This window comes from Anomaloglossus baeobatrachus, unplaced genomic scaffold, assembly GCF_048569485.1.
Source record: "Anomaloglossus baeobatrachus isolate aAnoBae1 unplaced genomic scaffold, aAnoBae1.hap1 Scaffold_254, whole genome shotgun sequence".
Taxonomy (NCBI): domain Eukaryota; kingdom Metazoa; phylum Chordata; class Amphibia; order Anura; family Aromobatidae; genus Anomaloglossus; species Anomaloglossus baeobatrachus.
Window position 1 is genome coordinate 129,673 of NW_027442112.1, and position 67,828 is coordinate 197,500.

The 67,828-nt window shown below is 48.2% G+C and overlaps 1 protein-coding gene across 1 annotated transcript; it reads left to right on the forward strand.

Annotated features, from left to right (window-relative positions):
- The first annotated feature begins 44,882 nt into the window (after positions 1–44,882).
- Positions 44,883–58,028, forward strand: LOC142262948 (ephrin-A3-like). The gene is made up of 5 exons (XM_075332200.1): positions 44,883–44,890; positions 45,007–45,296; positions 46,003–46,068; positions 46,167–46,244; positions 57,907–58,028. The coding sequence occupies exons 1-5, from the start codon at positions 44,883–44,885 to the stop codon at positions 58,026–58,028; spliced, it is 564 nt and encodes a 187-aa protein (XP_075188315.1).
- Positions 58,029–67,828: the final 9,800 nt, after the last annotated feature.

Below are 67,828 nucleotides of genomic sequence, written 5' to 3' on the forward strand. Positions count from 1 at the left end.
ATATGGGGGTGTAGTATATTACAGGTGTAGTATATAGGGGTGTAATGATGTAGTATATCGGAGGTGTATTATATAGTGGTGTAGTATAATACAGGTGTATATGGGGTGTAGTATATTACAGGTGTAGTATATAGGGGTGTAATGATGTAGTATATCGGAGGTGTATTATATAGTGGTGTAGTATAATACAGGTGTATATGGGGGTGTAGTATATTACAGGTGTAGTATATAGGGGTGTAGTGGTGTAGTTTATTACAGGTGTAGTATATGGAGGGGGTGTAGTGATGTAGTATATTGGGTAGAACTGAGGTAATTATATTAGTCCGGCCCTCTAAACCAATCCCAATTTCTCATGCGGCCCCATGGGAAAATTAATTGCCCACCCCTGGTTTAGACGTATATATTTGTGTCTCATAAATGTGAACAGTATTTATTGTATGTAACTTTAAACCCTGCAGCTGTCAGTAATGATGTGATAATACTTTATAAGGGACAACAATGTCATTATTCAACCACTAGAAGGTGGCCCGATTCTACGCATCGGGTATTCTAGAATTTACGTATTGTGTAGTTCATGTATGATTTTTGTTATATATATAGATGTTGTTGTGTGTAGTTACCAAGTGTTTGTGTAGGGCGCTGTACATGTTCTGAGTGTCGCGGGGGGTGAGAGCGGTGTTGTATGTGTGTTGCGTGTGTTGCGTTGTTTGTGGAGCGCTGTGTGTCTGTAGCGTTGTGTGTGTGTGTGTGTTGTGCGGTTTGTGTGGGTGTGGTGTGTTTTGGGGGGAGGTATGTTTTGAGCAATGTGTGTGTTGTGCAGTATGTGCGTATATTTGTGTGTGCAGCGTTGTCTGTGTGTGTGGGTGTCTGTGTAGGGCGTTGTTTGTGATTCCTAGTGTGTGTGTGTTGTGCAGTGCGCGTGTGTGTGTGTGTTGGGGGGAGGTGTGCACCTCCCATCGTGCTCCATCCCCCATGCTGCGCACCCCCCATCGTGCTGCATCCCCCATGCTGCGCACTCCCAAACGTGCTCCATCCGCCATGCTGCGCACTCCCAAACGTGGTCCATCCGCCATGCTGCGCACTCCCAAACGTGCTCCATCCGCCATACTGCGCACTCCCCATCGTGCTGCATCCCCCATGCTGCGCACTCCCAAACGTGCTCCATCCGCCATGCTGCGCACTCCCCATCGTGCTCTATCCGCCATGCTGCACACTCCGAAACGTGCTCCATCCGCCATGCTGCGCACTCCCAAACGTGCTCCATCCGCCATGCTGCGCACCCCCTATCATGCTCCATCCGCCATGCTGCGCACTCCCAAACGTGCTCCACCCGCCATGCTGCGCACTCTCAAACGTGCTCCATCCGCCATGCTGCGCACTCTCAAACGTGCTCCATCCGCCATGCTGCGCACTCCCAAACGTGGTCCATCCGCCATGCTGCGCACTCCCAAACGTGCTCCATCCGCCATGCTGCGCACTCCGAAACGTGCTCCATCCGCCATACTGCGCACTCCCCATCGTGCACCATCCGGCATGCTGCGCACTCCCAAACGTGCTCCATCCGCCATGCTGCGCACTCCCAAACGTGCTCCATCCGCCATGCTGCGCACTTCCAAACGTGCTCCATCCGCCATGCTGCGCACTCCCAAACGTGCTCCATCCGCCATGCTGCGCGCTCCCAAACGTGGTCCATCCGCCATGCTGCGCACTCCCAAACGTGCTCCATCCGCCATGCTGCGCACTCCGAAACGTGCTCCATCCGCCATACTGCGCACTCCCAAACGTGCTCCATCCGCCATACTGCGCACTCCCCATCGTGCTCTATCCGCCATGCTGCACACTCCCAAACGTGCTCCATCCGCCATGCTGCGCACTCCCAAACGTGCTCCATCCGCCATGCTGCGCACCCCCTATCATGCTCCATCCGCCATGCTGCGCACTCCCAAACGTGCTCCACCCGCCATGCTGCGCACTCCCAAACGTGCTCCATCCGCCATGCTGCGCACTCCCAAACGTGCTCCATCCGCCATGCTGCGCACTCCCAAACGTGGTCCATCCGCCATGCTGCGCACTCCCAAACGTGCTCCATCCGCCATGCTGCGCACTCCCAAACGTGCTCCATCCGCCATACTGCGCACTCCCCATCGTGCACCATCCGGCATGCTGCGCACTCCCAAACGTGCTCCATCCGCCATGCTGCGCACTCCCAAACGTGCTCCATCCGCCATGCTGCGCGCTCCCAAACGTGGTCCATCCGCCATGCTGCGCACTCCCAAACGTGCTCCATCCGCCATGCTGCGCACTCCGAAACGTGCTCCATCCGCCATACTGCGCACTCCCAAACGTGCTCCATCCGCCATACTGCGCACTCCCCATCGTGCACCATCCGGCATGCTGCGCACTCCCAAACATGCTCCATCCGTCATGCTGCGCACTCCCAAACGTGCTCCATCCGTCATGCTGCGCACTCCCAAACGTGCTCCATCCGCCATGCTGCGCACTCCCAAACGTGCTCCATCCGCCATGCTGCGCACCCCCCATCATGCTCCATCCGCTTAGGAGTGCGCAGCATGCCGGATGGTGCACGATGGGGAGTGCGCAGTATGGCGGATGGAGCACGTTTGGGAGTGCGCAGCATGGCGGATGGAGCACGTTTGGGAGTGCGCAGCATGGCGGATGGACCACGTTTGGGAGTGCGCAGCATGGCGGATGGACCACGTTTGGGAGTGCGCAGCATGGCGGATGGACCACGTTTGGGAGTGCGCAGCATGGGGGATGCAGCACGATGGGGAGTGCGCAGTATGGCGGATGGAGCACGTTTGCTCAGCCTCTCTCCTTCCAGCCTCCCTCAGCATCAGCCCCCCCCTCCCAGCCTTCCCCAAGATCAGCCTCTCTGCTCCCAGCCTCCTCCAGCACGCCGTGCTCCTCTGCCGACACTCACCCACACTCGATCGCATCCACTCACCCACACAACCGATCGCATCCACTCACCCACACAACCGATCGCATCCACTCACACACACAACCGATCGCATCCACTCACACACACAACCGATCGCATCCACTCACACACACACCCGATCGCATCCACTCACACACACACCCGATCGCATACACTCACACACACACCCGATCGCATACACTCACACACACACCCGATCGCATACACTCACACACACACCCGATCGCATACACTCACACACACACCCGATCGCATACACTCACACACACCCGATCGCATACACTCACACACACAGACACTGACGATATTGCACATACGCGCTGATACTCACAACATCCGGGGATATCACATGCTTCTGGCCATGTGATCCTCCGTCAGGTCCTGGAAGCTCACAGCACAATATCGCCGCCGAGAAGCAAGCGATATCCCAGGATGTTGTGAGTATGTGGATGCGATGTGATGTGTGTATGTGAGTGAGTGTGATCTGATTTGTGTGTGTGTGTGTGTATGTGTGTGTGTGTGTGCTGTTATGTTATGTATGTTCTGCAGCTGCAGGACCTTGATGTGTGGATGCGATGTGATGTGTGTGTGAGTGTGAGCCGGTGTACACTGGTAACTATGATACACATCGGGTAACTAAGTGACCTTAGTTACCCGATGTGTATAATGGTTACCAGCTTTCACGGCCTCCGTTAAGATCCCAGCATCGCAAGGTTATGTCTGGCGCTGCCGGGATCCTGACGGAGCCGGTGTAGAAGCAAGTGATATCCCAGCATGTTGTGAGTGTGTGGATGTGATGTGTGAGAGTGAGTGTGAGTGTGATCTGATGTGTGTGTGTACTCACCTGGGAATCGGAGCCCCGTGTCAGTTGGGCCACAGCGAGCGTGCATTGCGTGAGGGGGCGGGGCCTGCAGAGAGCCGGGGCGAGAGGCCAATCCGTGTGGGGGGGCGGGGCCATGGCGAGCCCAGCGGCCAATCAGCTTTGTGTCACCGTAAGGACACAATTTCGGAGCATGACAGACAGACAGACAGATAGACAGACAGACAGACAGACAGACAGACAGAATAAGGCAATTATATATATAGATAAGAGGACGCTGTTTCTCAGCACAGATGAAAGACTGCAATAGGTAGCTCAGATGGGGCGGAGCTACAGGCTGATAAACACAATGACATCACAGGCAGTAGAGCAGCAGCCATCTTGGAAGCGGTTGGCAGTGAATGAGTACAGAGACACAGGACGTGCGGAAGAGGGAAGAGAGAATATTTGCGACTAGAAATCTATCCTCTTGATCAGAGCTGTGACACTGTATCCGTATCCTTACCAGATGGGAGAAGATTGCTGAAAGGATAGGACGTTGCCAAGGAGACGAGCCCCAGTGACCGGCAGTACTGCTCAGCTGTTGGAGAGGCCTCATCTTACTGCGTACTTCAGACATATTGTCCAGAGCAGACCCGGGTCGATAAGATAAGTAAGGCCCACTGCGCCATCGCAGTGGGTAACCGTGCACGCACCTCACATCAGTTTGGCGCCAAAATATTTGAGACTCCAGTAGGGCCTGTAGTTAGTTTAGGTAGTCATTGTAACCCCTTCAGGCCACACTTACTGCACAATCACCGTTTAGGACCATTGTTTCTACAACTACAACATCTAATTATTTGCCATTGAGGCTTCTCTGTGGACCACAATGACCTCATACCTGGATGTTGCTAAGACCTATTTTAGGCCAGAGTTGAGCTCATTCAGGAGGGAACTTGTATTGAACAATATATCTGTTTTTTTTATTTGTCTTTATGCTCTTTGCTAAGCAGTCATTGTATATAGTAAGTTGTTTGGTTATTCAAGGTGAATCTTGGGAAGGATCCTCCATGCAGGTTGCCCTCTCCTCCGCCACTATGCAGGTTGCCCTCTCCTCCGCCCCTGTGCAGGTTGCCCTCTCCTCCGCCCCTGTGCAGGTTGCCCTCTCCTCCGCCCCTGTGCAGGTTGCCCTCTCCTCCGCCCCTGTGCAGGTTGCCCTCTCCTCCGCCCCTGTGCAGGTTGCCCTCTCCTCCGCCCCTGTGCAGGTTGCCCTCTCCTCCGCCCCTATGCAAGTTGCCCTCTCCTCCGCCCCTATGCAGGTTGCCCTCTGCTCCGCCCCTATGCAGGTTGCCCTCTGCTCCGCCCCTATGCAGGTTGCCCTCTCCTCTGCCCCTATGCAGGTTGCCCTCTGCTCCGCCCCTATGCAGGTTGCCCTCTGCTCCGCCCCTATGCAGGTTGCCCTCTGCTCCGCCCCTATGCAGGTTGCCCTCTGCTTCGCCCCTATGCAGGTTGCCCTCTCCTCCGCCCCTATGCAGGTTGCCCTCTGCTCCGCCCCTATGCAGGTTGCCCTCTCCTCCGCCCCTATGCAGGTTGCCCTCTCCTCCGCCCCTATGCAGGTTGCCCTCTGCTCCGCCCCTTTGCAGGTTGCCCTCTGCTCCGCCCCTTTGCAGGTTGCCCTCTGCTCCGTCCCTATGCAGGTTGCCCTCTGCTCCGTCCCTATGCAGGTTGCCCTCTGCTCCGCCCTGTTTTGCTATTATTTTTAACACTAAGGTTCAGATACGGCTTTAAAGAAGGCAAATAAGTAATTTTATTATAAAGGTTAATGTGAAATACAAACTTAAAGGAAAAGTATGATATTGCGTACACTTTTGTATAGTGAACATACAAAGGTTAAGTACAGTTAAATATACTTACATCACCAAGGAGCTTTGGACATCATCTGTCTGGAGGTCAGAGAAGCAGGACATAGACAGAGAACTCCTGGACATCACTGCCCGGACGTCTCACGGAGGCAGCAAACACGAGCTTATGTCTGTGCTATACTTCAGCTGATCTTATAGAGGCTTGAACAATATTACAAGCCTTTGTTAGGTTGGTCTCACAGTTTATTACGCAAATAAGTCTGGTTCGGTCTTGCCAGGGAGAATGAATTTCTATTATTTTCTAAGTCAGTGAAAAAGGTTAACTCTTTCCTCATAATCCCCCCTATTGGCGTGATTGATGGACAGGGGGCCATCGAGAAGCTGTGGACTATAGAGAAAGCAGGCTAGCCTCCAGATACTTTCTAAGCCGCGGGTTTGCTCAGGGAGTGTCGTCTCACATCCGTCACCCAGGACTGCCTGCATGCCTCTAGATAGGAGTCTCATCATGATACGCCAAGGTGATTTCTAGAGGAAAGACAGCAGTATTAGGCCTTCTTGCAGTGGCTGGCATGGACCCATATCGATCTCCCCTCAAGTTTGACGGAGGTTGGAGTGGTCAGCTGGACAGTCAAAGGCCCTTCGAATCGTGGCTCAAGGGTCTTTCTCACGTGCTTCTTTAGGTAGACCCGGTCACCAGGCTTTAGAGAGTGGGTTCCTGGAACGGCATCAGGATCAGGTAGAGAATAGTAGACCCTTTGGTGGGTTTCAGCTAGTCTCTTCTGCAGGGAAACAACATAAGACGTTAGGCTATCACATTGCAGGTGTAACTCCTGTGGGAAGTAGCATCCTAATCTGGGTGCACTACCAAAGAGTATTTCAAAGGGTGAGAGCCTGTGCTTTCCCTGCGGGGTAGTCCTTATGGAGTAAAGAGCTATGGGGAGACATTCTGTCCATGGTCTACCAGTCTCCTCCACTGCCTTGGCTAGTTTGAGCTTTAGAGTGCCATTTAACCTTTCCACTTTCCCTGATGACTGTGGGTGGTAAGGCGTGTGTAAGGCTGACTGAATGCCTAACAGGGCACAGGTGTTCTGGAAAACTTGTCCAGTGAAATGAGTACCTCGGTCTGACTCTATGACTTCAGGGAGTCCAAACCGAGGCACCAGCTCACAGGCCAATTTCTTTGCTGTAAATTGGGCCGTGGCTGAGCTTACAGGATAGGCCTCTGGCCATCCTGAGAAGAGGTCTACACAGACAAGTACAAACTCGTAGATGCCATGTTTTGGCAACTGTATATAGTCTATTTGTACTCTTTGAAATGGGGCAAACGTCTTTGGCATGTGTCTTTGCGGGGTTTTAGTTAGCTGGCCTGGATTATGTTGTTGACAGCTGTGACAAGCTTTTATTCTCTGGGAGGCGTATTGTCTGAAGCCGGGGGCTACCCAATAAGGTTGCATCTGGTTCATGATTGAGTTTGTGCTACTGTGTGTGGGATAGTGGAGTACTTGGAAAATGGCAGGGAACCAACTGCGTGGCAGGACGGGAAGTCCGTTTAGGCGCCAAATCCCCTCCACCTTTTCTGCCCCCTTGGCCCGCCATCCGGCCTTTTCTTTCTCAGAGGCGTTTTCTTGTGTCTCAAAGAGGTTCTGCATTTCTTCCTCCGTCGTTGACACTGTTTCCGTCTCCTTCAAAGGGAGTAAGGCTGCTTGTTTTGCTGTTTTATCGGCCAAGCGATTTCCCCTTGCCTCGGGTGTTTGAGCCTTGGTGTGGGCAGCAACCTTTATGATTGCTAGCTGTTTTGGTATCAAGGCTACTTCCATTAGTTTCTTCACTGAGGCTCCATGCCTGATGGGATTTCCTGTTGCTGTGAGGAATCCTCTTATCTGCCAGATAGTGCCAAAATCGTGCACAATGCCGTGTGCATAGGCTGAGTCCGTGTAGATGTTCGCTGTTCATTCTTCCAGAAACTCGATTGCCCAGATGAGAGCAAGACGTTCTGCTTCTTGAGCAGATATGCGTGGAGGTAGCGGTTGTTTGGCTAGGACTGCATATAGAGTCACTACTGCAAATCCGGTGTGGAACTTGCCTGCTTCATCAGCGTATCTGCTACATCCACAAAAAGTTCAAAGTCTGGATTTGTAAGCGGTGTTGCCTGTATATTGTGAAGGGGCTTTGCCTCATGTTCAATGAGTTGCTGACAATCATGATCAAATGGTGCACTGGTACGTTTGTCACTCTCTTCTGTCCTCTCTTCTGTCTTCTCTTCTCAACTTGTAAAGATCAGCAGATCAGCAAGGTTTAGACTTGTAACTCGAGCAAATGAGATGTTTGGGGGTAGCAACAGCGTGCACTGGAGTCTGACCTGTCTTGCCATGGAGAGGCGTTTCAGCTGCACTTGATTGAGAACAGCACAGATGTCATGGCTGGTAAGGATGGTAGTCGGGAAATCGAGTGAGATTTCAGATGCTTTCTTCAGTATGTTTGAAACTGCTGTAACAGCACGGACACAGGTTGGTGCTGCTTTTGTGACGTTGTCAAGTTGAGAGGAGTAGTACCCGATTATGTGATGTTTGTCCGTCTTCTGGGTGAGTACTCCTACGGCAAATCCTTGAAGCTCTGCTACGAACAGATTAAAGGTGAGATCATAGTTTGGTAGTGCCAGAGCAGGTGCATCAATCACTAGTTCCTTGAGCTTTTGAAAGTTTTGTCGAGCTTCTTCTGTGAGGGAGAAAGGAACATTCTTTGTGCAATCATACAGCGGTTGCATGAGTAGCGATGCATTGGGAATCCACTGTCTGCAAAATGATATTAGCCCTAAAAATCCTCTGAGTTGTTTGAGATTTCTAGGAATGCTTGCTTTCCTGATAACTTCTTGTCTGTCCAGGCTGAGGTATTTTTGTCCCGCAGAAAGGCAATGACCCAGGAAAGTGACCCTCGTTTTGCAGAACTGCAATTTATCTCTGCTCGCTTTGCATCCTACTTCTGCCAGAAAGGTAAGAAGACTTATTGAAGCAGTTGTGCATTTTTCTTCACTAGGGCAGCACAGTAGTAAATCATCCACGTACTGGTAGATGTACTGCGAGAGGTAGCGGGAGGGGGGATTGTCTCAGCTGCGGTGGCGTAATTCCAGGCTTGACTGAAACTTTTACTGTAGGCACGGGTAGTGTGCCGAGGTCAGTTTTTGATGTGGACCAGAGTTTTGCAGGAACTTGTAGAAGTATTGGATCCGTGTTTACTTCATGTGTAACTTCAGATTCTGGTTGGTCTTCTATCATCTGGAGAGTGCACAGTATTTCTTCTGGGATATCTTCTGGAATTTGCAGGATAGCAGATCCATCTTCATTGTAGACAATCTGAGCTTGTAGTCTTGATAGTAGATCTGCTCCCACTAGGGCATCTCCACCCAGGGGGGACACTAAGAATTTAGACACGAACATGTATGGTCCCAGTTTCACCTTCAGTGGATGTATTATTGAGATTATCTGGGCTTGCCCATCAACTCCGGATACTACAGTAGCTTCAGAGGAGATGGATCCTTCAGGCACCAGATTGTTGGGGAGTACGGAGCGAGAGGCTCCTGAGTCCACTAAAGCTCTTATTTCCTTGTTGCCAATGTGAAGGGGGACATGTATAAATGGACCTCTGGCATCCCTATCCCGTGCTGCCGCAAGTCAGGCAGTCTTCTCCTCCTGACTCTGGGGTTGGTTTTGAGTGTCCCTCTTCTTCTTTCTACAGTCTCTGATCACATGTCCTCTGACTCCCACAATAGTAGCAGGTCGGTGCCTTCCTTCTTGTACCTTCTGGCTCACCGTCCACTGCTGCTATGACAACTTTCTTGTTGCTCCTTTTATCCTTTGCGTCGGTTTCTAAGCCACTTGCTTTGTTCACTAGAAGATCTATGTCTTCCATGTTTCTCCATTCTGGGCAGCACGCTTTCAATCTTTCTGCCAGAGGTGCATGTATTCCATCCATGAAGGATCTTATCATCAGGCGACGTATCGCACCCGCTTGTAAGTCCAGCCCTTCATCTGCGAATGACTGCATCAATCTGTAGTAAAATGAGCTGACATTCTCCACATGACCTTGATGCACTGGTCCCATTGTGCCCTTAGTTCTTTGCTCCTGGGCGCAGAAGAGATTGAGTCTTATCATAAAATCTTGGCCCGATTCCACATTACGGGTATTGTCCGGAACATGTCCTGTCAGGTGGGCAGTGAGTTTGGCATACAGTTCGGGAGACATTTTAACTCTACACAAACCTTCCATGTCCAACCAAGTGCTTCTGTAGGAGACCTGTATTTGGTTCAGGTAACGTGAAAAACTGACTGGGTTTCTAGTCGGGTCTGGAGCATTTTGCAGGAAAGCCATCTGCTGGGCTGGAGTCCAGGGTACGTAGTCATCATACGTACGAGGAACTGCATCTCTGGGAGCATCTGGGTTTTGTGGATTAACAGGTGGTCTTATCAGGACTCTTCTTTCCACTACGGGATAAAGAGGCACTGGTGCTGTGGCTTGTAGCTTGTGCTGTGGGGCTCCACAGGCTAGGCATGTTTCACTCCAGTCCGGATTTTGTTGGCTACAGTTTGTGCAGGTCCATCCCGGGGATCCTGCTATTTTTGAAGCTGTTCTAGGAGTAGCTGACAGGTACGGAGGAAGCTGCTGTTCCTTATTAGCCTTCTTCCCATGTGTCTGATTCTTCATGATATATCCAACCTTGATCGTGGGCTGTTTTTGCCATGTCAGAAAGAGTTCTGACTAGTTCAGTCCATGATTTATCTGCTATCACTCCTCTTTCCACTACGGGATAAAGAGGCACTGGTGCTGTGGCTTGTAGCTTGTGCTGTGGGGCTCCACAGGCTAGGCATGTTTCACTCCAGTCCGGATTTTGTTGGCTACAGTTTGTGCAGGTCCATCCCGGGGATCCTGCTATTTTTGAAGCTGTTCCAGGAGTAGCTGACAGGTACGGAGGAAGCTGCTGTTCCTTATTAGCCTTCTTCCCATGTGTCTGATTCTTCATGATATATCCAACCTTGATCGTGGGCTGTTTTTGCCATGTCAGAAAGAGTTCTGACTAGTTCAGTCCATGATTTATCTGCTATCACTCCTGCTCTAGTAGCTGTTATTGTGTCCCATTTGTTGGGGTCCAATTGATCCTTCCCCTTCAATCCAAATGTCTTAAAAACTTCCTTGGACTGACTGGCTGTTCTTTTGCCATGATAACACGTAATGAGATGTTGCAGGGTGCATCCAGCTCTTCTGTCTTTTGATATTCCTTACCCCATTCTTCGTCTATCTTCTTCAGCTTTTAGACCCTTGAACGTCCTTTGGACTAAACCTACCTATCCTGGAGATACTCAGAGACTAACTCCTTTTGTATTCCTACCTAAGGTGAGGTCTAGAACCACCTTTCCTGGAGATACTCAGAGACTAACTCCTTTTGTATTCCTACTGAAAGGTGGTGTCCTAACTTCAGAGGGGGCTGAGAATGTTGAATGGCGCTGGGTTACCCTTCTTGTACCAAAGGTACACTCTATATCCGATAGCAATGGCAAACAGGGCTATTCCCACTAACACTAGGGCAGTGAATATCACATCCATTGGACAGAGCAGGTACACTATTCCCTTTCAACACTCACTGATGTATGGGATCTATAACAACCAGCAAAGACAACAGCACAGAAGCAAAGCGCAGGAGAGCAGACACGCGACACACGGAGAGGCAGAGAAACACAAAGAAACAAACAAACAACCAACCAAGGCACAGAAAACATCAGCTGGTAAGGCTCTCTCAGAGTTCAGTAGAAACCCGCCAATAACCCAGTTTCTACTCACAGTGTACCATTTTGCGCGTTGAGGAGAGGGGAGATCAGATGTGGGGAGCATAAAGAGAAGAATAAGGTTCAACTCTTACCTGGCCAGGTGTTTCTGGTCACCTCCTCCTCTGAATGGCAAGACAGTCCACTGCGTCCTGGGATTAGAAACACGGGTCCCTGCTTTTCGGGCGCCAGATAATGTTAGGTTGGTCTCACAGTTTATTACGCAAATAAGTCTGGTTCGGTCTTGCCAGGGAGAATGAATTTCTATTATTTATTTTCTAAGTCAGTGAAAAAGGTTAACTCTTTCCTCACAATAACGTGAGGAAACTCCTATCGAGAGGCATGCAGGCAGTCCTGTTTTGCCCCTCTGCTCCGCCCCTATGCAGGTTGCCCTCTGCTCCGCCCCTATGCAGGTTGCCCTCTGCTCCGCCCCTATGCAGGTTGCCCTCTCCTCCGCCCCTATGCAGGTTGCCCTCTCCTCCGCCCCTATGCAGGTTGCCCTCTGCTCCGCCCCTATGCAGGTTGCCCTCTGCTCCGCCCCTATGCAGGTTGCCCTCTGCTCCGCCCCTATGCAGGTTGCCCTCTGCTCCGCCCCTATGCAGGTTGCCCTCTGCTCCGCCCCTATGCAGGTTGCCCTCTGCTCCGCCCCTATGCAGGTTGCCCTCTGCTCCGCCCCTATGCAGGTTGCCCTCTGCTCCGCCCCTATGCAGGTTGCCCTCTGTTCCGCCCCTATGCAGGTTGCACTCTCCTCCGCCCCTATGCAGGTTGCCCTCTCCTCCACCCCTATGCAGGTTGCCCTCTCCTCCGCCCCTATGCAGGTTGCCCTCTGCTCCGCCCCTATGCAGGTTGCCCTCTCCTCCGCCCCTATGCAGGTTGCCCTCTCCTCCGCCCCTATGCAGGTTGCCCTCTGCTCCGCCCCTATGCAGGTTGTCCTCTGCTCCTCCCCTATGCAGGTTGCCCTCTGCTCCGCCCCTATGCAGGTTGCCCTCTGCTCCGCCCCTTTGCAGGTTGCCCTCTGCTCCGTCCCTATGCAGGTTGCCCTCTGCTCCGCCCCTATGCAGGTTGCCCTCTGCTCCGCCCTGTTTTGCTAATATTTTTAACACTAAGGTTCAGATACGGCTTTAAAGAAGGCAAATAAGTAATTTTATTATAAAGGTTAATGTGAAATACAAACTTAAAGAAAAGTATGATATTGCGTACACGTTTGTATATTGAACATACAAAGGTTAAGTACAGTTAAATATACTTACATCACCAAGGAGCTTTGGACATCATCTGTCTGGAAGTCAGAGAAGCAGGACATAGACAGAGAACTCCTGGACATCACTGCCCGGACGTCTCACGGAGGCAGGAAACACGAGCTTCTGTCTGTGCTATACTTCAGCTGATCTTATAGAGGCTTGAACAATACTACAAGCCTTAAAGTTAATGTGTTGTAGTCTTATTGATCCATGGCCTTTGATGGCCAGTCATTGGGCATAGATGAATCAGAGGTACACCACACATCAGACAATGGGGTAATAAACCCACAGACATTCAAATCTCCCAAGAATACACATCAGGTATTTGAGATAGGTAAATGGATATATTGTCTGTCTGTGTATATAGCAAACACATAAAACATCAGATTGTGAACTAAATAGATCAGAGTTTCTATTTCAATGGATAGCAAACACACAAAACCATCAGATATTTGATGTAAGTAAATCATAAGGTTTCTGTTACAATGGTATATTGTCTGTCTGTATATTCAAGACAAACACACAGAAATCCTTAAGTATATACAAAAATTGTTTAAAAGAACAGAGAGTCCTCAGTGGTTGATACCTTTTAATGGCTAACTGAAAAGATGGTAATAATTGCAAGCTTTCGAGACTACTCAGGTCTCTTCATCAGGCATGGTATAACACAAAATCTGAAGAGTCACGTATTTATACACAACAGGACTTAGAATAGTGCAGTAAAAAAAAAAAAAAAAGAACAAGTTATATGAAATCATATAACTTGTTCTTTTTTTTTTTTTTTTTTTTTTTTTTTTTTACTGCACTATTCTAAGTCCTGTTGTGTATAAATACGTGACTCTTTAGATTTTGTGTTATACCATGCCTGATGAAGAGACCTGAGTAGTCTCGAAAGCTTGCAATTATTACCATCTTTTCAGTTAGCCATTAAAAGGTATCAACCACTGAGGACTCTCTGTTCTTTTAAACAATTTTTTTATCTCTACTGGCTAACACGGTACAAAGATATATTTTACTTGTAAGTATATACAAGATTTTGTAACCATGTACACTTTGTCTGATTAATCAATATGTTATAGTTTAACATAATGTATAGACTCAAAAAATAGCCATTTTTATATTTGCAATACATTCCACCCTTGGCTATTTTGAGCCATAGATTATTTATACAAGGTACCATATCCTAAGGGCATGGTTTTAGCAGATGATTGACATAAGGAAAGTGTACACTGTATACAACAACACAAAGCAATGCATGCACAAATTATAGCAAATATTACTCCTAATATATAATGAATATATCCAAAAATCAGGTAACTAAGAAAGTACCCATTCCCACCATCTACCATTATCTTGTGTAATGTAATAAATCTAGTATATCTATCTCTACTTGTGGTATTTATAAATGTAACCACCAAACAAGAGAATCGGCCTTGTGCTTTAGCAGCATATGTCGCTACTGGGAGTGTTCCTACAATTATTATAGATAATCCTTGTATCTATGATTTTGTTAACAATTTTACATTTTGTGTATATGATGAAACGGTCATTATATTGTTAATCTCATATTATTTCCTGCCCTCATATGTTTGCATTTTTTATTTGTATGAGCCACAAATAATAGCAATCTCTTTATAGCCTGTCTGATTCTGTATTTTTAATTGTTGACATCTGCCTATTTTGCTTTGACAAGTCCTCTGCGTCCTTAGGGCAATCATCTCTTCTGTTAGAGAATGTTCCCCAGTGCAGTTCATATAGGCACAATACAGATTGGAGGTGAAGTTTTGGGTCACATCTTCTTCTTCTAGGTCTTCTTCTGTTTGGTTTTCAATAAGGCCACATTTTCCACGGTTGGTCTCTGTTTTCGGTCTGAAGGTTGCTTGGCTTCTGACGGAAGTAGATCCATGCCCATGGTGGCGCCAATGATGCAACATTTCCAGATTTTGATCTAAAGGGACAACAATACACATATTACTCATCTGTCAGTTGGGATGTGTTCCCACTTGTCTTGTTTCATAACTGTCAGCACATTGTCTGCTCCTCGAGCAATGACTTCAGCAGGTTCTGGAATACCTTTTGTCACTCAATTGTTTTACCCACATTTTTGCACAATCATTGATAGGATGTGAAGATCCAAATCATTTATCTTCTCTGCAGAACTGAAGGAGCCCTCCCTCTGACTATCTACATTTTAGAAATAGACAGTACCATCAACTGATTAACATGTCACTGTCTCCACTATTCATTAGAATTACCTTAATTAATAATCCTGATCTATCTTTTCTCTCATTACCTGAGTTCAGTTTAAGGCCAAATCTGACCTTCAGACTATGAGACCTTCATACTGAGAGGGCATTTACAAGCCTATTGTGGTCCTGATTGAACATACACATAAAACAAACAACAACCATTAGGTAATACAATACCCATTCTTCACAATGGGATGATTACTTGTTTCATTGTTTTAGCCTGATTGCTCTAATAACATGTAAAACTCTGGTCTCCAGTCTAAAAAGAAAGCACAAACATGATTAGCATATAAGCTCAAATAATGCACAAAACACAATTTTATCCAGTCCATTATCCATATGCAAAAAGATTCACATCTAACTGGAGAGCCAAAAAAGCTCACTATTTACCCAACCATATTGGTATATTGTGCTGTATTAATTAGCAGCATGGGTATGCAAATATATGACCAACCAAACAATAGCAAAATAATTGCCCTTCCAATAGACTGAACACAGGGATCCTGCTGGCTTCCAGTCTCTCCTTTGTGAACATTTGGATGGCTCTGTATTGTTTATGAGCAGGAATGGCTTTTGTAATACTTATCTCTTTACATATCTCTGTACATTCTGTATTGGTGGCAATCTCCTCTGTGGTCTCAATATTACCCTTATCTTTCCCCCATCTATCTTCCATTTCAGATGGAGACATCTTGGTGGAAGATGATGATAGCCTCTTCTGCTGGGCTTTGATTTCCTGCACTATACATTTGATTTCAGCATAAAGATCCTCCACCCCCGGTGGTGTAGGCTTTGCTGGTGACGATGAGACAGTGGCCCTCTTTCTCCCCGTGTCCTGCTTCGCCTGCGCTGTGGAGATTCAGAATCTTTTTATTATGTGAAACCCCTGACTTTTTATTGAGTCCTCTCCTTTGATACAATTTTCTCTTTTGATACAATTTCCACATCTCGTCAGTACTAATCCCGTCTATTTTATCCCAGGGAACACCATCCTTTATCAGGGCCATAAACATATCTCTCCTGGTAACACGGGATCTACGATTTGTACTACTTTTGACATTGTCACACTGTTCTTCACAATTAAGCTGATCTCTCTGTTTGGGACCCATTCTCCCAGACCCCCTAACTGTCGGATCGCCTCCAATGTATTAGAGATTGGTTTCCCAGTCTGATTTATCATTAATGCCATCATGACATGTTTATAAGCTGGAGGGGCATTTCTAATGATACAATTTCTAATAGAAACACTTACAATAACTTGCATGGAATTGTCATATGTACTTGCTGAAATAGCATTTTTCATAGCCTCCTCCTTCAATCTCCGAGCACAATCTTTCAATGTAAACCATGGTTTTTCATTAGGCGGCCAGTCCGCCTCAGATGGGTATTTATGCTGCAATGCCATAGCCACAACATCCAACATACTACACACCACATGTGGTCGCTGAACTATCAAGGAACAAAATGCCTCCTTCACTACAGGCTCATGGCTGAGTTGAACAAACTTTGGGCCATCCACAGCATCCAGCTGTACTCCATGAGCCCCCGTCTCCCATAATCTGACTATCCAAGCCAGACCTGGGCAAGAGGCGGCCCGCGGGCCACATCCGGCCCGCCTACTCTCTGTGACCGGCCCGCCTGGCTCCGGGCGTCCTTGCTGGCCGGTCACTGATGAGGGCAATCTGACCTGTTGTCCGGAGCTCCAGGCTCCGGGCGGCCCGTGGTCAGATTGCCCTTATCACACGCTGCGTGCCGGCAGGGAACAGAGGACAGATACTGCAGCACCGCACAGTGCAGCAGCGGAACGCAGGAATCTGTCCTCTTTTTCCTGCCGGCACTTTCTCTGTGACACACACGCGCGCGCCCTGATGTCGTCAGTACGGCGCGCGTGTGTGTCATTTGAAAAGTTCCCGCCCTGGCAGGAGAAGAAGATGCAGCAGCCGGAGCCCGTACGGAGAGAGGAAGCAGCTCAGCGGGGGGCCGTACAAGAGAAGAGGATGTCAGCGGGAGCCCGTACGGAGGTGTCTGAGGAGGGAAAGGTGAGTGGTGACTAGTAACCTGAGGGGACAATGGGGGGAGTGGAGAGGAGGGGGGGGTAACTGGTGAGTAATATTTGGGTGTAGTGATGTAGTATATGGCAATGTAGTTTTACAGGTGTAGTATATAGGGGTCTAGTGATGTATATGTGGATGTAGTGATGTATATTACAAGTGTATATAGGGGTGTAGTGATGTATATTACAGGTGTATATAGGGGTGTAGTGATGTATATTACAGGTGTATATAGGGGTTTAGTGATGTATATTACAAGTGTATATAGGGGTGTAGTGATGTATATTACAGGTGTATATAGGGGTGTAGTGATGTATATTACAGGTGTATATGGGGGTGTAGTGATGTATATTACAAGTGTATATAGGGGTGTAGTGATGTATATTACAGGTGTATATAGGGGTGTAGTGATGTATATTACAGGTGTATATAGGGGTGTAGTGATGTATATTACAGGTGTATATAGGGGTGTAGTGATGTATATTACAGGTGTATATAGGGGTGTAGTGATGTATATTACAAGTGTATATAGGGGTGTAGTGATGTATATTACAGGTGTATATAGGGGTGTAGTGATGTATATTACAAGTGTATATAGGGGTGTAGTGATGTGTATTACAGGTGTATATAGGGGTGTAGTGATGTATATTACAGGTGTATATAGGGGTGTAGTGATGTATATTACAGGTGTATATAGGGGTGTAGTGATGTATATTACAGGTGTATATAGGGGTGCAGTGATGTATATTACAAGTGGATATAGGGGTGCAGTGATGTATATTACAGGTGTATATAGGGGTGTAGTGATGTATATTACAAGTGTATATAGGGGTGTAGTGATGTATATTACAGGTGTATATAGGGGTGTAGTGATGTATATTACAGGTGTATATAGGGGTGCAGTGATGTATATTACAGGTGTATATAGGGGTGTAGTGATGTATATTACAGGTGTATATGGGGGTGCAGTGATGTATATTACAGGTGTATATGGGGGTGCAGTGATGTATATTACAGGTGTATATGGGGGTGCAGTGATGTATATTACAGGTGTATATGGGGGTGCAGTGATGTATATTACAGGTGTATATAGGGGTGTAGTGATGTATATTACAGGTATATATGGGGGTGCAGTGTTGTATATTACAGGTGTATATAGGAGTGTAGTGATGTATATTACAGGTGTATATGGGGGTGCAGTGATGTATATTACAGGTGTATATGGGGGTGTAGTGATGTATATTACAGGTGTATATGGGGGTGTAGTGATGTATATTACAGGTATATATGGGGGTGCAGTGATGTATATTACAGGTGTATATAGGGGTGTAGTGATGTATATTACAGGTGTATATGGGGGTGCAGTGATGTATATTACAGGTGTATATAGGGGTGTAGTGATGTATATTACAGGTGTATATGGGGGTGCAGTGATGTATATTACAGGTGTATATAGGGGTGTAGTGATGTATATTACAGGTGTATATAGGGGTGTAGTGATGTATATTACAGGTGTATATAGGGGTGTAGTGATGTATATTACAGGTGTATATGGGGGTGAAGTGATGTATATTACAGGTGTATATAGGGGTGTAGTGATGTATATTACAGGTGTATATGGGGGTGCAGTGATGTATATTACAGGTGTATATAGGGGTGTAGTGATGTATATTACAGGTGTATATAGGGGTGTAGTGATGTATATTACAGGTGTATATGGGGGTGCAGTGATGTATATTACAGGTGTATATGGGGGTGCAGTGATGTATATTACAGGTGTATATGGGGGTGCAGTGATGTATATTACAGGTGTATATGGGGGTGAAGTGATGTATATTACAGGTGTATATAGGGGTGTAGTGATGTATATTACAGGTGTATATGGGGGTGAAGTGATGTATATTACAGGTTGTGATACCAATGTGATATGACTGAAGTATGTGTGATTAGATAGGAATCATAATCATAAGATAGGAGTGATCCCAGATATTATTTGACCTATCAATAATTCAGTATCAAAGAGATCCTCTCTGGATAACCAATTTCACTATGACCAAAGAATACATGTCTTGAAGCAGTTTTAAGATAAAGGAAGTAACATTTACAGTTCCACTTGCCGGAAACTTGTGGTTAGCTTAAAGACAGGTTTAAGGAAGCTTGCATATGAAATTTACGGCTCATTGCAATATTTCGCTAACACTTTGGCTGACCACAGTTGACCAGTTGACCACTGGCAGGATGTGCAGGAAATGTGCAGGAAGCAAACGGTGCCCCCAGCAGTTTGTGGTCAAGTTACATGAACATGACTCAGCTATCACATGCTGGTGACCATTTTAAACCCAACCTACAATGTTTTCCTATAAAAAATACACCGAACTCGCTTAATGTTAGGGAAATACCTTCCAGGACATTGAAGTGTACGTACGCATTGTTCCTGTGATGCCATGCCAAGATGCCATGTTGATTCCTTATCATTAACTCGAGTTCCCTCCGATGTGAAAGGATCGCTACAACATAACGGTAATTTTGATGCATATTTCTGTTATTGTATAAGTTTCTATGACTATAGTTCTTATGCCTATGTACCATTGACTATATATATTCATGTGCTATTAAAATAAATAGTATCTTGCTATAAAGAATATTAGTATTCGTGCCTGATTAGGATATCAGTGAGCGCTTCGTAAGTACGGGCTTTCAGCCCCCTTCTTAGTAGAATTTAGCAAGACACAGGTGTATATGTGGGTGTAGTGATGTATATTACAGGTGTATATGTGGGTGTAGTGATGTATATTACAAGTGTATATAGGGGTGTAGTGATGTATATTACAGGTGTATATGGGGGTGAAGTGATGTATATTACAGGTGTATATGGGGGTGCAGTGATGTATATTACAGGTGTATATGGGGGTGCAGTGATGTATATTACAGGTGTATATAGGGGTGTAGTGATTTATATTACAGGTGTATATGGGGGTGAAGTGATGTATATTACAGGTGTATATAGGGGTGTAGTGATGTATATTACAAGTGTATATAGGGGTGTAGTGATGTATATTACAGGTGTATATGGGGGTGAAGTGATGTATATTACAGGTGTATATGGGGGTGTAGTGATGTATATTACAGGTGTATATGGGGGTGAAGTGATATATATTACAGGGGTATATGGGGGTGTAGTGATGTATATTACAGGTGTATATGGGGGTGCAGTGATGTATATTACAGGTGTATATGGGGGTGCAGTGATGTATATTACAGGTATATATGGGGGTGAAGTGATGTATATTACAGGTGTATATGGGGGTGTAGTAATGTATATTACAGGTATATATGGGGGTGAAGTGATGTATATTACAGGTGTATATGGGGGTGAAGTGATGTATATTACAGGTGTATATGGGGGTGAAGTGATGTATATTACAGGTGTATATGGGGGTGAAGTGATGTATATTACAGGTGTATATGGGGGTGAAGTGATGTATATTACAGGTGTATATAGGGGTGTAGTGATGTATATTACAGGTGTATATGGGGGTGCATTGATGTATATTACAGGTGTATATGGGGGTGTAGTGATGTATATTACATGTATATATGGGGGTGAAGTGATGTATATTACAGGTGTATATGGGGGTGAAGTGATGTATATTACAGGTGTATATGGGGGTGTAGTGATGTATATTACAGGTGTATATGGGGGTGCAGTGATGTATATTACAGGTGTATATGGGGGTGCAGTGATGTATATTACAGGTGTATATGGGGGTGTAGTGATGTATATTACAGGTGTATATAGGGGTGTAGTGATGTATATTACAGGTGTATATAGGGGTGCAGTGATGTATATTACAGGTGTATATAGGGGTGTAGTGATGTATATTACAGGTGTATATGGGGGTGCAGTGATGTATATTACAGGTGTATATGGGGGTGCAGTGATGTATATTACAGGTGTATATGGGGGTGCAGTGATGTATATTACAGGTGTATATGGGGGTGCAGTGATGTATATTACAGGTGTATATAGGGGTGTAGTGATGTATATTACAGGTATATATGGGGGTGCAGTGTTGTATATTACAGGTGTATATAGGAGTGTAGTGATGTATATTACAGGTGTATATGGGGGTGTAGTGATGTATATTACAGGTGTATATGGGGGTGTAGTGATGTATATTACAGGTATATATGGGGGTGCAGTGATGTATATTACAGGTATATATGGGGGTGCAGTGATGTATATTACAGGTGTATATAGGGGTGTAGTGATGTATATTACAGGTGTATATGGGGGTGCAGTGATGTATATTACAGGTGTATATAGGGGTGTAGTGATGTATATTACAGGTGTATATAGGGGTGTAGTGATGTATATTACAGGTGTATATAGGGGTGTAGTGATGTATATTACAGGTGTATATGGGGGTGTAGTGATGTATATTACAGGTGTATATGGGGGTGCAGTGATGTATATTACAGGTGTATATAGGGGTGTAGTGATGTATATTACAGGTGTATATAGGGGTGTAGTGATGTATATTACAGGTGTATATAGGGGTGTAGTGATGTATATTACAGGTGTATATGGGGGTGAAGTGATGTATATTACAGGTGTATATAGGGGTGTAGTGATGTATATTACAGGTGTATATGGGGGTGCAGTGATGTATATTACAGGTGTATATAGGGGTGTAGTGATGTATATTACAGGTGTATATAGGGGTGTAGTGATGTATATTACAGGTGTATATGGGGGTGCAGTGATGTATATTACAGGTGTATATGGGGGTGCAGTGATGTATATTACAGGTGTATATGGGGGTGCAGTGATGTATATTACAGGTGTATATGGGGGTGAAGTGATGTATATTACAGGTGTATATAGGGGTGTAGTGATGTATATTACAGGTGTATATGGGGGTGTAGTGATGTATATTACAGGTATATATGGGGGTGAAGTGATGTATATTACAGGGGTATATGGGGGTGAAGTGATGTATATTACAGGTTGTGATACCAATGTGATATGACTGAAGTATGTGTGATTAGATAGGAATCATAATCATAAGATAGGAGTGATCCCAGATATTATTTGACCTATCAATAATTCAGTATCAAAGAGATCCTCTCTGGATAACCAATTTCACTATGACCAAAGAATACATGTCTTGAAGCAGTTTTAAGATAAAGGAAGTAACATTTACAGTTCCACTTGCCGGAAACTTGTGGTTAGCTTAAAGACAGGTTTAAGGAAGCTTGCATATGAAATTTACGGCTCATTGCAATATTTCGCTAACACTTTGGCTGACCACAGTTGACCAGTTGACCACTGGCAGGATGTGCAGGAAATGTGCAGGAAGCAAACGGTGCCCCCAGCAGTTTGTGGTCAAGTTACATGAACATGACTCAGCTATCACATGCTGGTGACCATTTTAAACCCAACCTACAATGTTTTCCTATAAAAAATACACCGAACTCGCTTAATGTTAGGGAAATACCTTCCAGGACATTGAAGTGTACGTACGCATTGTTCCTGTGATGCCATGCCAAGATGCCATGTTGATTCCTTATCATTAACTCGAGTTCCCTCCGATGTGAAAGGATCGCTACAACATAACGGTAATGTTGATGCATATTTCTGTTATTGTATAAGTTTCTATGACTATAGTTCTTATGCCTATGTACCATTGACTATATATATTCATGTGCTATTAAAATAAATAGTATCTTGCTATAAAGAATATTAGTATTCGTGCCTGATTAGGATATCAGTGAGCGCTTCGTAAGTACGGGCTTTCAGCCCCCTTCTTAGTAGAATTTAGCAAGACACAGGTGTATATGTGGGTGTAGTGATGTATATTACAGGTGTATATGTGGGTGTAGTGATGTATATTACAGGTGTATATAGGGGTGTAGTGATGTATATTACAAGTGTATATAGGGGTGTAGTGATGTATATTACAGGTGTATATGGGGGTGAAGTGATGTATATTACAGGTGTATATGGGGGTGTAGTGATGTATATTACAGGTGTATATGGGGGTGAAGTGATGTATATTACAGGGGTATATGGGGGTGTAGTGATGTATATTACAGGTGTATATGGGGGTGCAGTGATGTATATTACAGGTGTATATGGGGGTGCAGTGATGTATATTACAGGTACATATGGGGGTGAAGTGATGTATATTACAGGTGTATATGGGGGTGTAGTGATGTATATTACAGGTATATATGGGGGTGAAGTGATGTATATTACAGGTGTATATGGGGGTGAAGTGATGTATATTACAGGTGTATATGGGGGTGAAGTGATGTATATTACAGGTGTATATGGGGGTGAAGTGATGTATATTACAGGTGTATATGGGGGTGAAGTGATGTATATTACAGGTGTATATAGGGGTGTAGTGATGTATATTACAGGTGTATATGGGGGTGCATTGATGTATATTACAGGTGTATATGGGGGTGTAGTGATGTATATTACATGTATATATGGGGGTGAAGTGATGTATATTACAGGTGTATATGGGGGTGAAGTGATGTATATTACAGGTGTATATGGGGGTGTAGTGATGTATATTACAGGTGTATATGGGGGTGCAGTGATGTATATTACAGGTGTATATGGGGGTGCAGTGATGTATATTACAGGTGTATATGGGGGTGTAGTGATGTATATTACAGGTGTATATGGGGGTGCAGTGATGTATATTACAGGTGTATATGGGGGTGCAGTGATGTATATTACAGCTGTATATGGGGGTGTAGTGATGTATATTACAGGTGTATATGGGGGTGCAGTGATGTATATTACAGGTGTATATGGGGGTGCAGTGATGTATATTACAGGTGTATATGGGGGTGTAGTGATGTATATTACAGGTGTATATGGGGGTGCAGTGATGTATATTACAGGTGTATATAGGGGTGTAGTGATGTATATTACAGGTGTATATAGGGGTGTAGTGATGTATATTACAGGTGTATATAGGGGTGTAGTGATGTATATTACAGGTGTATATGGGGGTGAAGTGATGTATATTACAGGTGTATATAGGGGTGTAGTGATGTATATTACAGGTGTATATGGGGGTGCAGTGATGTATATTACAGGTGTATATAGGGGTGTAGTGATGTATATTACAGGTGTATATAGGGGTGTAGTGATGTATATTACAGGTGTATATGGGGGTGCAGTGATGTATATTACAGGTGTATATGGGGGTGCAGTGATGTATATTACAGGTGTATATGGGGGTGCAGTGATGTATATTACAGGTGTATATGGGGGTGAAGTGATGTATATTACAGGTGTATATAGGGGTGTAGTGATGTATATTACAGGTGTATATGGGGGTGTAGTGATGTATATTACAGGTATATATGGGGGTGAAGTGATGTATATTACAGGGGTATATGGGGGTGAAGTGATGTATATTACAGGTTGTGATACCAATGTGATATGACTGAAGTATGTGTGATTAGATAGGAATCATAATCATAAGATAGGAGTGATCCCAGATATTATTTGACCTATCAATAATTCAGTATCAAAGAGATCCTCTCTGGATAACCAATTTCACTATGACCAAAGAATACATGTCTTGAAGCAGTTTTAAGATAAAGGAAGTAACATTTACAGTTCCACTTGCCGGAAACTTGTGGTTAGCTTAAAGACAGGTTTAAGGAAGCTTGCATATGAAATTTACGGCTCATTGCAATATTTCGCTAACACTTTGGCTGACCACAGTTGACCAGTTGACCACTGGCAGGATGTGCAGGAAATGTGCAGGAAGCAAACGGTGCCCCCAGCAGTTTGTGGTCAAGTTACATGAACATGACTCAGCTATCACATGCTGGTGACCATTTTAAACCCAACCTACAATGTTTTCCTATAAAAAATACACCGAACTCGCTTAATGTTAGGGAAATACCTTCCAGGACATTGAAGTGTACGTACGCATTGTTCCTGTGATGCCATGCCAAGATGCCATGTTGATTCCTTATCATTAACTCGAGTTCCCTCCGATGTGAAAGGATCGCTACAACATAACGGTAATGTTGATGCATATTTCTGTTATTGTATAAGTTTCTATGACTATAGTTCTTATGCCTATGTACCATTGACTATATATATTCATGTGCTATTAAAATAAATAGTATCTTGCTATAAAGAATATTAGTATTCGTGCCTGATTAGGATATCAGTGAGCGCTTCGTAAGTACGGGCTTTCAGCCCCCTTCTTAGTAGAATTTAGCAAGACACAGGTGTATATGTGGGTGTAGTGATGTATATTACAGGTGTATATGTGGGTGTAGTGATGTATATTACAGGTGTATATAGGGGTGTAGTGATGTATATTACAAGTGTATATAGGGGTGTAGTGATGTATATTACAGGTGTATATGGGGGTGAAGTGATGTATATTACAGGTGTATATGGGGGTGTAGTGATGTATATTACAGGTGTATATGGGGGTGAAGTGATGTATATTACAGGGGTATATGGGGGTGTAGTGATGTATATTACAGGTGTATATGGGGGTGCAGTGATGTATATTACAGGTGTATATGGGGGTGCAGTGATGTATATTACAGGTACATATGGGGGTGAAGTGATGTATATTACAGGTGTATATGGGGGTGTAGTGATGTATATTACAGGTATATATGGGGGTGAAGTGATGTATATTACAGGTGTATATGGGGGTGAAGTGATGTATATTACAGGTGTATATGGGGGTGAAGTGATGTATATTACAGGTGTATATGGGGGTGAAGTGATGTATATTACAGGTGTATATGGGGGTGAAGTGATGTATATTACAGGTGTATATAGGGGTGTAGTGATGTATATTACAGGTGTATATGGGGGTGCATTGATGTATATTACAGGTGTATATGGGGGTGTAGTGATGTATATTACATGTATATATGGGGGTGAAGTGATGTATATTACAGGTGTATATGGGGGTGAAGTGATGTATATTACAGGTGTATATGGGGGTGTAGTGATGTATATTACAGGTGTATATGGGGGTGCAGTGATGTATATTACAGGTGTATATGGGGGTGCAGTGATGTATATTACAGGTGTATATGGGGGTGTAGTGATGTATATTACAGGTGTATATGGGGGTGCAGTGATGTATATTACAGGTGTATATGGGGGTGCAGTGATGTATATTACAGCTGTATATGGGGGTGTAGTGATGTATATTACAGGTGTATATGGGGGTGCAGTGATGTATATTACAGGTGTATATGGGGGTGCAGTGATGTATATTACAGGTGTATATGGGGGTGTAGTGATGTATATTACAGGTGTATATGGGGGTGCAGTGATGTATATTACAGGTGTATATGGGGGTGCAGTGATGTATATTACAGGTGTATATGGGGGTGTAGTGATGTATATTACAGGTGTATATAGGGGTGTAGTGATGTATATTACAGGTGTATATGGGGGTGAAGTGATGTATATTACAGGTGTATATGGGGGTGTAGTGATGTATATTACAGGTGTATATGGGGGTGAAGTGATGTATATTACAGGTGTATAAGGGGGTGAAGTGATGTATATTACAGGTGTATATGTGGGTGTAGTGATGTATATTACAGGTGTATATAGGGGTGTAGTGATGTATATTACAGGTGTATATGGGGGTGCAGTGATGTATATTACAGGTGTATATGGGGGTGCAGTGATGTATATTACAGGTGTATATGGGGGTGCAGTGATGTATATTACAGGTGTATATGGGGGTGCAGTGATGTATATTACAGGTGTATATGGGGGTGCAGTGATGTATATTACAGGTGTATATGTGGGTGAAGTGATGTATATTACAGGTATATATGGGGGTGCAGTGATGTATATTACAGGTGTATATGTGGGTGTAGTGATGTATATTACAGGTGTATATGGGGGTGTAGTGATGTATATTACAGGTGTATATGGGGGTGTAGTGATGTAGTATATGGGGATTGTTTGTGTATATATGTATATAGCGTGTGCGTGTGTGTATGTATGTGTGCGTGCGTGCAGAGAGAAAAGCCCGTAACTGCGAGTGGTACTGGAGTTACATCGGGTACCACGTGCTCTCTCCCCGCCCCCCTGCAGCGCCATACCGCCATTACAGGGCCTGATTGCGTTTCTCTGGTACCTGTTTGCATACATGTGACAGGTACCGGAGAAAACACGAGTCTGTGAAATAAAAAGATTTTCCATATTTACCTGCTTTCTTCAGCTCTGCTGCCTCCAGCTCCTGACCACCGCTCATTCATTGATTATTCACCGCACTCAGGACCTGGAAGCCGGAGCATCGCGATGACAGCACCGGGCACAGCACCGTTGAGGACATCACCGCAGGGACAGGTGAGTATTCTGCAAGCACAGTGACCTCCAGGAGGTCATCAGAGTTTCCAATGAACTTTGATGACCATCCTGCGACACCCACGCTACAGCTTCATGGGTTCATCAGAGTTCCTTGGGAACTGTGACGAGTCCCCGAGATGCTCCGGCTTCCAGGTTCTCAACATACAGACACACCTGTATACTCACCCAGCGATGCGGTCCCCAGCGCTGTCCCTGCTTCCAGCTGCTCACTGCAGTGAATATTCAGTGAGTATAATTACCAGCGATAAGGAGCGGGAGGCAGCAGAGCCAGAGACAGCAGCGCTGGAGAGAGGTAAATATAGAAAATCTTTTTATTAAAAAGACCCGTGTTTTCTCTGGTATTTGTCACACTGATGTCACACAGATCACATCAGTGTGCGATCCGTGTGACACCCGTGCTGCCAGAGAAATAAAGGACATGTGTGCGTGCAGGGCCACGAGGGGTCACACAGTCCGTAACTTACTGTTTGTATATGAAGGGATAGTATATATGCTATATACAGTATTGGGTAAAACTGAGTTAATTATATTAGTCCGGCCCTCTAAAACCATCCCAATTTCTCATGTGGCCCCATGGGAAAATTAATTGCCCACCCCTGATCCAAGCTATCAAAGGTTCATTTGGCCTTTGTGAAAAATGATGATGAAGCTGACTGCAATCCTGTACCATATTCCTGTTCTGTTTACCTGTAGCTGTTTCTACAACTTGTCTATGGTATATAGGATGAACTTTTATTGGGTGAAGATGAGGATCACTTTCCTTCTCCCCACTGACATGTTCATCCTTCTGGTCTGGATCGGTGACGTTTTCAGAATCAGATGAGTTCCATACGTCACCATTCCACTCATCTGAGTTCCCCTCTGTCCCTGCTCTGGCTATGGCCAAAGCTCCTTCCCTTCTATTCTCCTTCCCTCTCTTCTTTCTGTATTTATACTGCTCTATACATACAGCAGACTTGTCTGCATCATGCTGATATCCATCACACTTGTGCACTGACCACTTATTCTGACACTGTGCTGTGACCAATGCAGTCTGGACCTCACACAACTGCCTCTCTAATTCCTGAGCTTTTGTTACCATACGTATCTTTTCCTGATGCTGTTTTCTATATGCAGACAACAGGATCCATCCACGCCTACCAACAGCGCCCAATTCTTTACCTTTCTCCACTTTCACTTTCTGCAAGCATTCAACCACATCTACAGGTTCAGCATTTTTCAAACATTTGTCCCATGGTTCACTCAAACCAACACTATGCGACCACTTGGTTGCCAAAATATCATAGGGACTCTGTTCCCAACCTGGAATCTCAATGCATTCACTCACAACCACTTTTTTCTTAAAAAGAGGCATATTTTACGCAATATCACACTAACAAAAATACTCAAAGCCTTCTGCGTATACCCTGCTCGCAGCACCAAATGTTTTGCTAATATTTTTAACACTAAGGTTCAGATACGGCTTTAAAGAAGGCAAATAAGTAATTTTATTATAAAGGTTAATGTGAAATACAAACTTAAAGGAAAAGTATGATATTGCGTACACTTTTGTATATTGAACATACAAAGGTTAAGTACGGTTAAATATACTTACATCACCAAGGAGCTTTGGACATCATCTGTCTGGAGGTCAGAGAAGCAGGACATAGACAGAGAACTCCTGGACATCACTGCCCGGACGTCTCACGGAGGCAGCAAACACGAGCTTATGTCTGTGCTATACTTCAGCTGATCTTATAGAGGCTTGAACAATATTACAAGCCTTAAAGTTAATGTGTTGTAGTCTTATTGATCCATGGCCTTTGATGGCCAGTCATTGGGCATAGATGAATCAGAGGTACACCACACATCAGACAATGGGGTAATAAACCCACAGACATTCAAATCTCCCAAGAATACACATCAGGTATTTGAGATAGGTAAATGGATATATTGTCTGTCTGTGTATATAGCAAACACATAAAACATCAGATTGTGAACTAAATAGATCAGAGTTTCTATTTCAATGGATAGCAAACACACAAAACCATCAGATATTTGATGTAAGTAAATCATAAGGTTTCTGTTACAATGGTATATTGTCTGTCTGTATATTCAAGACAAACACACAGAAATCCTTAAGTATATACAAGATTTTGTAACCATGTACACTTTGTCTGTCTGATTAATCAATATGTTATAGTTTAACATAATGTATAGACTCAAAAAATAGCCATTTTTATATTTGCAATACACGACCCTATGCAGGTTGCCCTCTGCTCCGCCCCTATGCAGGTTGCCCTGTGCTCCGCCCCTATGCAGGTTGCCCTGTGCTCCGCCCCTATGCAGGTTGCCCTCTGCTCCGCCCCTATGCAGGTTGCCCTCTGCTCCGCCCCTATGCAGGTTGCCCTCTGCTCCGCCCCTATGCAGGTTGCCCTCTCCTCCGCCCCTATGCAGGTTGCCCTCTCCTCCGCCCCTATGCAGGTTGCCCTCTGCTCCGCCCCTATGCAGGTTGCCCTCTGCTCCGCCCCTATGCAGGTTGCCCTCTGCTCCGCCCCTATGCAGGTTGCCCTCTGCTCCGCCCCTATGCAGGTTGCCCTCTGCTCCGCCCCTATGCAGGTTGCCCTCTGCTCCGCCCCTATGCAGGTTGCCCTCTGCTCCGCCCCTATGCAGGTTGCCCTCTGCTCCGCCCCTATGCAGGTTGCCCTCTGCTTCGCCCCTATGCAGGTTGCCCTCTGCTCCGCCCCTATGCAGGTTGCCCTCTCCTCCGCCCCTATGCAGGTTGCCCTCTGCTCCGCCCCTATGCAGGTTGCCCTCTGCTCCGCCCCTATGCAGGTTGCCCTCTGCTCCGCCCCTATGCAGGTTGCCCTCTGCTCCGCACCTATGCAGGTTGCCCTCTGCTCCGCCCCTATGCAGGTTGCCCTCTGCTCCGCCCCTATGCAGGTTGCCCTCTGCTCCACCCCTATGCAGGTTGCCCTCTGCTCCGCCCCTATGCAGGTTGCCCTCTCCTCCGCCCCTATGCAGGTTGCCCTCTGCTCCGCCCCTATGCAGGTTGCCCTCTGCTCCGCCCCTATGCAGGTTGCCCTCTGCTCCGCCCCTATGCAGGTTGCCCTCTGCTCCGCCCCTATGCAGGTTGCCCTCTGCTCCGCCCCTATGCAGGTTGCCCTCTGCTCCGCCCCTATGCAGGTTGCCCTCTGCTCCGCCCCTATGCAGGTTACCCTCTGCTCCGCCCCTATGCAAGTTGCCCTCTGCTCCGCCCCTATGCAGGTTGCCCTCTGCTCCGCCCCTATGCAGGTTGCCCTCTGCTCCGCCCCTATGCAGGTTGCCCTCTGCTCCGCCCCTATGCAGGTTGCCCTCTGCTCCGCCCCTATGCAGGTTGCCCTCTCCTCCGCCCCTATGCAGGTTGCCCTCTCCTCCGCCCCTATGCAGGTTGCCCTCTGCTCCGCCCCTATGCAGGTTGCCCTCTGCTCCGCCCCTATACAGGTTGTCCTCTCCTCGGGCCTGTCTTGCTAAATTCTACTAAAAAGGGGGCTGAAAGCCCGTACTTACGAAGCGCTCACTGATATCCTAATCAGGCACGAATACTAATATTCTTTATAGCAAGATACTATTTATTTTAATAGCACATGAATATAATCAATGGTACATAGGCATTTAGAATCTTATAGTCATAGAAACTTATACAATAACAGAAATATGCATCAACATTACCGTTATGTTGTAGCAATCCTTTCACATCGGAGGGAACTCGAGTTAATGAAGGAATCAACATGGCATGGCATCACAGGAACAGTGCGTACGTACACTTCATTGTCCTGGAAGGTATTTCCCCTACCATTAAGCGAGTTCGGTGTATATTTTATAGGAAAATATTGTAGGTTGGGTTTACATGGTCACCAGCATATGACAGCTGAGTCATGTTCATGTAACTTGACCACAAAATGTTGTAGGTAACGGCAGCTTCCTGCACATTTCCAGCACATCCTGTCAGTTGACAACTGGCTGACCACAGTTTGACCAGTGTTAATGAAATATTGCAATGAGCCGTAAATTTCATCCTTAAAACTGTCTTTAAGCTAACCACAAGTTTCCTGTAAGTGGAACTGTAAATGTTACTTCCTCATTATCTAAAACTGCTTCAAGACATGTGTGCCATGTATTCCTTGGTAATCATTTTGGCCCTCCAAAGGACATCTTCTTTGATACTGAATTATTGATGGATCAAATAATATCTGGGATCACTCCTATCTTATGATTATGATCCCTATCTAATAGTCATTCAAACTTCAGTCATATCACATTGGTATCACAATCGGTCCTTGATCCCAGGGATTATTTTCCATCATCAGTATTCCACTAGAAGAAGATCACTCGGAATATACCATACCATGACCAAGAAATATTGTTTGCCACAAATTTTGTTTTCTTGGTTTGTTTAGATAAACGTTGAATCACAAATATAATCACTTTCACTACTTTTGTACAGTATATTAAAACTAAAAGCAATATTATCTGACAAGCTCCCTTGAATATCATGTGTTTTGGCATTTGCTCGATATTCAAAGGAATCATTACACATTACATTTCCCGATATGTTACTAGAAGTTTCACTAGTCCGATTTATGAACATATTGGCATAAGGCCATAACATATCATGAATTGTCTTTTCCACTAAGCTGGGTTTAAAAGCATCTACAGTATTTATAGCTGTCCCAAAACTTATTTTTATATTCCCCATAGGGATGAATCCCAGGTTAGTCAGTCCAGTCTTATTTCTTGGTACCCAAATTCTTCCCTTGAAAGCCAGATATTGCAAATTGGTGACTGTTGCATTCAAATTGCCTTGCCACCATGGAAGATTGATCCATCCCACTATGGAAATGGGTACTGTAGTATTCTATAGACGAACAGTTCGAGTGTCTTTATCAGCAAGATGATCAGAACAACTTTTCTACTTTAAGATTTCCTCCATCGATACCGGGACATCCAGATAAGGGATACTGGTGGCTGTAACCGGAGAATGTGTACAGATCCAGCAATCTGTGTGTTGAAAATGTGATGGTGCATCAGAAATTCATTCGCCACAGGTTCCTCCTGATGTAGACTTGTCCATCCAACGACCAGAGAGGCAAACATCAAACACAGGAATTTCTCCATCTCATCACTATCGAGCTCTTCCCAGTAACCGATACCATGGATTTCGCTTATTTACAACACCATCTGCAAATAAAGATACACTATTATTCTCGTAAATAACATTTTTCTTGTGGGACATATTCCCACTTTTCCACTCCTGGTCTCATTATCAGGAGAGTACGATCTTTTCTGACCGCTATTACCGCTGTCTCTGAGGGCGGTCCTTGGAGGTTTTGAATCCATATTTTTGCTCCTACATTTGTAATATTAGAGGATCCAAAACCTTTAGTACCCCGTATTGTTAATTCTGCTGGGGCAGTTCCTTCTCTTATTTCAGACAAGTTTATTGGAATTATTAACATCTGAGCCACCTTCTGGTGTTTCATCAATATCAAAGGTTCATTTCCCAAATTTAGCATCAGTACCTTGATTTCTCCCTGATAATCTGCATCTATTACCCCTCCCACCACTATGGCTCCTTTTAACACTAAACTAGAACAAGTGGCTATTTGACCATAATGATCCTTTGGTATATGGCAACCCAATCCTGTTGAAATTGGTTTTACCTTACCTGGGGGTACCACGACAGTTTCCAATGTACTGAGGTCTAAACCTGCTGAATAAGGCGTGGCTCTTTCTGGTGTGCCCAAACAGCTGTACCTTGCCTTGTCAACTGTTGGACTGACTTGTCTGATGGCTGCTGCTTTATCTGCTTCTGAATTAAACAAACGTTCAAGTGAGTTAGTAGGGACATGAGCATCGACATGAAATACAGTGGTCTTGGTAGATTGAATAATCCCTTCAATGTCTTGCCACACTTCCCTGACCATCTCAAACACATTTTGCTGTTCCTCTCCCCATTGGAACTCATATTTTTTACTCGTTACTTTGTACAAATGAGCCAACATTTGTCCCAAATGAGGGATATGTTGTCTCCAAAAATCAAACAATCCAATATAAGACTGAGTCTCCTGTTTGGATTTAGGGACCGGAAAATTAATAATTTTCTGTCTGGCATTGGGCAAGATCTCTCTGTGCCCCTTGTTCCACTGAATCCCTAGAAATGTTACCACCTGAGACGGTCCTTGAACCTTGGCATCACTGATTTCCCATCCTTTACTCCACATATGAGCAACCAGTTTTGTCAATTGATCTTTCACACTTTGCTCATCTTGTCCTTGTATCATTATATCATTGATATAATGTGAGATCTGCATTTCCTTATGACAAGACATAACCCCAAAGGAGAATTTTCCTTCGGTTAGATTAAGAGTCATCCATTTTAGGATATCAATTCCCAAAATATATTCTGGTATAGGTACTACCAGCACCGTATACTGCTTGATAGGTAAATTACCTATCTTCAAAGCTACCTGTGTCTGAACCCAGGTGATCACTTGACCACCTAGTCCAGCAATTTTTACTCTAGGTCCTTTTATTTCTTCTGGGTTTCCATGAATTAAAGTAGCCTCCGCCCCCGTGTCAATCAAAGCTGGGACTCTTTGAACATTTCCCCCTTTCCAATGTATGCTAAGATTGACGTAGGGACGTTCGTCCCTTTTTATCAATAGGGGGGCTTGGCTGGCTACCTATAGTAAATCACTTCCTTCTGAACTTTCATTTACACAGACTTCAGTCTGTGTATTAGCCCTTCCTTCCGTGACCTTTGTGGCCACGGCTGCAGCCAGTTCTTCCCATGGATAAACTGACTGAAAATCTTCCCAAGACACTTTCTTTGGGGTTTTTTCCCCTTTTCCCTCTAATTTCTTTACCTTGGGGGTTTTTGAACCCCCTTCCATCCTTGCAGATAGAACTTTCTGTTTGTACAACTTCCATAATTCTCCTGTCTCCTTTCCATCAATCCTTTCCTTATTGATCCCGGCTTTAAGCAAAGCCTGGAACATGTCTTTGCGAGACACCCATGGGGCCTCCCCTACTGATTTCTCTTTCCAGTCAGGATTGTTTGGCTTACTGTTACCAACATGGCCTCCAGGGGACGATTTATCCCACTGTCCCATATCCTGTAACTCCCTCATCCTCCCTAGAACTACACCGATTGATTCTCCAGTCAGCGCTACAGTTAAGGTTAAAATAACTGTTTTGTATGCTGGAGGAGCATGTTTAACCAGCCTATTTCTTATGCTGGCTGTCAATGGGTACTGGAGATATTCATCATCCATTCCCAAAAGAGGAAGAGCATTCCTCATTGCTTCTTCCTTCAGCCTTTCCATACCATCTTTTAAGGTATACCAAGGTTTATCATTGATAGGAAAGTCTGCTTCTGATGGGTATTTGTCCAGAAAAGCATGGGCTAAGAGCATGATTAAGTTTTGAGTACCATGCTCATTATGATCAACAAAATAATTTTTTATTGATCTCTGAATTACTGGGTCACGAGACATGGTGACAAATTTTGCCACGTCTCCGGCGTCAAAGTGCACTCCACCTCCTCCGAGATCGTGCACCCTGACCAACCAGGGAATTTCTCCTTCTCCTGGTTTTTGTCTAAACTGTGTTAAAATGCTATCAACTTCTCCTTGAGAGTAATCTTCAATGGTTACTCGATTTTTTACATGAGGAATCGTTCTCTCATTTATGATGGCATTACCATCTTCGTCATATTGCAGATTCCCCTGACCATCCCGGACATGTTCCCGGATGATCTCATTTTCTGTCCTCTCTAGGCGCCTCCTTACGGGATTAGCCTGAATCTTCCCTTCATGGTAATCCTCCTCATCAGATGATGAAGATGAATCCCACACATCCCCATCCCAAGTATCGGGATCCCAGTTTATAGAAGCTGAGACGATACTTTTATGTACTTTGATTTTATTTACTTTTCCTCTTCTTTTCTTGTACTTATTTTGAGCAATTTGGATTTTATTTACCTTTCCTCTTCTTTTCTTGTACTTATTTTGAGCAATTTTTATGGCAGCTTTTTGTGCCACATTCTGATAATGTTCCAATTTATCCTTCAACAGTCGGGTATTACATTCCAGAACTGTTTTCAGGCAACCTGATTCTATCATCTTTTGTTCCATCTGGGAACTTTTCTTCTGCATCTTTAGATTACGCTCATGCATTACACTGTATGCACTTGCCAAAATCCAGATGTGCTGTGCTAAAGACACTACATCACCTGTTTTCACAGGGACACTACCGAATATATTCACAACATCAGTAGCTTCACTACCCATAAGCTTGTCCTGCCATTGTTCTGCCAATCCACAAGACACTACATCACCTGCTTTCACAGGGGCACCACTGAGTACATTCACAACATCAGTAGCTTCACTACCCTTAAGCTTGTCCTGCCATTGTTCTGCCAATCCACAAGACATTACATCACCTGTTTTCACAGGGGCACCACTGAGTACATTCACAGCATCAGTAGCTTCACTACCCTTAAGCTTGTCCTGCCATTGTTCTGCCAATCCACAAGACATTACATCACCTGTTTTCACAGGGGCACTACTGAGTACATTCACAACATCAGTAGGTACACAACCCTTGAGCTTATCCTGCCATTGTTCTGCCAATCCACAATTGACCAATTCATGTGCTATAAGATTGTAGGGAGCCTCAGTCCAGCCGGGGATCTCCACAACAACCTCCTTAACATTATCCTTACGTTTTCTGAACATTTTGACACTATGCAAAAAGATGGAAAAATATCTGGAAATTTGCCAAATATATGTTTTTAATTTCCAAATTACAAAAATTTGTTAAATTACTTCTAATAGAAGTAATCCTGCCGACTACGCCAATTTATGTATCCTGCCGACTACGCCAATTTATGTCTTGCTAAATTCTACTAAAAAGGGGGCTGAAAGCCCGTACTTACGAAGCGCTCACTGATATCCTAATCAGGCACGAATACTAATATTCTTTATAGCAAGATACTATTTATTTTAATAGCACATGAATATAATCAATGGTACATAGGCATTTAGAATCTTATAGTCATAGAAACTTATACAATAACAGAAATATGCATCAACATTACCGTTATGTTGTAGCAATCCTTTCACATCGGAGGGAACTCGAGTTAATGAAGGAATCAACATGGCATGGCATCACAGGAACAGTGCGTACGTACACTTCATTGTCCTGGAAGGTATTTCCCCTACCATTAAGCGAGTTCGGTGTATATTTTATAGGAAAATATTGTAGGTTGGGTTTACATGGTCACCAGCATATGACAGCTGAGTCATGTTCATGTAACTTGACCACAAAATGTTGTAGGTAACGGCAGCTTCCTGCACATTTCCAGCACATCCTGTCAGTTGACAACTGGCTGACCACAGTTTGACCAGTGTTAATGAAATATTGCAATGAGCCGTAAATTTCATCCTTAAAACTGTCTTTAAGCTAACCACAAGTTTCCTGTAAGTGGAACTGTAAATGTTACTTCCTCATTATCTAAAACTGCTTCAAGACATGTGTGCCATGTATTCCTTGGTAATCATTTTGGCCCTCCAAAGGACATCTTCTTTGATACTGAATTATTGATGGATCAAATAATATCTGGGATCACTCCTATCTTATGATTATGATCCCTATCTAATAGTCATTCAAACTTCAGTCATATCACATTGGTATCACAGGGCCCCGCACGCTTCCCCCTCCTCTCCTTTCTGCTTCTCCCGCACGGATCCTCCACTGCCCTGCACAGCTCCCCTTCTCCACTGTATAAATCCCCCCTCTCTCCTTTGCCCCTGTATAGATTCCTCTTCGTCGCTGCCCCATATAGCTCCCCCTCCTTCGTCTCCTCCACCCTCATAAAGATCCATCGTCCTCTCCAGCGGCCCGTAGAGATCCCCCTCCTATCCTCCTCTTCCTCGTACATATCCCTGTACTCTCCTCCTCCTCCTCTTTGTATATATCCCCATCTCCTCCTCCATCTCAATCCCCCCCGCCGTGTGGGGGCTGATGATAGGGGTGGTGGGGGTGTATTAGGGCAAGATCGCTGCGTGGGGATGTATTGGGGAATGAGTGCTGTGTGGGGGCTGATGGGGGGGGTGGGGGTGTATTAGGGCAGGAGCGCTGTGTGGGGGCTGATGATGGGGGGTGGGGGTGTATTAGGGCAAGAGCGCTGTGTGGGAGCTAATGATGGGGGGGTGGGGGTGTATTAGGGCAAGATCGCTGCGTGGGGGTGTATTGGGCATGAGTGCTGTGTGGGGGCTGATGGGGGGTGGGGGTGTATTAGGGCAGGAGCGCTGTGTGGGGGCTGATGATGGGGGGTGGGGGTGTATTAGGGCAGGAGCGCTGTGTGGGGCTGATGGGGGGTGGGGGTGTATTAGGGCAGGAGCGCTGTGTGGGGCTGATGGGGGGTGGTGGTGTATTAGGGCAGGAGCGCTGTGTGGGGGCTGATGATGGGGGTGGGGGTGTATTAGGGCAGGAGCGCTGTGTGGGGGCTGATGATGGGAGTGGTGGTATATGTCGCGCTCCCCGTGTCCCAGCACCACTCCTTACCCACTGAGCCGGTCCCTGCATCGCACCACCGCTCCGTACCCACTGATCCAGTATCGCCATCGCACCACCGCTCCTTGCTCACTGATCCAGTCCACGTGTCCACTGGTCATGGCTGCCGCTCCCGCTCTTGCTCCCCTGAGTCCTGTTCCTGGTCTCAGGAGTCTGACTCTGAGTCTTAGCCTCATGGTTCTGTATAGGACCAGGCCGCGCCCACTTTCCTGGTCTTATGGGCCCAGCACACCTGAAGCAGGAAATGACATAGGGCTGTGCTGGGTATATAAGACTTGCCTTTCCATGTGGGCGGGGCCTGATCAACGTGTCTTGTAGCATAGTCTTATGAGCTAGGTGCTCAGGTCCTCTGGTGCCGTGTCCTGCTGACTTCGTGTCTTTGCTCCCTGGTACCTGTGCCTGTTTACTTTACTGTCCTAAAGAACTCTGTGACTCTGGTGACCTGCTTATACTTGTCCCTGCCACGCCGGTGCTCCGGCTGCCGTGCACCCTGCCCTCCGGTGGGGTGCAAGGTCCAGTGGATCCACCCCCTGGGCCTACAAGCCTTCCCGGCCCTGACAGTTTGATCAGGCCATGGATTCCGCTGGAGCACAAACATCAGAGCTGGCTGAGCTGCGCCAGGAGCTGGCACAACAGCGTGAAACCCTGAACCGGATGCTTAAATTCCTGGCGTCCGTGGACCATCGGTTATATACGCTGCAGACCGCCGCCTCGTCTGAGTCCATGCAGCAACCAGTCTCCAGGTCCGAACCAGTTTCCTCCACGGCCTCGCAACTGCTCCTCGCTGCTCCGCCTCGCTATGCAGGGGATCCCAAGTCCTGACGCGGTTTCCTGAAGCAGTGCTCCCTGCACTTCCAGTTGCTCCCGCACTTGTTTGCCTCAGACCAGGCCAAGGTGGCGTTCCTGTTGTCACACCTGGAAGGCGAAGCCCTGGCCTGGATTAACCCCCTGTGGGAAAATGAGGACCCGATGATCACCGACATCCAGGAGTTCCTGCGAGCCTTCAGGGGCACCTTCGACGAACCCGGACGAACTACCGCAGTGACCTCTACGCTCCTCCGGCTACGCCAAGGGACCCAAACAGTCGGCCAATACGCCATCCAGTTCCGCACGCTCGCTTCGGAGCTGGGCTGGAACAATGAGGCCTTAACAGCGGCCTTTTGGGAGGGTCTCTCGGGTCGTATTAAAGACGAACTAGCCGGCCGTGATGTTCCACGCACCCTGGACGCTTTGATTTCCCTGGCCACCGGGATTGACCTCCGCTTTCAGGAGCGTACCAAAGAAAGAGTCCGGGAGAAGCGACCACCTTGCCATGCCTTGCCCCCGCAGAGACCTACCGCTCCCTCGTCCCTGCCTTTCCGTGACTTATCGCCAGAACCCATTCAAGTGGACCGTCTGACCCAAGCCAAGCAACGCCGTGCAGAACGGTTCGCCCGGGGCCTGTGCTTCTATTGCGGAGACGGTTCACATATGCTCCGTTCTTGCCCGGAGAAACCAAGTAGACCCCAGGTCCAAGGGATGGTGGCAACCGCCATCCTTGCCACCGAAATCCCTTTGGTTCCAGTTAAACAGACTGTCCGGGTGACGACAGAGGGGACCCGGTTTTCAGCTGAGGCCCACATCGATTCCGGGGCAGCAGGCAACTTTATTCACCAGGCCACAGTAGACAAATACCAGGTCCCTGTCACCCCGCTGAAGAAGCCTCTCTGGTTCGCCTCAGTGGACGGAAAACCGCTCTACAAACCTGTCCGGTTTACCACCGAACCCGTGAACCTCCAGGTTGGCGCTTCGCATACCGAGACTATAGCCTTCTATGTCATCCCAAGAATGGCTCCTGAGCTCCTGCTGGGTCTGCCCTGGCTTCAACTCCATGACCCTGCCATTAGTTGGCGCTCTGGCGCTATTTCCCGCTGGGGACCCTTGTGTCATGACCACTGCCTACAGCCTGTTCCTCAGTCCCTGTCACCTGAACCGTTGGAACCACGACCCCTGAAGAGGTGACGACGCAGTCCAGTGCCGTACCAAAACTCCTGTCACTTGTGCCTGTGGTGCCACCGGGACCAGAGGAGACGACGCACTCCAGCGTCGTTCCACTGTCCCTGACAATTGAGACTTTGATGCCACCGGCTACCGAGGATGAGACACTGTCCTGTACCCAGTGCTCAGGTCCTCTGGTGCCGTGTCCTGCTGACTTCGTGTCTTTGCTCTCTGGTACCTGTGCCTGTTTACTTTACTGTCCTAAAGAACTCTGTGACTCTGGTGACCTGCTTATACTTGTCCCTGCCATGCCGGTGCTCTGGCTGCCGTGTACCCTGCCCTCCGGTGGGGTGCAAGGTCCAGTGGATCCACCCCCTGGGCCTACAAGCCTTCCCGGCCCTGACAGTATATTAGGGCAGGAGCGCCGTGTGGGGGCTGATGATGGGGGTGGGGGTGTATTAGGGCAGGAGCGCTGTGTGGGGCTGATGATGGGGTGGTGGTGGTATATTAGGGCAGGAGCGCCCTGTGGAGGCTGATGATGGGGGATGGTGGTGTATTAGGGCAGGAGCGCTGTGTGGGGGCTGATGATGGGGATGGTGTATTAGGGCAGGAGACACGTCTCTCACCCATCGGTCTTAACCTTGATACACCTGAAGGGGACGCCTTAGTAAATGATCTTATCTCGTCCATCAACCAGGTGTTGGATCTCTCTCCCCCGCCTCCTCCTGTAGAGGAGTCGGCGTCTCAGCAGGAGAAACACTGACACGCGTTACCCCTTCCCATCTGAAGTCGTTAAGGGTTGGGCCCCCTGTCCCAAAGTGGATCCTCCAGTCTCCAGATTGGCGGCTAGATCCGTGGTGTCGGTTGCAGATGGCTCATCCCTAAAGGATACCACTGACAGACAGATAGAGCTCCTGGTGAAGTCCATCTATGAGGCCACGGGCGCGTCTTTTGCCCCGGCCTTTGCAGCCGTGTGGGCACTACAAGCTATCTCGGCTTGTCTGACTGAGATTAATGCTGTCACACGTAATTCTGCTCCGCAAGTTGCGTCTTTGACCTCTCAAGCGTCAGCTTTTTCGTCCTACGCCATGAACGCCGTCCTGGACTCTGCTAGCCGTACGGCTGTAGCATCCGCTAACTCTGTGGCAGTCCGCAGGGCCATGTGGCTGCGCGAATGGAAGGCAGACTCGGCTTCCAAGAGGTTCTTAACCGGTTTGCCGTTTTCTGGCGACCGTTTGTTTGGCGAACGATTGGATGAGATTATTAAGGAATCCAAAGGAAAGGATTCCTCCTTACCCCAGGCCAAACCTAAGAGACCTCAACAGAGAAAAATTCAATCGAGATTTCGGTCCTTTCGTCCCTCCGCCAAGTCCCAATCCTCTTCGTCCAACAGGCCGGAGAAAGGTCAGAGGAACTCCTATGCGTGGCGATCCAAGTCTCGCCCACAAAAGGCCGCAGGACGCACTGCCTCCAAGACTGCTTCCTCATGACTCTCGGCCTCCCCTGGCCGCTTCCTCGGTCGGTGGCAGGCTCTCCCGCTTTGGCGACGCCTGGTGGCCACATGTTCAAGACCGATGGGTGAGAGACATTCTGTCTCATGGTTACAGGATAGAGTTCAGCTCTCGTCCTGCGGCTCGTTTCTTCAGAACCTCTCCGCCCCCCGCTCAGGCCGACGCACTTTTTCAGGCAGTAGCCGCTCTAAAGATGGAAGGAGTCGTGATCCCCGTTCCCCTTCAGGAACGTGGTCGCGGATTTTACTCCAACTTGTTCGTGGTGCCAAAAAAGGACGGGTCATTCCGTCCCGTTCTGGACCTCAAGCTACTCAACAGACGTGTGAGAACCAGACGGTTCCTCATGGAATCTCTCCGCTCGGTCATCGCCTCGATGTCACAAGGAGACTTCCTAGCATCGATCGACATCAAGGATGCTTATCTCCATGTACCGATCGCACCCGAGCATCAACGTTTCCTGCGTTTCGCCATCGGGGACGAACACCTCCAGTTCGTGGCATTGCCTTTCGGCTTGGCGACAGCCCCACGGGTTTTCACAAAAGTCATGGCATCCGTTGTGGCGGTCCTGCATTCTCAGGGCCACTCGGTGATTCCCTACCTGGACGATCTCCTAGTCAGGGCCCCGTCTCGGGTGGCGTGTCAACAAAGTCTATCTGTCGCTCTGGCGACTCTCCAGCGGTTCGGGTGGATCATCAACTTCCCGAAATCCACGTTGACACCGACCCAATCACTGACGTACCTTGGGATGGAGTTTCTTACCCAGCAAGCGTTAGTCAAGCATCCGAGCGACAAACAGCTTTCTTTGCAGGCAGGGGTGCAATCCCTTCTTCGGAGTCAGTCACACCCCTTAAGGCGCCTCATGCACTTCCTGGGGAAGATGGTGGCAGCTATAGAGGCAGTCCCGTTCGCGCAATTCCATCTTCGGCCACTCCAATGGGACATTCTCCGCAAATGGGACAAGAGTACGGCTTCCCTCGACAGGAACGTCTCTCTTTCCCTTGCAACCAAGACGTCACTTCAGTGGTGGCTCCTTCCCAATTCTCTGTCACAGGGAAAATCCTTCCTACCCCCAACCTGGGCTGTGGTCACCACGGACGTGAGCCTGTCAGGTTGGGGAGCGGTTTTTCTCCACCACAGGGCTCAGGGAACCTGGACTCCGATAGAGTCATCCCTTCAGATCAATATTCTGGAGATAAGGGCAGTGTATCTAGCCCTATTGGCTTTTCATCGGTGGCTGGAGGGCAGGCAGATCCGTATCCAGTCGGACAACGCCACTGCCGTCGCATACATCAACCACCAAGGCGGCACTCGCAGTCGTCAAGCCTTCCAGGAAGTCCGACGGATTCTGCAGTGGGTGGAAGCCACAGCCTCCACCATCTCCGCAGTTCACATCCCGGGCGTAGAAAACTGGGAAGCAGATTTTCTCAGTCGTCAGGGCATGGAGGCGGGGGAATGGTCTCTACACCCAGACGTGTTTCGGGAGATCTGTCGCCGCTGGGGCACGCCGGACGTCGATCTCATGGCGTCACGGCACAACAACAAAGTCCCGGCATTCATGGCACGGTCTCAGGATCACAGAGCTCTGGCGGCGGACGCGTTAGTTCAGGATTGGTCGCAGTTTCGACTGCCTTATGTGTTTCCTCCTCTGGCGATGCTGCCCAGAGTACTACGCAAGATTAGATCCGACTGCCGTCGCGCCATTCTCGTCGCTCCAGACTGGCCGAGGCGGTCGTGGTACCCGGATCTGTGGCATCTCACGGTGGGTCAACCGTGGGCGCTTCCAGACCGCCCAGACATGCTGTCACAAGGCCCGTTTTTCCATCTGAATTCTGTGGCCCTCAACCTGACTGTGTGGCCATTGAGTCCTGGCTCCTAGCGTCTTCAGGGTTATCTCAGGATGTCATTGCCACCATAAGACAGGCCAGGAAGCCTACGTCCGCCAAGATCTATTATAGGTCTTGGCAAATCTTCCTATCCTGGTGCGCTACTAACGGTCTTCCTCCATGGCCGTTTGCCTTACCCACTTTTCTTTCATTCCTTCAATCCGGAATGGACAAGGGTTTGTCACTCGGCTCTCTCAAGGGCCAAGTATCGGCGCTCTCCGTGTTTTTTCAAAAGCGTCTAGCCAGGCTTCCGCAGGTTCGCATGTTCCTGCAGGGAGTTTGCCACATAGTCCCACCTTACAAGCGTCCGCTGGAACCCTGGGATCTTAACAGGGTGCTAACGGCTCTTCAGAAACCACCTTTCGAGCCGCTGCGGGATGTCTCTCTATCACATCTTTCGCAGAAGGTGGCCTTCCTAGTGGCAGTCACATCACTTCGGAGAGTGTCTGAGCTAGCAGCGCTGTCATGCAAAGCCCCCTTCCTGGTGTTTCACCAGGATAAGGTGGTCCTGCGTCCGGTCCCGGAATTTCTCCCTAAGGTGGTATCTCCTTTTCATCTCAATCAGGATATCTCCTTACCTTCATTTTGCCCTAAACCAATTCACCAGTGTGAAAAGGATTTGCACTCTTTGGATCTAGTGAGAGCACTCCGGCTCTACGTGTCTCGCACGGCGCCCCTGCGTCGTTCAGATGCGCTCTTTGTCCTTGTCGCTGGCCAGCGTAAGGGTTTGCAGGCTTCCAAGTCAACCTTGGCTCGGTGGATCAAGGAACCGATTCTCGAAGCCTACAGCTCTGCTGGGCTTCCGCTTCCTTCAGGGCTGAAAGCCCATTCTACCAGAGCCGTGGGTGCGTCCTGGGCTTTGCGGCACCGGGCTACGGCTCAGCAGGTGTGTCAGGCAGCTACGTGGTCTAGTCTGCACACTTTAACGAAACACTATCAAGTGCATACCTATGCTTCGGCAGACGCCAGTCTAGGTAGGCGAGTCCTTCAGGCGGCGGTTGCCCACCTGTAAGAGGGGGCCGTTTTTTTCGGCTCTTTTTTATTGAGGTATTCTTTTACCCACCCAGGGACTGCTCTTGGACGTCCCAATTGTCTGGGTCTCCCAATGGAGCGACAAAGAAGAAGGGAATTTTGTTTACTTACCGTAAATTCCTTTTCTTCTAGCTCCTATTGGGAGACCCAGCACCCGCCCCTGTACCCTTCGGGCTGGTTGTTATTTTGTGTACACATGTTGTTCATGTTGAATTGTTCTTTTGGTTCATGGTTTTCAGTTCTCCGAACATCCTTCGGATTGCATTTACCCTAGACCAATTTATAAGTTTTCTCCTTCCTGCTTTTGCACCAAAACTGAGGAGCCCGTGATCCACGGGAGGGTGTATAGGCAGAGGGGAGGGGTTACACTTTTTTAAAAGTGTAATACTTTGTGTGGCTTCCGGAGGCAGAAGCTATACACCGGAGGGACACACGTGACCAGAGGCGGCCTGTCAGAAGCTTTTCAGCAGACTCTATCTGGCTTCTGGTGTAAAGATGGTGTGGTGTTTGGGGATCAGGATATCCCGGGGGTCGGCTCCTGCGGGGAGGATGAAGGGGTCCCTGCTCTGCGGGGTGGCTCGGCTGATGGGACTAATGTCTTTTTTTTTGTTCCTTCCAGTTTGCGGCGCAATGACTACACGGTTCAGGTGAATGTAAACGACTACCTTGACATTTACTGCCCACATTATAACGATACGATGGCGGATCACCGGATGGAGCAGTATATCCTGTACATGGTGAATTATGAGGGCTACCACTCCTGCAACACCAGCCATGGCTTCAAGCGCTGGGAATGTAACCGGCCGCACTCCCCACACAGCCCCATCAAGTTCTCGGAGAAGTTTCAGCGGTACAGCGCCTTTTCTCTGGGGTACGAGTTCCACGCGGGACACAACTACTACTACATCTGTGAGTACCGGAGGGTAGAGCTGCATTGGGGCCATCAAGTACATTCAGCAAGCGCGCTGGAGATCTCAGTGTCCCAGGAACAGAACCAAGGCGTTACATTTTAGCCCAGTGGTGAGCCGCCTGCAGCCTCCGACAGGGGAGCGTCTTACCTTGCGTTTGTTAGATGGAGGACGTGTCATCTGACTCTGGGTTTGTGCACCATGTATTGCATGCCTGCACTGTCCTGTAATACGGATGCCTGTATACAGCGGTGTAATAAGACTGGTGCATATCTCACCCTAGTGGTCAAAATATAGAATTGCACATGTGATCAGTGCAGTGGATGTTGCTCACTGACACAGGAGGAGCCGCTGCCTCTGAGTCTGCGAGTGATCACTGCCATCCATCTACCCCAGAGCGAAGGCTCACAACGGATTGTGGGATCTGTCCGGCTGATGTATGGGCTCCTCGCACCCCAAATTCTGCCGGATGTAAGGGGGATGGCCTCACTCCCAAGTCACATGTGAGGGGGCACTAATCACAGCAGGCAGGTGGAGGCTCCCGCTGCAGTCATCTGTCGTCCGGTGGATGGACATCCCCGGTCCCCTTACAGGATCCCTCCTGCTGATACTCAGTTGAACCCTTCAGTTGTTCCTCCTGGTATTTTAGTCTTAATTTTTACATTTCACCCATTCTTATTGTTTTTTGTTTTTTTTTCTTTTTCCAGCAACACCAACCCACAACCACCGACACTCGTGCCTGAAGATGAAAGTGTCCGTGTGCTGCGCAACCAGTAAGTGTTTAAAACCTGGGACCTGGGGGGATGGTGGTTGCTTGCTGTTGTCAGGACTATGTCAGGCGCGTGGTAATGGTGTCGTCCTTCCCCCGCAGCGGCTCATTCTGGAGAGAAGCACGCTCCCACCCTGCCCCAATTTACGATAGGACCAGAGGTGAAGATTGAAGACCTAAGTGATTCTGCTCACCAGGGCTGTGGAGTTGGAGTCGTGGAGTCGGAGCTAATTTTGATGGAGTCGGAGCCGGAGTCGGAGCTAATTTTGATGGAGCCGAAGTCGCAGCTCATTTTGATGGAGTCGGAGTCGGTATAAAATGAACCGGCTCCGACTCCTAGAATATATAATAAATTGGGCACAGTAGTGCAATGCAGAATGTGTTGAATATTTTTTCATAGGAATTTGGGAAAGTTATGAAATGTCCTATAAATGGCTGTTCTGTTCCTGATCTAAGGCTACATTCACACACAGCGTTTTTGCTGCGTTTTTTGAGGATACATTTGTCAGCTGCAAAAGCAGATCAGCTTTTTAAAAAAAACTGCATCACCTGAAAGGTTTTTGAGCTCATAAAAAAGCATTAGAAAAAGGCCACACAAGCTGACTGCTCATTCTTTGTGAGGATCCTCACAAAACGCTGTGTCTGAATGTCCTATCTTGTCACCCATTGCCTTTGCTGGATGCCCAGAGTCATTGCATTTCACTGAATTATTTTGCCATCAATATTCGATATTTGTAAAGAAGAAATAAATTGTTAGCAAGACACTGGCAGTAACAGATAGTAAAGCTCATCACAGCAGCCAGCTTCTCCAGGCCTTAGTGGAAAAAGTTCTGCAAGATTACCAACTCAAAAAAGAACAGGTTCTTGCTATTGTAAAGGACAATGCTTCAAACTTGATAAGTACAATTAAACTGATGAATGAGAGTAATGAACAACGGCTAAAAGAAAATTTAGGATTTAGTATGTGTGAGATGGAGCCACAGCGCTGCTCATGTAACGGAGGAACAAACAGATATTACAACAGAACAGCAAAATGATACTTTAGGATTAGATGATCTTGTTGAAGCTGCTTCAAAACACTTTCCTATTCATCACATGCGCTGTGTTGTGCACACGCTGCAGCTGGCAATGAAAGAGTCTGCAAGACCGGGACCCCGGTTTCACACATCCGGCTTTTCACCGGTTTGGCGGATGCGGCGCACTCCAGTACAGTGTATACAGTACAGTGGCAGCGCGACAAACGCCGGTCACATGCTGTCATGTGACCCGGAAGTTGTGGTGTTGCCACTGTACTGTATCGTACTATACTGGCGTGCGTCGCATCCGCCAAACTGGTGAAAAGCCGGATGTGTGAAACTGGGCGGACATGCTGGAAATCTATTTGGAAAAGTGAGGAAGTTGGTTATTGCCGCCAGAACCCCTAAAATTGATTCCATCTTGAAGAAATGTGCTGGGAAAGGGGCAATTGTTGATCAAGCCACTCGGTGACGCAGCACTTATTTAATGACTGAGCGATTGCTTGAACTAAAATCATTTCTTATAGATATGGTAAACCCTCAAGTAACCTTAAATGAAGGTCATTGGACACAGGTGGCTAAATTGAAGGAATTGCTTAATCACCCATTTACCGTGACTAAAAAATTACAAGCTGAGGATTTAACTCCTGGCATTTTCATATGGGAGTGGAAGAACTTGCTATTTTGCCTGTCCCAAAGAGGAGGTTTAATCGCAGATGGCATTTCTGCTTCAATGAAACGGAGAGATACACAGCTATTGGAAAATAAAATTCTTCTGACAGCTGTTTATGTGGACCCAAGTCTTCGTATACTGCTTGATGATCAACAGCTTACTAAAGGAAAAGAAGCTTTGAGTGAGGTAGCAGTTAGGATGAGCGGCTACAGGACTGCCAGGCGCAAGAGGACTTGGGTCCTGACAGTGCTACTGCTGCCATATCTTCAACCTCATCAGATGAGGAGTTTAACTTTGAGAAGTATTTGGATGACATGAAGCAGCAAAGTGTTGCCGCAAGGAAAAAGATTTCCCTCCGTCTCCTATAGCAGCAGATTGGCCAGATTTCAGTAAAATGTTTCACTTGCTCTCAAAGAAATAGAAAAATTCAACCGTTCATCAAAACTGACTGTGCATGAGGCAATTCCTTTATACCCGGAAATTGTTAGAGATGTTGCCCATGTGGTTATTGCTTTGCCTCCAACCCAAGTTACTGTAGAGAGGATGTTCTCTAGCCTTAATATTAGGTCAGATCAGGTCATCTGCGAAGGAGGATCTGATGGAGGCAATTCTATTTCTTACAACAAATTCATAGACTACACAAATGTTATTTACTATGTTTTTGTCGAAAACTGTTTTTTGCCACCTACATAGTGATATATATATACATATATATATATATACATATATATATATATATATATATACATATATATATATATACATATATATATATATACATATATATATATATATACATATATATATATATATATATATATATATATATATATATTATATATATATATAGATAATGCACTATGTAAGTGGCAAAAAACATTTTTCATCAAAAACATACTAAATATTTAGCATAATGCTCATATTTAAGTGAAAAATATATTGTAGTATAATGTGAACATCAGACATTTAATCATTTTTATTAGTGATGAGCGAGCATGCTTGTCACTACTCGGTACTCGCACGAGTATCACTGTACTCGGGCTGCTCGGCGGGGACCGAGTAATCTCGCGATACTCGTGCTTTACTCGTGGTCTTCATTTCTGCATGTTGGCGCTCTTTTGAGAGCCAGCCCTCATGCAGGGATTGGCTGGCAGACCACTGCAATGCCACAGCCCTGTTAGTTGTGGAATTGCAGTGATTGGCCGGCCTGCACAGCGTCACCGAGCCTTTATATAGGCCGGCGCGCTGTGCTCTGCTCACAGCTATTCTGACAGTGAGTGTAGGGAGAGTGTCGCTGATTCAGGGAAAGCTTTGCGGCCCTTTATAGCTTTTTCAGTTGCAGGGCTGCAAACAGTGTGACCAAAAGTCCTTCTCAGGACTATTCTAGTTGTATACAGGCAGGCAGGGTATAGCCAGGTCGGCGTACAGTAGCAGAGTCCTTCTCAGGACTATTGTTGCTATATACAGGCAGGGTATAGCCAGGTCTGAATACAGGCTAGTGACCAAAAGAGTCCTTGTCAGGACTATTGTAGCAGTATACAGGCAGGCAGGCAGGCAGGGTAGTGGTGACCGTATACCAGCCTTCATATCTGGGGCTGGTGTACACAGTGTAAAACAGTCCAGATAGTGTCTGACTTGTCTGTACTGTAATTGTCGCTCCCCAAAAAAACCTGTTAGGTTATTATTGCGTCCGTGCTTGGTTTTTAAAACCGCACGTGTGTGCCTGTTGGTGGCAGCGTACAGGTGCACTGGTGTGCGTTTTTACCAAACTATTATATAACGCACAAGTGTAGTGTATAATACACGTCAGTCAGCAGTGGCTGATAGTGTCAGAGTTCTTAATTTTTGCTCCTAAAACCTGTGTTAGGTTATTATTGCGTCCGTGCTTGGTTTTTAAAACCGCACGTGTGTGCCTGTTGGTGGCAGCGTACAGGTGCACTGGTGTGCGTTTTTACCAAACTATTATATAACGCACAAGTGTAGTGTATAATACACGTCAGTCAGCAGTGGCTGATAGTGTCAGAGTTCTTAATTTTTGCTCCTAAAACCTGTGTTAGGTTATTATTGCGTCCGTGCTTGGTTTTTAAAACCGCACGTGTGTGCCTGTTGGTGGCAGCGTACAGGTGCACTGGTGTGCGTTTTTACCAAACTATTATATAACGCACAAGTGTAGTGTATAATACACGTCAGTCAGCAGTGGCTGATAGTGTCAGAGTTCTTAATTTTTGCTCCTAAAACCTGTGTTAGGTTCTTAGTGCGTCCGTGCTTGCATTTAAAAACCGCACGTGTGTGCCTGTCGGTGGCAGCGTACAGGTGCACTTGTGTGCAATTTCCAGAAACTTTGATATAACGCACAAGTAGTGAATATACACGTCAGCAGTGCACAGCATTGCAAAATGCGCAAGGGCATTGGCAAGGAACAAGGAAGTGGACGTGATGGTGGTGCAGGCAGAGGCCGAGGTCGTGGGCAAGCTCTAATTTCGCCACAACAAAGGGCCACATCTAGTCGCTCGCACGTCCTGTCCCAAATTCTTGGGGACCGCAGCAGTACACCGCTCTTGAACCAAGACCAGTGTCAACAGGTTGTTAGTTGGATAGCGGATAATGCTTCCAGTCAGATTGGCACCACCACAAACACTCTGTCTTCCACACGGTCAAGTGTCAGTAGCCGTGATACTGCACCGCACATTTCTGAACCTGATCCTCCTTCCTACCACCAGGCTGAGTACACGTCCTCCTCGGACATTAATGATCCCACACTTGGACACTCGGAAGAGCTGTTCACGTTTCCATTCACACATTCTGGCCTCTCGCCAGCTCATATTGAAGTGGGTCATGAGGAGATCGTCTGTACAGATGGCCAAATATTTGAGCAGCCACGTTCTCACGAAGTTGGCAACGTGTCTCAACAAGTGGTGGACGATGATGAGACACAATTGTCAGCAAGTCAGGAGGAGGAGCAGGGTGCGGAAGAGGAAGACGACGTGGTGGATGATCCAGTAACTGACCCAACCTGGCAGGAGGATATGCAGAGCGAGGACAGCAGTGCACAGGGGGAGGGAGGCGTAGCATCACAACAGGCAGTAAGAAGCAGGGTGGTGGCCCCAGGCAGAAGTCAGGCAACCGTTCCCCGGAACAACACGACGACACAAGGTGCCTGTACAAATGTTAGGTCTTCACGAGTCTGGCAGTTTTTTAAGTTGGATCCAGATGATTCAAAAAAGGCCATTTGCAACACCTGCCGTGCCAGCATCAGCAGGGGTACCAAAACTAGCAGCCTGACCACCACCAGCATGATCAGGCACATGTCAGCCAAGCACCCGACTTTGTGGGAAGTACAACAGAGTCGAGGAGCAGTGCTTGCTGATGTCACTGCTACGTCTTCGCTGGTTGTGCATGCGAGCCAATCCTCTGTCCATGCTGCCTGCGAACAAGCCTCCTCCAGTCCTGCACCTGCAGTTGCCTACGCAGAAAGAACACCATCATCAAGCACGTCCTTGTCCCAGCGCAGCGTTCAGTTATCCATTCAGCAAACCTTTGAACGCAGGCGCAAATACACTGCCAACACCCCACATGCCACAGTTCTAAATGCTAACATTTCGCGACTGCTTGCGCTGGAAATGTTGCCTTTTAGGCTGGTGGAGACAGAAGCATTCCGTGACCTGATGGCGGCAGCTGTCCCATGTTACTCGGTCCCCAGCCGCCACTATTTCTCCCGGTGTGCCGTCCCCGCGTTGCATAACCAACCACGTGTCACAAAACATCACACGTGCCCTGAACAACGCTGTTTCACCCAAGGTCCACCTAACCACAGACACGTGGACAAGTGCTTGTGGGCAAGGCCGCTACATCTCGTTGACGGCACACTGGGTTAATATTGTGGAAGCTGGGACCCAGTCTGAGCGAGGGACGGAACACGTCCTTCCCACACCAAGGTTTGCAGGCCCTACCTCAGTCAGTGTTTCACCCACACTCTACAGCTCCGGAATGTCATGCTCTTCAGCCTCCTCCTCCTCCTGCGCATCCTCATCCACTGTGCCCTCCACACCAGTCACAAGCTGGAAGCACTGCAGCACTGCCTCGGCGAAGCGGCAACAGGCTGTGCTGAAGCTAATCTGCATAGGTGACAAACCCCACAATGCAGAAGAGCTGTGGACAGCTCTGAAACAGCAGGCAGATCACTGGCTCACACCTCTGAACCTAAAGCCAGGAAAGGTCGTTTGTGACAATGGCCGGAACCTGGTGGCGGCTTTGAGGCGAGGCCAGCTGACACATGTTCCATGCGTGGCCCATGTGCTCAACCTCGTGGTTCAGCGGTTTATAAAGTCATACCCAGAGCTGTCTGATCTGCTGGTAAAAGTTCGCCGCCTGTCTGCACATTTTCGAAAGTCACCTACTGCTTCAGCCGGCCTTGCCGGCTTTCAGCGCCGTTTGCATCTTCCGGCTCACAGACTGGTGTGTGATGTCCCCACGCGTTGGAATTCAACTCTGCACATGTTGGTCAGGATATGTGAGCAGAAGAGGGCAGTTGTTGAGTACCTGCATCACCTAAGCCGTCGGGAAATGGGTCAAACTCCACACATAACACCTGAGGAGTGGAGATGGATGTCAGACCTATGTACCATCCTCCAAAACTTTGAGGACTCCACCAAGATGGTGAGTGGTGATGACGCCATTATTAGCGTCACCATACCGCTACTCTGCCTTCTAAAACGGTCTCTGCTGAAAAACAAACATGATGCATTGCAGGCGGAGCGCGATGAGTTGCAGCAAGAAACAGTAGTGGGTGTGGGTGATAACACACAGCCCAGCCTCGTCTCATCACAACGTGCAGTGGAGGACTATGACGAGGAGGAGGATGAAGACATGGAGCAACTCTCCGGCCAAATTGAGGATATGACATGCACACCAGTCATATCCTCGATTCAGCGTGGCTGGCCAGAGGACAGGGTAGATGAGGAGGAGGAGGAGGAGGAGGAGGAGGAGGACAGCATGTTCAGTCATCTTGTTGGTCAGGCTACTGAAGTCCTGGCTGTTAAGAGTCTGGCGCACATGGCTGACTTTATGGTAAGCTGCCTGTCTCGTGACCCTCGCGTTAAGAACATCTTGGCCGACAATCATTACTGGTTGGTAACACTGTTAGACCCACGCTACAAGGAGAACTTTTTGTCTCTTATTCCCGTGGAGGAGAGGTCAACCAAAATGCAGCAGTTTCGGAAGGCCATACTCACGGAAGTAGGCAAAGCATTCCCCTCACAAAACGCTAGCGGCATAGGTCAGGAATCAGTGGACAACCGAGGCGTACAGCCGAGAGAGGCACAAGTCCAATCCGCCAGAGGTAGGGGAACAGTCTTTAAGATGTGGGACAGTTTTCTCAGCCCCTCACGTACCACAGCCCCTGAGGTGCGGGGTAGTGCCACAAGAAATCCTAAGTTTGCCCAGATGCTGAAGGAGTACCTTGCAGATCGAACAACTGTACTCCGACATTCCTCTGTGCCTTACAATTATTGGGTATCCAAGCTGGACACGTGGCATGAATTGGCTCTCTACGCCTTGGAAGTCCTGGCCTGCCCTGCTGCTAGCGTTTTGTCAGAGCGTGTTTTTAGTGCCGCAGGTGGAATCATTACAGATAAACGCACCCGCCTGTCAACTGAAAATGCTGACAGGCTGACTCTGATAAAGATGAACAAGGGTTGGATTGGGCCAGACTTCACCACACCACCAGCAAATGAGAGCGGAATTTAAAGTTTGCCATGTACCTCCACTCACCCATGGGTACACTTCTCGACTTTGGATAATCGCTGGACTGCTCCTCCTTCTCCTCATGCGCCATCATGATGACCGTTACAATAGTTAGGTCTTTGTTTCAGGTATACCCCCAGTGGTAAATTTTTTCGCCCATTCTTTGCAGAATGGACATTACAACGACAGGAGACCCGCTCCTTTGCAATGGGAACAATGTTTTGAGGCCCTCATGCACGTCTCTACCCAGGGACAATGTGGAGCCTCCCAATTTTTGGCTGCCCTGCCTAAGGGCTATACTGAAATACACCCACTTCCTTAAAATGGACACTTAATGTTTTGAGGCCCTCATGCACGTCTCTACCCAGGGACAATGTGGAGCCTCCCAATTTTTGGCTGCCCTGCCTAAGGGCTATACTGAAATACACCCACTTCCTTAAAATGGACACTTAATGTTTTGAGGCCATCATGCACGTCTCTACCCAGGGACAATGTGGAGCCTCCCAATTTTTGGCTGCCCTGCCTAAGGGCTATACTGAAATACACCCACTTCCTTAAAATGGACACTTAATGTTTTGAGGCCCTCATGCACGTCTCTACCCAGGGACAATGTGGAGCCTCCCAATTTTTGGCTGCCCTGCCTAAGGGCTATACTGAAATACACCCACTTCCTTAAAATGGACACTTAATGTTTTGAGGCCATCATGCACGTCTCTACCCAGGGACAATGTGGAGCCTCCCAATTTTTGGCTGCCCTGCCTAAGGGCTATACTGAAATACACCCACTTCCTTAAAATGGACACTTAATGTTTTGAGGCCCTCATGCACGTCTCTACCCAGGGACAATGTGGAGCCTCCCAATTTTTGGCTGCCCTGCCTAAGGGCTATACTGAAATACACCCACTTCCTTAAAATGGACACTTAATGTTTTGAGGCCATCATGCACGTCTCTACCCAGGGACAATGTGGAGCCTCCCAATTTTTGGCTGCCCTGCCTAAGGGCTATACTGAAATACACCCACTTCCTTAAAATGGACACTTAATGTTTTGAGGCCCTCATGCACGTCTCTACCCAGGGACAATGTGGAGCCTCCCAATTTTTGGCTGCCCTGGCAAAGGGCTATACTGAAATAGACCCACTTCCTTACAATGGGCACTTCAGGTTTACAGGCCATAATGCACGGCTCTATCCAGGGACAATGGGGAGCCTCCCAATTTTTGGCTGCCCTGGCAAAGGGCTATACTGAAATAGACCCACTTCCTTAAAATGGACACTTAATGTTTTGAGGCCCTCATGCACGTCTCTACCCAGGGACAATGTGGAGCCTCCCAATTTTTGGCTGCCCTGCCTAAGGGCTATACTGAAATACACCCACTTCCTTAAAATGGACACTTAATGTTTTGAGGCCCTCATGCACGTCTCTACCCAGGGACAATGTGGAGCCTCCCAATTTTTGGCTGCCCTGCCTAAGGGCTATACTGAAATACACCCACTTCCTTAAAATGGACACTTAATGTTTTGAGGCCATCATGCACGTCTCTACCCAGGGACAATGTGGAGCCTCCCAATTTTTGGCTGCCCTGCCTAAGGGCTATACTGAAATACACCCACTTCCTTAAAATGGACACTTAATGTTTTGAGGCCCTCATGCACGTCTCTACCCAGGGACAATGTGGAGCCTCCCAATTTTTGGCTGCCCTGCCTAAGGGCTATACTGAAATACACCCACTTCCTTAAAATGGACACTTAATGTTTTGAGGCCCTCATGCACGTCTCTACCCAGGGACAATGTGGAGCCTCCCAATTTTTGGCTGCCCTGGCAAAGGGCTATACTGAAATAGACCCACTTCCTTACAATGGGCACTTCAGGTTTACAGGCCATAATGCACGGCTCTATCCAGGGACAATGGGGAGCCTCCCAATTTTTGGCTGCCCTGGCAAAGGGCTATACTGAAATAGACCCACTTCCTTAAAATTGACACTTAATGTTTTGAGGCCATCATGCACGTCTCTACCCAGGGACAACGTGGAGCCTCCCAATTTTTGGCTGCCCTGGCAAAGGGCTATACTGAAATAGACCCACTTCCTTACAATGGGCACTTCAGGTTTAAAGGCCATCATGCACGTCTCTATCCAGGGACAATGTGGAGCCTCCCAATTTTTGGCTGCCCTGCCTAAGGGCTATACTATAATACACCCACTTCCTGACAATGGACACTTAATGTTTTGAGGCCCTCATGCACGTCTGTATGCAGGGGCATTGGTGAACCTCACAATTTTGGACTGCCCTGGCAAAGGAAAATACTACAAAGACTCACTTCCTCAAAATGGGCACATTAGACTCAAGAGGCCTTCATGTACGTCTCTTCTCAGGGACATCGGAGTGCCACACAATGTTTTCACTTAAAATCTTTCATGTATTAATCTCAAAAAGTAACATACACCAGATCTATCTCACTATTGGGTATGTGCCCTTAACATTTCCGCCATGAAAAATCATTTTGGGGTCATTTTGGAAGGTTTTCTGGTGAGTCCGTAAAAATGGCGTAAAACGCGGACAAAATTGTTCACAGCTGTGACTTTTGAGTGATAAATGCTTCAAGGGGTCTTCCCCATGCTGTTGCCATGTCATTTGAGCACTCTTCTGAGACTTTTGTGCCATTTTTAGGGTTTCTCCATGCTGCCGGGAGGTCATTTCACAAAAATACTCGGGTCTCCCATAGGATAACATTGGGCTCGTTGCTCGGGCCGAGTACACGAGTATCTTGGGAGGCTCGGCCCGAGCTTCGAGCACCCGAGCTTTTTAGTACTCGCTCATCACTAATTTTTATGATACAATAATCAAGATATTTAGATAGAACATAAAATATATTTATTGTAATACAACTTTAGAACACAAACTAATAAATTGTAAATATGTAATATATATAATATACAATTATACAGTGTGTGTATATATTACACAAGATATATATGTAGTCTACTGTATATTACATATTGTATTACATATTTACAATTTATTAGTTTTTTGTGTTCTAAAGTTGTATCCAATAAATATATTTTATGTTCTATTAAAATATCTTGATTATTGTATCATAAAAATTAAATGTCTGATGATCACATACACATGTTGATGTCCTACAATAAATTTTTCACCTAACTATAAGCAATATATGTAGGAGTCGGAGTGGTGGAGTCTGAGTCGGTGCAAGGGAAATTGAAGAGTCTGAGTCGAAGGTTTAGCTTACCGACTCCACAGCCCTGCTCCTCACTCGTGGTGCGCTGTCTCCCCCTGCAGGATGGTCGACTCATAGCAGTTTCTCACACTTCCTCACATGCTGGTGTCCGGATCATATTCTACAGGAGGTGCCCATAGATGCAGATCGGTAGTTGATGACCCGCAGAGTGGTCTCGTGCCTCATCCATGACAGGCCATCATACCCATCAAATATGGTAGTCTGCAGGCACCTGCTACTTGTGCCCGGTGTCGTCCCGAAAGATTCGGAAATTGCAGCCAAGTGTTTGACTGGATTAGTGATTGAGCTCTGACTACACGGGACTAAGACACCAGCTTCATTGCTGCTGTTGGAACGTAGATTGGATTGTTCCTGGCCGGCCAGATAATCACACGAGCTGCTTCCCTTCATCGTGTTTAGCTGTTATTGCCGCCCGCACGACGGTGTCACAGGGCGACTCTGAGCTTAATGTTTTTGGGCTCCCGAAGACACTGCTGCTCCTGTCATAAATATAAACCTCCTTGGGTGTTGTGTAAGTAAACCCTTGTCTAATGTGCATCTTGTAGGCGGCCGCCATGTATATTGTGACCTACATACTGGACGGTCACCTCCATCTGCTGTCTCCTCTTGGCTTAAATGTACTTTTGTGTTCAAGGGACATGTTGTTCAGTCTCGCTAGTCCCCTCTGGTGTTTAAGTCCTCTGCAGACATCACATGGACGATCCTACTCGTCTACCTTCACTCTCCACCTTCCTACATCAATCACCTTTTTCACGCTCTACATCCCCTGACTGACCTCGGCCCCTGCCCTCCGCCTACCTCTGACTATGACCTCGACCCCTACCCTCCACCCATATCTCGGACTGCAACCGGGGCCCTTGCCCTTTGCCCGCATCTTGGACTGGGACTCTGGCCCTTGCCCTTTGCCCGCATCTTGGACTGACACTCTGGTCCGTACCCTCTGGCCGCCTCTTGGACTGGGACTCTGGTCCGTGCCCTCTGCCCGCCTCTTGGACTGCGACTCTGGTCCGTGCCCTCTGCCCGCCTCTTGGACTCGGACTCTGGTCCGTGCCCTCCGCCCGCCTCTTGGACTGCCACTTGAGCCCATTTCTGCTTTACTGTTGGACACCAGATCTTGCTTTCCTCCATTCACCTTTTCCCTCCTGTATTTCAGGTAACTTTAATCCAGAGATCCCCAAGTTGGAGAAGAGCATTAGTGGGACGAGCCCGAAGCGAGAACACTTACATTTGACGGTGGCCGTCTCTCTGCTCCTAATGACTCTCTTGGCGTTTTAGTTTTCTTGTTTCAGGCTGAACACCTCGGAGAAATGAATGCAATCTCCACATTCAGAACTCAGTAAGGACTGTGCAGGTTGGGGAGCGGCTGATGGGAGGAGGAGCAGCGTCCTTAATCTCATTTATTTTTATTTTTTTTTTAACAAAAATCTTTTTTTTTTTTATTAAGGCTACTTTCACACTTGCGTTTATTTCCTTCCGTTACAATCCGCCCTTTTGGAAAACAGCGGAATCCGTTAACGGATTCTGCTGTTTCCCATAGACTTGTATAGGTGACGGATTGTACCAAAAGGACCTGCGTTGCTTCCGCTGGGCGACGCTCCGTTGCTTACGCCCAGCGGGAGGAACGCAGCATGTAACTTTGTTTTGAGCAGCGGAATCCTCTGGATTTCACTGCGCATGCTCTTTTTTTTTTTTTTAAATCAAACTTTATTTTGGCTCGCGGTGGCCGAACGTTCAGCTGAGCGCCCGGCCATCGGCAAGCGACAGCGCTCAGCTGAGCGACCGGCCGCCAGCATGCCCGGCTGCCGGCAAGTCACAGCGCTCAGCTGAGCGCCCGCCTGCCGGCATGCCCGGGCGCCGGCAAGTGACAGCGCTCAGCTGAGCGCCCGCCCGCCAGCATGCCCGAGCGCCGGCAAGTGACAGCGCTCAGCTGATCACCCGGCGGTCGGCTGCAGGGAGCGATCAGCTGATCACCCGGCGGCCGGCTACTGGGAGCGATCAGCTGATCACCCGGCGGCCGGCAAGTGACAGCGCTCAGCTGATCACCGGCGGTCGGCTGCAGGGAGCGATCAGCTGATCACCCGGCGGCCGGCTACTGGGAGCGATCAGCTGATCACCCGTCGGCCGGCTGCAGATCAGCTGATCGTTCACAATAGTCTGCCGCTGGTAAAACTGTAAAAAAAAAAATCAAAACGAATTGCGTTGTTTTGCAGCATCCGTTGCATCCGTTGTGCCACTATATGCAACACATCCGTTGCATCCGTTACACAACGCAATGCAACGGATACCGTTCAACGCAAGTGTGAAACTAGCCTTAGACTGAACCTGTGTCACGCTCCCCGGGTCCTCCGCTCCGCTCCCCGGGTCCTCTGCTCCGCTCCCCGGCTCACCTGCCACGCTCCCCGCTCTCCAGCCTCCAGTCCCAGCGCTTCCCAGGCCCCCTGGTCCCCGCTCCCGGCGCCCGTCGGCTTCCCAGTCCATGGCCGGCTCTGCTGCGTCCTCCTCTCAGCTTCCTGTGTTGGCTTCTGGCACCCGGGCCGCGCGCATGCGCATTAGGGCGCGCGCGCGGTCACTGACCCTTTCTTAAAGGGCCAGTGTCCACGAACAGGAAATGATGCACACAGGTACAGGGTATATAGGGGGTTAATGTCCAAGGGAGCGGGGCCTGTTCTTCGTGTTTTCCCAAGCTAGGAGTCAGGTCTCCTTGTGTTCTGTGAGATACTTACCTCTCTGTCTTCTAGAGCTGATTCTGCATCGCCATCCGGTCCTGCTGTGTCTCGAACCCCGAACGCTGCCCATCTGCCATCCTGACAGTCCGCACCATCTCGGTTCCCTGCGGTGACCCGTCATCTCGCTCCAACGGTTCCAGACCCCGCCTGACATCATCACGGCTTCCGAACCTGAGCTCCGTCACCCGGACCACCATCAGTGACCTCGTGGTCCCAGGGACTTCTCCATTGTCTTCCAGTGCACGGACTGTTCTGCTACCTAAAGTGCTCCGGCTACCGGACTCCTTTCCCTCATCGGGGAGTTCGGCCCAGTGGATCCACCTCCCGGGTCTGCCCGTCCATCTGGCCCTAACAGTAAGAACAGGCCATGGATCCCGCCGAAGCACTAGCGGCCTTGCATGAGGAACTCCAACGCTAGCGTGAGACTCAGACCCGCATGCTGAACTTTATGACTTCCGTGGACGCCCGCTTGAATACGCTACAAGCCTCGGTCACATCTTCAGCGTCCCGGGCCTCCACTAGTCAATCCACGGCCCCCGCTCCCGTGGCAGCCTCCTCGGATGCTTCCAGACTGCGTTTGGCCTCACCACCCCGGTACGCCGGAGATCCCAAGACCTGCAGGGGGTTTATAAACCAATGCTCCCTCCATTTCACGCAGCTGCCACATTTGTTTGCCTCCGACCAAGCCAAGGTCGCCTTCATCATGTCTCACCTAGAGGGCGAGGCACTGGCGTGGATGAACCCCTTGTGGGAGAAGGAGGACCCTATGACCAAGAACCTCCAGGACTTCCTACAGGCCTTTCGCAGCACCTTTGACGAACCCGGACGCGCCTCCGCGTCTGCTTCATCTCTTCTCCGGTTACGTCAGGGAACTCTGACGGTGGGTCAATACGCCATCCGTTTCCGCACCTTGGCTTCAGAACTCGGGTGGAATAACGAGGCCCTAACCGCCGCCTTCTGGGAAGGACTCTCGGGTCGAATCAAGGATGAGCTGGCTGGACGTGACGTACCGTCCACCTTGGACGCCCTGATTACCCTAGCGACTCGAGTGGACATACGCTTCCAGGAGCGGTCCAAAGAGGTGTCCCGTGAGAGACGTCCGGTACGGCATTCCTCTCCTCCACAGAAGCCCGCTGTACTCCAGTCAACGGCCTCAGGCGTCTCCGTCCATGAGCCCATGCAGATCGACCGTGTGCGACAGTCGGAACAACGTCAAGCAGAGCGGCTCGCCAAGGGTCTCTGCTTCTACTGCGGAGAAAGCACACACCTGCTACGCGCCTGTCCTGAGAGGCCGGGAAACTCCAAAGCCTAGGGTTGGTAGGAGAGGCCACCCTAGGTGCTGGGACTCTCTCAGACCCGGTTACATGGACTGTGCAAGTGACAACGGGAGAGACGCGGTTTACGGCTGAGGCGTACCTCGATTCTGGGGCAGCAGGCAATTTCATCAAGCAGGCCACGGTGGACAAGTACCAGGTGCCTGTTACTCCACTCGCCAAACCTCTTGTGATTGCCTCTGTGGATGGGAGACCCCTCTCTGACACCATCTCCTGGATCACCAAGCCACTTTAACTGCGTATCGGTGCTCTGCACACCGAGAACATCGCTCTCTACGTCCTCCCACATATGTCACATCAAATCCTGCTGGGCCTTCCCTGGTTGCGGACACACGAGCCTTCAGTCAGCTGGGGCACTGGCGATATCACTCGATGGGGGTCTTCTTGCCATGAGAAGTGTCTGAAGACCATACAACCTATCCGGCGACCTCCGGTTCCCGAGTCCCTACCGGGACTGCCTTCAGCCTATTGGTCCTTCGTGGACGTCTTTGATAAGAAGGAGTCCGAAGTACTTCCGCCACATCGTCCTTACGATTGTGCCATTGACCTGCTCCCGGGAACTACACCACCTCGAGGACGGATATATCCACTGTCTCCAGCCGAAACAAGAGCCATGTCTACGTACATCACAGAGAGCCTGGCTAAGGGATTCATTCGGAGATCCTCCTCTCCTGCTGGAGCAGGCTTCTTCTTCGTAAAGAAGAAAGAGGGCGACCTACGCCCATGTATAGACTACCGGGGATTGAACCTAATCACCGTAAAGAACAAGTACCCCCTGCCGCTCATCCCCGAATTGTTTGATCGGCTCAGAGGAGCTCGTGTGTTCACCAAGTTGGATCTTCGGGGTGCCTACAACCTGGTCCGTATCCGCTCCGTGGATGAATGGAAGACCGCGTTCAACACTCGCGATGGGCATTATGAATACTGCGTGATGCCCTTCGGCCTGTGTAACGCACCAGCAGTCTTCCAAGAATTAGTGAACGATGTGTTCCGGGACCTTCTCTACATTTGTGTGGTGGTATATCTGGATGACATCCTTGTCTTCTCTCCGGACCTCCAGACCCACCGAGAGAACGTGCAACTGGTCCTACAAAGACTGAGAGAGAATCGTCTGTACGCCAAGTACGAGAAGTGTGTCTTCGAACAGTCTTCTCTCCCCTTCCTGGGGTACCTCATCACCGACACCGGACTGCAGATGGATCCAAAGAAGGTCTCTTCCGTTCTCAACTGGCCTCCCCTTTCTGGACTGAAGGCAATCCAGCGCTTTCTGGGATTCGCCAACTATTACCGCCAGTTCATTCCTCACTTCTCGGCTCTGACTGCTCCTCTCTCCGCCTTGACCAAGAAGGGGGCTAATCCAAAGGACTGGTCACCTGCGGCCGACGCCGCGTTTGGCTCTCTAAAGCGAGCCTTTGCCTCCTCTCCTGTACTCCATCGTCCAGAGTTAAACCGCCAGTTCACCTTGGAGGTGGATGCCTCCTCCTCGGGAGCCGGAGCAGTACTCATGCAGAAGTCCTCCTCCGGGAAGATGGTGACTTGCGGTTTCTTCTCCAAGAGCTTCTCAGCGCCTGAACGCAATTACACCATCGGTGACCGAGAGCTATTGGCGGTCAAACTGGCTCTGGAAGAATGGCGCTATCTTCTGGAAGGAGCAGTGTACCCCATCATTATTTACACGGACCACAAAAACCTGGAATACCTGCGGACTGCTCAGCGACTGAACCCACGGCAAGCTAGGTGGTCCTTGTTCTTTGCCCGGTTCGACTTCCAGCTTCATTTCCGACCCGCGAACAAGAATGTACGCGCTGATGCCTTATCTAGGTCTTTCATGCCCATGGAGCAGGAGGAAGAGACATCTCAACCCATCATCTGTCCAAGTAAGATTATTCCAGTGGCTCCTGTCACCCTGGCCCAGATACCGCCTGGGAAGACCTATGTCTCTGAGACTGACAGGCAAAAAGTGTTACACTGGGGCCATGCCTCGAAAACAGCCGGTCATGCAGGTCAGAAGAAAACATGGACTGCGATTGTGCGTCATTACTGGTGGCCATCCCTTCGCACGGACGTCGCCTCTTTTGTCTCTGCCTGCTCCTCCTGTGCCAGGAACAAGACTCCCAAACATATGGGCCGTCTTCTGCCTCTGCCCATACCCTCAGTTCCCTGGCAACCCATAGCGATGGACTTTATTACGGACTTGCCATTGTCCTCCGGACACACAGTCATATGGGTCGTGGTGGATCGGTTCTCTAAAATGGCCCATTTCGTTCCTATGGCTGGACTGCCCTCTGCCCAGGAACTAGCGGACGCTTATATACATCACATCTTCCGCTTGCATGGCTTTCCATCACACATCGTGTCCGATAGAGGAACTCAGTTCACCTCCCGCTTCTGGAGGGCTCTCTGTAAACATCTGGGAGTGACTTTGGACTTTTCTTCGGCCTACCATCCTCAGTCGAACGGCCAAGTGGAACGGGTCAATCAGATATTGACCTCTTTCTTACGTCACTACGTCAACGCCCATCATGACGATTGGTCCACGCTTCTTCCTTGGGCTGAATTCTCCCATAATCACCACGTCAGTGAGTCTTCCTCCAGTTCTCCCTTCCATGTCGTCTACGGACTTCAGCCGTCTGTCCCATTGCCGGTATCCTCTTCCTTGGACATCCCTGCTGCTGATGCAGTGCTCCGTGACTTTGCTACCATTTGGGACTCAGTTAAGGCGTCCCTTGCACGTGCATCCCTGCGGATGAAGAGACACGCGGACAAGAGACGTCTGGATCCTCCGTGTTTCTCTCCGGGAGATCTCGTCTGGCTTGCTTCCAAGTACATCCGACTGAAGATACCATCCTACAAGCTGGGACCTCGCTACATCGGACCATTTAAAGTCCTCGGCAAGATCAATGAGGTCTCCTACAAACTGCAGCTCCCGGCCACGATGAGGATACCCAACTCCTTCCACGTCTCTCTGCTCAAGCCGATTGTCCTTGGTCCCTTCTCCGCTGCCGCCAGTCCGGCTCCTCCCCCTATTGCTGAGGACGACATCTATGCGGTAAGGGATATCGTGGCCATGAAGACCGTACGAGGTCGACAGTTCTTCCTGGTGGACTGAGAAGGGTATGGTCCTGAGGATAGGTCCTGGGAGCCCAGGGAGAACGTGGGCACTCCTCTGATCCGTGCCTTCCTGTCCCGGTTGCGGGGAGGGGGGCGTGGGGGGGGAGTACTGTCACGCTCCCCGGGTCCTCTGCTCCGTTCCCCGGCTCACCTGCCACGCTCCCCGCTCTCCAGCCTCCAGTCCCAGCGCTTCCCAGGCCCCCTGGTCCCCGCTCCCGGCGCCCGTCGGCTTCCCAGTCCATGGCCGGCTCTGCTGCGTCCTCCTCTCAGCTTCCTGTGTTGGCTTCTGGCACCCGGGCCGCGCGCATGCGCATTAGGGCGCGCGCGCGGTCACTGACCCTTTCTTAAAGGGCCAGTGTCCACGAACAGGAAATGATGCACACAGGTACAGGGTATATAGGGGGTTAATGTCCAAGGGAGCGGGGCCTGTTCTTCGTGTTTTCCCAAGCTAGGAGTCAGGTCTCCTTGTGTTCTGTGAGATACTTACCTCTCTGTCTTCTAGAGCCGATCCTGCATCGCCATCCGGTCCTGCTGTGTCTCGAACCCCGAACGCTGCCCATCTGCCATCCTGACAGTCCGCACCATCTCGGTTCCCTGCGGTGACCCGTCATCTCGCTCCAACGGTTCCGGACCCCGCCTGACATCATCACGGCTTCCGAACCTGAGCTCCGTCACCCGGACCACCATCAGTGACCTCGTGGTCCCAGGGACTTCTCCATTGTCTTCCAGTGCACGGACTGTTCTGCTACCTAAAGTGCTCCGGCTACCGGACTCCTTTCCCTCATCGGGGAGTTCGGCCCAGTGGATCCACCTCCCGGGTCTGCCCGTCCATCTGGCCCTAACAACCTGCGGCACTAAAATCACAACCCTGACACTAGTGGACACTATCGAGGTCTTGTGATTTCTTGAATAATATCATTGAGCAGACAGGACCAAGGAGCTGCTGCCTAGAGCTTGTGATCCACAGGGCCCTGCTCTGCCCCGGCCCACAACATACAACTGGCGGCCACACCTATGGGCTGTTATTACTTGAGTGCCTATGCCCGTTAGGTTCCTGCGAGGATAGGATGCACGCCGAGTGCAGGACCTTGGGGTGACAACAGACCATCGTTTTAGTGAGCCTTACAATCCCCTGAGTTGGTTTTTTCCATTCCTCCTGGACATGTTGCCCTTTGGTTCTTTTCTGGATGTCCTTGTGATATCTTGCCCAGATTACCGCCAGCCTCATGGATTTTCCTGGCCAAGTGCATTGAGCACAGTAGCAGAACCCTTTACCAAATGTTTGGCTCTAACACTTTCTGGTGCCATATTGTGTACTTTTCCTTCCCAAGGTCCTCAGACACCTTATATCAATAAGCCAACCTGATTCAATGGATGATAAAACTGCAAAACACCGGAAGAGGTGGAAGTACCAGACCTGCATTGATGGCCACTGTTCCTTCTGGATGTCCAGGCTCAGAATTAGGATTAGCTTCCAGGCTTCTGTGGGTCCACGACTAGCAATGGACAGTCATTAAACCAATGTTCCCTATGTGAGATGTAGCAGAGCCTGGACGCAGCAGACAGAGCACCCTCAGCTGGTCACAGCTCCACGACAACTGTCCCACAACTCTACAGAGATGAGAGGAAATTGCACTAAATTACCCCAGACCCCTCCACCGGGGACATCCACTGCTCGATAGTCAATACCCTGGGAATTCTTGATGGACAGCTGGGGAACCAGCGCATCCGTAATACAGCAGGACCCCACTGTACAGAGCCGAACGGGGAGAGCAGCATGCAGGAGACAGAATGGCGTTGTAAATACATATCTATCTATATTTTATGTATACCATCCCTGTGATGACGTATACATTGTCCCTTCTGACTGAACTGTAAATTCAAATGTTGTCTTCTATGAAGGCAAGTCTCCACCTATGCAATGCACAGACACTTTGAGAATAAATATCAGACTGACCTTTTTATGAACGGCATCGGCTGTGATTTTCATATAATGCTGTAAACCTAGAAAATGAATAAAAGAATAAACCTGACTAGTCACTTGTACTTGCAGGGGAGGGTGAGGAACAAGGTGCAAGTACCAGCCCGACATCAACCCTGTCCTCACCCGTGGCTCAATGTTGGCTTATACCCAACACCTCAACGGTCTCCGCTCACCTCTCATCGGGAATACCCAATACTTCCCTGGTCCCCGCTCACCTCTCGTCGGAATACCCAACACCTGCACGGTGCCCGCTCGTCGGGAATACCCATCATGGCCACGGCTCTCGTCGGAAATACCAAACACCTTCACGGCCACGGCTCTCCTCTCGTCGGGAATACCCAACACCTCCACTGCTACGGCTCTCCTCTCGTCGGGAATACCCAACACCTCGACTGCCACCATGCCTCCACTGTATTCTTCTTGCCATATCCATGGTCCCCGTGTCCCTCTCGCCTAGAACACCCGACACATGCGAGGTCCCCCTGCTCCACTCGCCTAGAACACCCGACACATGCGAGGTCCCCCTGCTCCACTCGCCTAGAACACCCCACACATGCGAGGTCCCCCTGCTCCACTCGCCTAGAACACCCCACACATGCGAGGTCCCTCTGCTCATGTGCAATACATGACATCTATTATCCCAGCACCTTTGTTCGTCTAGGGTACACAACACTTCAATGGGAGCATGGATGGTTCTTGCACCCCTCTCACCTGCCATAACACTTAGGGTAAATCTATATATTGTGTTCCTTTTTCCTGTAATGACTTCTGGTGTAAATCTATGTATTCCTCTATCCTATAATATCACAAATTTGAGGTAAACAGATGGTCCTCATGTTGCACTGCCTTTCACACCTGTACACAACCTCTGCCTGCGCTCTCGCTCCCAGGTCAGGAATTTCAATGCTGCCTCCTTCCACCCACAGTCTGGGAAAATCTGGTGCCCTCACTTCTCTTAAAAAGCTGATAAACTGCGCCCTTCATTCACCTCAGTATGTTCGGGACCTGCATGATCTCTGTCTACTGCAGCAGTAGCTGAAGTGACCAGTAGAGGGCACCATGATCAGTCTACTGCAGGAGGTGTCACCAGCAGAGGGCACCATAATCTGTCTACTGCATACCGTGTTTCCCCGAAAATAAGACATAGCAGGAGTATTCAGGGATGCTTTAATATAAGACATCCCCTGAAAATAAGACATAGCTGAGGTCAATAATGAAGTGTCATGCAGCGGTGAAAGAGTTAAAGACACTGCAGGACACTTCATTATAGGCAGCGGACACCCCCAGAAGAGAGAAGAAAGAAGACCCCCGATCATACTCACAAGACGCCGACCGGGAGCAGGTGAGCGCATCAAGGTCCTGCAGCGGCGGAACACACACACACACACGCACATAAGAACAGACACACACACATCAGATCACACTCACTCTCACACACACATCAGATCGCATCCACACACTCACAACATCCAGCGATATCGCTTGCTTCTCGGCGGCGATACTCTGCGTGCAGTGACCTTCCAAGACCTGCAGGAGGATCACATGGCCAGCAGCATGTGGTATCTCTGGATGTTGTGATTGTGTAAGTGTGTATGTGCGATATCGTCAATGTGTGTGTAAGTGTATGCGATCGGATGTGTGAGTGTCGGCAGAGGAGCACGGCGTGCAGTACAGCTGCTGGGATCGTGGGGTGGGTGGGAAGAAGTGGGGTGGGTGGGTGTTTGTGTGTGAGTGAGTGAGTGTGACCTGATGTGTGTGTTTGTGAGATCTGATGTCAGCCAGACGCAGGGGAGCACAGCTGCAGAGAGATCACAGGGAGAAGTGTGTGCGTGTGATCTGATGTCAGCCAGACGCAGGGGAGCACAGCTGCAGAGAGATCACAGGGAGAAGTGTGTGCGTGTGATCTGATGTCAGCCAGAC

What these genes read in the sequence shown, in the direction of transcription:
- LOC142262948 (XM_075332200.1), top strand. An exon ending in ACACAACTACTACTACATCT is followed by an intron (nt 45,297 to 46,002) that starts GTGAGTACCGGA and finishes TTCTTTTTCCAG; the next exon opens with CAACACCAACCCACAACCAC. An exon ending in GTCCGTGTGCTGCGCAACCA is followed by an intron (nt 46,069 to 46,166) that starts GTAAGTGTTTAA and finishes CTTCCCCCGCAG; the next exon opens with CGGCTCATTCTGGAGAGAAG.